Raw genomic sequence first — 72089 nt, 5'->3', positions numbered from 1 at the left:
TGTTGCATTATGTTAAAATGTTAAAAGCTTACAAATGTTAGATAAGAGAATTTAAATTACAGACAAGTGCACTCACTGATTTGAAGAGATGGCATAAGATAATTAATAGTTCTGAAAAAAGGGGGTAAATGAAATGCCACGTATTGACAAGAAAAAGGAACCAATGTAATTGTCTGACTCATTTTGTCCTGAAGGATAAAGAAGTGGATAGTTGGTTCCTGTTAGGTAAATTTATACTGCCAATTTAACATATTGTTAGAAATAATTTTTTTTAATGAAGCAATGATAACTCATTAAAAGTAATAGTTTTTATTTCCCATTGATTTCAGAAAAAAAATACATTGCAGCTTTTGGTCACTTTATTGCTATGCATCTTAACTAGGTGTATTTTACTTCTGTGAATTGTTATAATTGTTTTAATTGGGATAATCTTGCCTGATTGATTAGACAGATGACCATTCCAAGCCCCTCCAAACTGTATTTCCAGGCTATTTTGATTCAATAACTGCAGGTCTTAGCTCATGTGGCCATTAATATGTAGCTATTTTCTACATTTTACATATTATACTGATTAGTTGTATGGAAACAAAGCTCAGCATGGCAAAGAAAATATTGAAAACATACTCAAGAAGTGACTCCTGTGAATAATAATGTTTGCATTGGCTGAAAAGCAGTTGAATGTGGTGACTGGATAGAAGCCATTTTCCCCTTTAGCAACATAAATATGTTCTGTATTTCCATAGAGAGGCCATAAAATAATAAAATAATAGTAGGAAACTAAAAAAAAAAACCTGATCTTATCTCAATGGATAAAACCTTGCTTATTAGTAAGTTGCTAACTGAGCTGGCCACAAGTGCAAAGAAAGTAGGAAGTGGAGGCGTAACATTCTGATTACAGTGTAAAAGTCGTGCTTTAAACTGTAACACGAGATTAAGATTCTGAGGGAGGCAAAGCTCACACCTGGAGTTGTTAATTTGTAATGTCCAATACGTCTTGTCCTGGATCACACACTTTCTCATCCCCAGGCTGAGGAAACCAGTGTTGCAGCACCATGACAAAACCTCTGCCCCTTTTTTACATGTGTTGAGACATGACATACACATATGAAAAGGATGGAAGCAGCAAGTTCCTACAGATGCTTATGTCAAGAGACAGCTCTTCAAGTGCCACATAATAAAGCATAAAAGAAAATTGTGACTGCATGGCATTTGATTTGATTTATTTGTGCCTTCGCATCAGTCTTGACTCCTGGCGAGTGCCTGGAAAATTCAATGCAGTTTTTTAGAAGATGTTCAGAAGTGGCTTGTGACTGCCTTCTTCCTGGGGCTGAGAGAAAGTAAATGGCCCAAAGTCACCCAGCTGGCTTCATGCCTAAAGCAGGCCTAAAACTCACAGTCTCCCAGTGTTTAGCCCAGTCCTTTAACCAGTACATTAAATTGGCACTCATTTCACATGTATAAAACCTAAAATCAGCTTTAACATATTTTCTAAACAAAGTAATTTTTAAAAATTAGAATAAAACAAGAGATTAAAAAAAAGTTTATAGAGGTAGCATACTTTTTATTCATATTTAACATCAGACATCAGTGAGTTAAAGGATAATCCAGTGAGCTCCATAGTAGGACTTCTAATGTTGAATACATGAAATAGGCACACTGTTCAGTATTAAACCCACTGAAGATTAGAGGTAGTGTTTCAGATATCTGATCCCAATCCATTTAATGTGGTTAAGTAAGTATTAGCCATTTGAATCCTCTTGAAATGAACTGTGAGCCAGTACAGAGGAAACAAAATTGTGTTCTGGCTCTCATATTTTGCTCCAAATGGACCTGTCAAATGTTTTTTAATGGGCAGCCCCACAGAGAACCTATTACATTAATCCACTCTATTGTAGGCATAGTTAGGCACATGATCCATTTCACTGTACAAAGAGCATAGGAACTGGGCAAGCTATGGCTTGTAAAAACCCTGCTCCAGCATGTGTACATCCTGGAGCAAGGGTAGGAGCATTACAACTTCTAAACATCAGACCTGATCTTTCAAGGAAAAATCTCATCCAGAACTGGATGTAATCTATACAATTCTCCCACTGAACAATAGTGCCACTGTGTTTTCTGATTCATACCTCAGTTTATTAACCTGTACCTAGTTTTTTTATTGAACTCAGAGACCAATTTAAAACCTTCACAACTTCCTCAACCATCAGATGAAAGATGGAAAGAGGATTGGGTACCACTGATATACTAAAGACTCTCTAGCTTATATGAATTCTCACTTCTCCCAGTAATTCAGTTAGATGTTAAGTTACATGGGCACAAAACTGAATCCTTAGAAACTCTAAGAAGTCAAACAATATTATTTTCCCTGTGTACTAAGAACATAAGGAAAACACCACCGCAGCAAGCAGTATGGGAAAAGTCCAGCATGACAATGTAGGGGATAACCTCTCTAAATTTATTTAGGACTATGGAAAGATAACAGAAAGAGTCCCTGGGTTAGTTAAGGCAATACTTCAGGAGAACAAAACACTAAAAAAACTGAATCGCTACACTAGATTTCAGCAGGATGAATAGTTTGGGTACAATTAAGAAATGACAAACTATCCAAAAGTGAAGGGTTTTTTTTTCCTTTTAATTGCTTTTTTCAAAATATCATATTTTGACCAGAGAAAACAACAAAGAGGCACCTTAAAGACTATATTTATTATGGCATAATTCTTTGTAATTACTGTTTACCTCATCAGATACATGGAGGATTATACTGAAAGGGGAATATATGCACAGCCATGCTGGTGAAGTTGATGAAATGTCACAAAGTGTGCACTCAGAGAAAACTACTGTGCAGAAGGCACAAATATAGGCTTGGTTCACATATCATGCTGAGACATAATGGGATCTGCTTGCTTTTTAGCTTAATATATTGAGTGAACACAGTCATTATGTAAACACAGTCCCTGTGTGAACAATTATTCTGATTTAGAAACCAGGATTATTAACTTAGTTGCATTCAACAAACTGCAGCTAAACAAACCATGCCTTAATTCAATGTGTGAACCTAGCAGGGACGACATGGTATTTTGCTGTTGATAGATGGGTTAATGTATCTGATCAGATGCATTAAAGATCTCATTCAGGCAGGCTGCTCTCGTGGTTCTCATATCCAAGAAAGGCAGGTCCAAGAGCACATCTTCAGGTATTCTCAGGTGAATAATATATCCACTAAAATAGAATGCCATGGATCATGACAGTTCCTGCTTTAAATATAAAGTCCGCCTCAGAACAAACAAAATCATGGTTTGCAAGCTGGCACAGGGATGAACATTTGTTTGTTCATTTATTTGTAGGCTTTTTGTACCATTTCAATCCAACAGGGCTTTAAGCATTGTCTGATAATAATAAAAATAATAAGCAGTACAGTATTAATATAATAAAACCCTATTATAATAATATAATAAAACCATCACCAGTGAAGAGCTGTGTCCCATTCTAGCACTGGTTTCAAAGGCCTTCTGGAACAACCAGGTCTGGACAAATCCAGGAAGTCCTTGAGAGGAGGAGCCACCCTTGCCTCAGAGGGGAGGGGATACCTGTCTTCATGTCCACCCCCCACTGTATGTCTTGAAAGGTTGGACCATGACTGGGGATCCTCTATTTGCCTGGGTTGGATATGGAGACTGTATCTTGGGCAGCCAGTCTCAAAGATACCCAGGCATCAAGCCACAGAGGTCTTTATAGGCAATAACTAGCACTTTGAATTGCACTCAGAAATGAAACAGTAGCCCATGCAGCTCCAGTGGCAGTAGTGTTAAATGGCAATATCAGATCTGACCAGTAAGCACAAGGGCAGCCATATTTTGTATTAGCTGAAATGTTTGAGTGATCTTCAAGGACACCCTCATGATGAACAAATTGCAGTAAATCATACAAGAAGTGACAATCCTCAGTACATCCTGTTCTAGGAAAGGCCTCCACTTGCAAATCAGCCAAAGCTGGGTAAAGGCCCTCCTGGCCACAATCTCCACCTGCTCTTCCAGCAGGAGCTCTGAATCGAGGAGGACTACCTGACTGTGGGCCTGTTGTTTCCTGGGGAACACAACCCCATCCACAACTACATTTGGTGTCATCCCAGAATGGGCTTCTGAATAAATAGCTACTCCATCTTGCTTGGGTTGAGAATGATCTTTACTTCCCCCCATCTAGTCATTGATAGCATCCAGATATCAAGTCAAGAGATCATCTGCATCTTCCATTGGGCCAGACTGGAGATATATAGATGACCTGAAAGACTAGGTTAGGGACAGATTTCACGGAGAATGTGAAATCTATCTATGTGGTCGCTAAGTGCTGACAATGACTTGATGGCACATAATCTTATCTGAGGGACCGCCTCTCCCCAAGCACATCAGCCCATCCCATTAGATCCAGAAGAGGAGTTATGCTATGCATTCGATTGGCCAGGGACTTGCATTTGGTGGGTCCCAGGACACAGGCCTTCTCTGCTGTGGCTCCCTCCTTGTGGAACATTCTCCCTCCTGAAGTGAGGCTCGCCCCTCCCCTGCTGTCATTTAGAAATCCCTCAAGACCTGGTTGTGTCACTGGCCTGGGGGTCTTTGGGAACCAGAGACACTCTTAGATGGATCCACTGTCATTCATATTCTGCTCTCTCCATGGGGTTTGTATATTTTAAAATCTATTTTTTAAAATGTGTGATAATGTTTTTATTCTAATAATGGCTTTTTATTTTTTTATAATGCTTGTTTTTATTCACTCATTGTTTTAATTGTTGTATGCTGCCCAGAGTTACTTTGTGTGAGATGGGCAGCTATATAAATGTGATATATAAATAAATAAATAATCAATCATGAGTGTATCACCCTGAATTAAAAGATTACCTCCCGCAGTGGCTTCATGTTGATATTAGATATGATAGCTGCTTAAATAGAAAAAAAGATAGATACTGTTAAATTAGAATTTCTAGCATACTGGTGTCATTTAGAATCCCTTGCAGATGCTCTAATTTTTACATGCCACATTTACTGGGGCTGACACCAATGTCATGTTGATTTAATCCTCAAATCCATTGGGGGTGACCTCTGCCTTGAACGAAAAGCTGAAATACAGTATAAAAGTTCTGGGTAGGGAACAAAAACATGCATTACTTTACAGCTTACAGTACATTTACTTGATAATCCTTTGGGATCAGTTGTAATTCCATTAAAAGTTACAGCTCTGTAACATTATTTGAATTCATTTGCAAGACAGCAACAGCTCAGGAGCTGAGATTGCTATCTCATTGGAATTGGGTCTTTAAATGTGTGTGTGTGTGTGTGTGTGTGTGTATGTGTATACCCTTCCTTGGTGAATATGGAAGAAACCAAGAAACCATTATCCAAAATGATGGACTGGTTACAGTCACAATAATGCTTTCATTCTAGACTTGGGATTCTGGGTACCTTTGAGCCACATTTAAACCATGTCCATTCCTCCATCTTAGGCTGTGCTAAAAAAAAAAAAATTAGGTCAATAGTGTGTACTAAACAATATTACATTTGTTGAATTTTAAAATATAATTTTAAAATATAAAGCTGGTCATCTGCACTCAGTGTTTATGTGGCAGTTTTGTGTCTATGGGGACCCATTCAAACATAGCTCCAGAGACTTCGATGATTCCCAGGAGTGTGGGACAAAGATTCGTTTAGCTTCAGAAACACTGTGTGATTATTATCATTTACTTCTCCTCCAGATCACCTGGGAATGGAACATTAAACCAACTTCCAGAGGTCTATTATAAAAATAAAGAACTACAGTAAAATGTTCTCCATCTCCTGACTGAATTGTAAATGCAGTCAGTTTTAAACCAAGCAAATGTTAAATAGAAATTCCTGATGGAAACTGGGCCTTTCATAAGAGAGGATTTGACAGCTTGCTCCTCTGAACAAGCCAAGAGCAATATTTGCCCTATTTTACAAGCCATCCCATTCTAGGTGATGAGAATTGGCACAGGAACCATTAAGTCTTGTCTCAGATCTCGAAGTTCACAGGTTTATTGGTGAAAACATCACATTCTCTGTTCCTGTGAATGCCTGATTTTGGTTCTCTTTCTCCTTCTCCCCCCCCCCCTTCCTAAGATAGGAATGGTTTTGGCAAAACAGAGAAAACTCTCATGGCTTTTCTATTTGTTGTGCACAAGGAAGAAAGTACAGGGGGGGTTGGTCAGCTCAAAAGGTCCCTCTCCATGGAAATGACAACTAATGGGAAGCATCCTTGTAGAAAATGTCACCTTGTAGAAAATGTCACCATCCACATCACAAGATCTTGAGCAACCTCCAACCCTCAACTTTCCATCTGGGCTGGAACACTCAGAGATTTGAGAAAGTTCACAGAGGTACAGCACTCCAGGACTGGCAATGAAAAAGTTCTTCAAATGCTGTATAAAGGTGTTTTTATTTCAGATTTTTTAAAATTTTCATTGGGGAAATAAATGTATTTATATATTTCAACCACAGGGTTTGTGGAATGTAGGAGAGAGAAGTGCACTGACTCTGGGAAACTTTGAGTGCAAAGTACGTGCTTTGAGTGCAAAGTATGCCCTCTTCAGACCCTTGAAAGCTGCTGCTGGATAGACAATATGAATGAGATGAATTGTCTGCTTATTATGTTTCACATCATGAAACTCTATATCAGGGGTGGACAACAGGCAACCTGAGGGTAGGGTTTGGAGGGGGTTAAAAAGTGAAAGGAATTGATTTTCCCTTTCTTTTCTTTTTAAACAAACAAACAAGCATACCAGGTTGGGGTTTTTTTCCTGATAATTTTTTCACACTGCTGTTTTAAGTTTGTGGCCAGATTTTTGGCTTTAAAACCCTGGTCTATTGATCTAGTTGTTATTTCTACTACTTGTACCAGAAGAAATTGGCAGGGCTTTATAATATCACTAATATGGGGATTGGAGCATAAGGCCTTGGGGACAGGGTGATTATGGTGCCCCCTTCTGTTGTGGGTGGTTTATAATTGATTCTTCTGTCCTAGTCGGTTGTGTATTTTTTCTATATATTTTTTGTCTGTAAGCCGCTCAGAGTTGTTGTGGAGTCAGGCAGCATTGAAATTAAATCAAAATAAATAAATAACTTCTTCCCTGTTGGTCAGATAGGAGCAGTAGGTGTTACTGACTGTCTGAACCAATCAGTACTTGGGATGTGATTCTGGGTGCCAGTCTTAGTGGCAAGTTCTGTAATGGAGAAGGTTGCTTCTTCATCTGTTCTTTCCCTTCAGGTTTTTTTCTTGGGGGACTAGCTAAGCAAAATGGCTCGGTTGATTGGGTTTAGGTGTACTCAGTACAAGATTAACTGGGTATAGTGACTGCATGATTGGGTCTATTTTTGGTTAAACTAAAAGGGTTTCCATCCTTTTTAATTGCATTTTCTTGGCTGCATGACATCTAGAATGTGACGAGGATGGAACGCCTACCTTTTGTTTTCAGCCTTTTAAAAACTGTTAGCGAGATTCCCACATTGCACTGTTCTGCTTTTTTTCCCCCTAATCATGTTTTGCAGACTTAATCCACAATTGGCTGGATTTACATATTTTGCTACACTACAAATTAATGTACAAACCACAATGTCTCGGTTCACAAAATGCCCTAAACCCACACCAAGTAAGCTACATTAGGACTTATGGGAGCAACCTCAGCAGATGGCAACATCTAGCTGGCCTTAGTTGATCTTGGAAACAGTACTTGGAAACAGATTAGTACTTGGATGGTGGACTGCCTGGGAATTCCAGGGCTGTTGGCTAGAGTGAGAAATTGAAAGACAGCATGGAAGAAGGCAGTGCCAAACTATGTAGGTCAGCTCAGGGGACCTTTACATTTGCAAGGTGTGTGAGCTCAGCTACAGTTAAGGAAGCTCTAAGGGCTACTTGTCTGTATTAAGTAGTTGAACTTCGAGTGGGACTTCAGCTGGATTTTTTTTTCTTATCACCCACTACATGGTTTGCTCTGAAAGCATTTGTTGACCTGACATGTTTTAATGTCTAATATTGTTCTGATTAGATTTCTAAAACTTCATGTCTTCACTCATAAAGTGAGAGATTTCTGATAAGACATATTTCCCTCTACATGTCTTTCTTTCTTCTTCTTCTTCTTCAAGTCTTAGAAAACAGAAAAAGCATGAAGTCAATGGAAAATACTTGGAAGTGCTTTTGTTTCAATGAGAGAGACCAGAAGTGCTTCCTCCAAGCGGATGATTTCTAATATCACCAGTCCAAAACACACTGTGCAGCTATTTCCTCCTTGATAGATCATTAAAAATATAGAAGCAATGTGAAACTCGAGTTATAGCTAGAAGATCCTTTTCACCTCACATAATATTTTGTTAGTGAAACAGAGCAATTACACTGTAAAAGTGTTGTCTGGAAACACCTTGAAAATGAAATCTTGTGAAACCTTACCTGGTTGAATTTTTATTTGTATTTGTATTTGACATACTTTCTTTGTAATTGTGCATAGGACTGAACCGTTTAAGCTTCTATTCATATTGAAGAACTTATGTCTTAGCTGTCCCAAATGAACTAGCAGTTCATTTTGGCAAGGAAAAAGAAAACAAGAAAACAAGGACAGTAAAATGATTCATGAAGATTTAGGAACATCCCTTCCAGAATTATGAATCAGCTCCATTTGCCTCAGGCAAGTAATCAGTTCCACAACTGCAGATACTTCTGATCCCGTTTTGAACAAGGGGGAGGATGGTCATTCCCAGACCTTCATATATGCCTGGCACAGATTTGCATTGGTACATTACAATTTTAGCCTGGCCTTTCCCCAGGTTGCATAGGTCAACATACATGGGTCTTCCCCATTTTCTAATCACAACAGCTGCCCTGAGAAAAAAGTTGGACTACGAATTAGTAGAGACCCAGTTTGGCATAGTGGTTAAGGCATCAGGCTAGAAACCAGGAGACTGTGAGCTTTAGTCCTGCCTTAAGCACAAAGCCAGCTGGGTGGCCAGTCCCTCTCTCTTAGCCCTAGGAAGGAGGCAATGGCAAACTACTTCTGAAAAAAGTTGCCAAGAAAACTGCAGTGACTAGTCCAAGCAGTTACCAGGAGTCAGTACTGACTTGAAGGCATGAACAAAATTAATTAATAACTGGCTTAGGGTCATCAAATGAGCTTCATGATAAAGAGGAAGTTTTAATTCTGGTTTTGTGTATTAAACTTCTACTTCACAGTGAATAGTTTGTTTTGCTGACCTCTATAGCTCCTATTCTTGCCTCACAGTTGCTTCATCCCTAATGGGATGTACAGCTCTTTCTATGCCTCTTTATGATGGTGCACTCAATGGGACCTATCTATTAATAGGCATTTGTAGGATAGTGCTGTGAGCTAAACTGCCATAGTTTGACAAGAAAATTTTTGCCCTATACCAAATCAGATTCAGAACGAGTGTCAAAGGTCAGTCCGTGGAGATGTTACATTTATCAAACGAACAAACAAACCCAACAATAACAAAACCAAACCCAACTGAAGGACCATGAGATAGATTGCATTCCCTTGCTCTCACCCCTCTCAGATATTGGATGCTCCTCACCAACTTTTATAGTTTATTCCCACCCCCATTAGTAATCCTTAATATCAGAAATACCTTGAAGAATCTGCAGGAAGGGGCTAGACAGGGGTTGATTGACTTGGCCAAAGTTCCAAAAGATCTATTGTTCTCCTGGTCTTCCATCATGGCCCCAACTATCAGAATATTTAGATCTGTTGCACTTTCTGAGCATAGATGCAAACAGGAATATAGATGCATACAGCATATATGCTGAAATCTAGATTTTGAGATGCAGTTCATAACACAAAAAAAGTGTGAAGAAAGATGAGTATAAGTAGGATATGTGCATACACAATAATGGTAAGGGAAAATATACACAAAAGGACAATATATCAAGGAAGATTACTTGCCAAAAAATGTACAGGTGTGGTAAAGTTTAGGTGAAAATGTGCATATTGAGAAAACTGTATGCAGAAGTATATACTCTTTTCTTTAAAAAATATACTATGTTTTTAATATACAAAAGTGATAAAATGGACTATTAATATAGCAAAACCCAGAAATAGTTAAATCAAAATGGGCAGATTCCATCGGTGCCAGAAAGCCTGATGAAATGTAGAAGGGGGACTGCCCTGGCTGTTCTGTCATGACAATTAATGCAATAGTTCTCTGAATAAAAATGAAGTCCTCTTTATCCATAAGAGGCGGAGATGATTGCTCACTAAATCTAAAAAGCTATTGATATCATCAAGTAACTAAAATGTTATTAAAAATGCCGATGGCTACAGAGATCATCAGTGGAGAAACTGTGTCCCTCCCAATCTTATTAAATTGTGAGTCTCAGCCAATATGATTAACAAACCATATGCTAAGATCCCAACCCTGATATAGATGTCTTTCAAGGAGATTAGGAATCAAAACCTTAACAGAGAGATTAACTCAGCATGCTAGCTATCAACATTAGTAGTGATTTTTTACCAACCATTTTGAATATACATGATAATATAGTGAATTCTCAGTTTAATAGACTAAGCAAGGGAAGTGTTAAAGCAAAATATCTCTCAAATCTGAATGGAGTTATAGGCATGAATATTTTATATATCATACACATTTTGTGCATGTTCTGTATGGAATGGGAATGGGATTTTATGCATGTGCAAAAGCATACACCCATTATCTTTTCCATATCTTACTCTTCTTTTGGTTTTGTTCTGAATGAAGGATTTCTGCCTCTACCCCCTGTCATAACAGTAGAAAGAGAAGAGCTCTCTCAAGTTGAAGACAACACATTGTCTACCACTGTAGAAAATAATGCTGAGTGTGCAGACTACATCCTCCAAGAGGGTGATGAGAAATGGAAAACTACATTTGGATTGGCTAAAGGAAACAGTGGGAAATAGGGTAGAACGGCTTTGAATTTGTTTATATATTAAGAGTTCTTCAGTGTCAGTTTAAGTTGATCAACTGCATGAATTGGCTGCTAATCCACTTGCAATTAGTTCTAGGCCATGTCATATGATTCCTCCAGGGGGCAGCTGTTAGGCTTCATGCCAGTGTTTGACAGTAAATCACAACTTTCCAGACACTTAATCCTTTATTCAAGACTTGGCTTGACTAGGTAGAAGATACAACTCAGCTAACTGGAATCTTTATTACAGGCAAGACTGAAGCCATAAACACAACAGTTGACTGCTCTTTGCAGAGCAAAGAATCTGTACTATTGAGTTTAAACTCTTAGCTTTTTCCTGTTGTCTTTCTGAGTTAACAGATACTCGGTGGTTCACTTGGTGGCCTTGAGTGGCTCAGATTTGTTTATATAATGTTCTTCTTTAGCCTGGGAACTGTTGGCTCCTGTTTTGCCACCTTTGGCCCTTACATCAGGAACTGCTCAGTTCCTGAACTGATGGGCCTGATACTCCTACCTCCTATCTTCATTGCCATCATATTGGAATGCAAATACTTTATGGACCCTTTCTAGCTTCACAGTTATAGTGCTGTCTGTCTGTCTGTCTGTCTGTCTGTCCGTCCGTCCGTCCGTCCATCCATCCATCCATCCATCCATCCATCCATCCATCCATCCACCCATTCTTGAGTTGGCAGAACACTATACCAACATGAAATCTGTGGCCAATCTCAATTTTGCCTCTATTGCCATTTAGTTGACTTCCCATGAACAAAATGGATGACAAAAAAAACTCAAAGCTGTCTTTGAATGGTATTGGAATACTGTAAGAGGGAAATGTTGCTTCAATACTAGTATAGCTATGGATGACCTGTCTTACTCATGGTTTGGGGGAAAAGAGAAGGCAATGGAATGGAAATACAATAGAAGAAAAGCTGTGTACCAGGACATATTTGTGCTACAGTTAAGTGCAAGTGGGGATGTGACCTATGTGTTTGGCCTTCTACTTTACTATTCCTCTGGCTCCTGTCTTTTTATAAAATGGTTAGCAATTCTGCAGCAACTGTTTCATTTTGACCAACAAATCTTCTTATATTATGGTTTTACATTCTAAAGTAGGCGTGAGATCTATTTTTCCATCAGGAGATATATTCCTCTGAGGGAGAAAAAGCAAATGTAAGCTTTTTGTGTGTTCTATTTAATTGGAATTAATGTTTAAAAAGCACCAGGCAAAATTTCAAGACTACCTAAAATGTTTTGTTATTGTTATTTTTTCAAAAAAAAGGCAGGGTGGGATTACAAAGCTCTAGACCTTGCATATTTTCTCTCCATCTTATGAATTACAGTCAGAAATAAATTACTGACTTGTAGACCAGCCCTCTATTGTTAGCCATGTTGGCTAGAAATTGTGGGAATTGTAGCCTCACATATCTGAGACTGCTCTAGATGTATTCTGAATCTTTGGTTGTACAGTGTATAAAGGAACAGAAAGGATGCTGAGGGCTATTGGGCTGGCATGGTTTTGGATGGTTCAAAAGGAGTGCTTGAATTATAGAAGTAGATGAAATTGACAATAGGCCCAGGGACTAGCCCGCTATAGAAGTCCACTTTAAAACACTATGGTATTTGTGCATGGAGCCACTCAACTGCAAAAACATTTTTGCAATATGATTTAGTTGAAAATTTCTTTTTTATATTTTCTTGGAAACAAAAAAGCAATGCTTTCTATGGGCAGTAATCCACTGCCCACTGCTCCAGGAGTTTAGGCCAAAAATTGGTTTAAGTAAACAAGAAATTTCTTCAGCCCCCACCTGGTCACTCTTCACTTAACTCTATAGTTAGCACTGCTTACACACTGCCAAGTGTCAGGTATAGCTGTGATTTCATCAGCTAAACATATGAAAAAAGTGATAATGGTTTCCTTTTGCACAAAATGATTGGATAGAATAGAGTGTGAACATTTTCCCTCCTCTCTCTTCAAGGGCTTGAGACTGATTCTTTTTTAACTGGAAAATTAAAAATCTGGGATAAGAGTATAGAGAATGATGTTGACATAAAATAGATTTAGTTTGATTTCCTTTTTGTTCTCTTCTATCTTCAATTCCTTTGGCTTACTACTCTGTATACTTTTTTTTGCATGGCATAATGTGGCTTACTCCCCCAAATAAAAACATGTTGGATATGTAACTATGTGTGTGTATATACAATACATGTAAAAATTTGGGATAGCTAGCAGTAGCGTCAGCTGGGAGAGGGAGGCAGACATCAAAATCAGCAGGATGTCAGATGCAACGTTGCCATGCAAACCCCATCCCTTTTGAACATGTGTGCAGTGTCCAAGTGGGTACAGTAGGAAGGGGTTTCTCCACAATTCTCCATCACAACTCTCCATCTGCTGATTTTGACCTCCACCCACTGTTAATAATTATTGAGGTCCCTGAGATTGTGAACTAGGAGTTGCAGCCCCTTTACCTAATTGAGGCAGGTTGGGATCAATATCCAATTACCTGTGATGAGGCCTCTAATAAAGAAGGCTTCTGTGATTAGTTCCTCCTGCCTCTATTCAAGCCTCCCTGTTTCTTCTCTACCTGGCTCTTTCTACCAACTCCTTCTTTGCTACATGTCTGATGGTCCATTTGGTTTAATACTGCCACCAGTCCAGGGTCACTTAGATATTGTTTCCTGAAAGCATTGGCAAGGGAGGCATTATTTCCCTAAATGTGGAGATGTCAGCTCTACCACCTATACTTTTAATAAATATCTGTATATTACATTATGATTCTAGTAACTGGGGGTATAATGGATGGTGAGGAAATTATAGCTGGGAGAGTGGGAGAGTCTGGCAATGCATCCTCTTCTCCAGCCTAAAGAAAGTAGAGACTTCATGGCAAATTGATGTATGACATGGATCCATATTCTATTATGGGTGAGTGAGATTATACTTAGTTATTTGCTATATTCATAAGCTGTGTTTTTCCATGCTCCTTTCCAAAAAGCTATATTCCCTTAGCTTCTTATAAGACATCTTGGTTTAATATTCATCCTTGACAGGAAATAATAGTTTGCCATTTGTTTTCTTCTCCCCGCAGTATTTTAAATCAAAGCTTCCATTCTGAGAAAAATAAAAGGTTGTGAATGAGCTACAAACCTGGAGAGGCTCTTTGAGGTTGTGGGAGGCTTTCATAAATCCCTAATATGAAGATGTCTGCATTTCTGAGAATAAGTGGTTATATGTCTCTGTGTGCATGCATGTACAATACATGTGCGTGTTTGTGTGGATATGTGTATTCAAAGGATAGGGATGAAGAATATAGATGGCAATTCCTACCCCTTCTATTATTCCAGTTCATATATATGTGCACCCACTGACAATCCTGGCCCCATGTTTCAATAAAACAATTGAAATTTCCTCTGGAAATACTGTCTATTATAGGTCACTGTTGCACTATGTGCTTCTCTATTCTTAGAAGCCATTTGGTTCACTGTTGTCCCTTCCCAGCGTACAAGAAGCCAGCCACTCCCCTGCTCCCAAGAATAAGAATGCCTGGTTGCAATTTATTTTGTTATTATTTTTTTTTTTTAAGATTTCAAATGTTCTATCCTACTGGCAAGAGTTTTATTATGGAATTTGAACGCTTTAATTATATTCAGAGCAAAATTACATTCCTTCAGTCCTTGGCATTGCAACTCAGGAGCAGAAAGCAGAAGTCTCTGAGACAAACTTCTCCATAAACATGGTTAGGGCTGGGATGCAATTCCTGTTGTTTTCAATTTATTTATTTATTTATTGTTACATTTATATGCTGCCCATCTTCCCCAGAGGGTGATTCTGGGTGGCTTACAATTAAAATCCAAGACAATAAAAACAATAAAAATATAAATATTCACAGTTAAAATAACAAGTAACAATTTTATATAAAAAACCAATATATAATTGGTGTATATTGGGGGAGCAGTATCGAACATCCCACCAGCAATTCCAACAATGCGAGCCCCCATCAGGGCCCCAGGCCATCTGGCATAGCCATGTTTTTATACTTTTTTGGAAGGCCGGAGAGTGGGGGCAGTCCGCACCTCAAGAGGCGAGCTGTTTCACAGGGTGCAGGTCATGGCAGAAAAGTCCCTCTTCCTAGACCCCACCAGCCAGAAATCCTTGACTGGTGGGGTCTGCAACACGCCCTTTTGCTGGACCAAGTGGGGCAGGCGGATATTACAGGGGCGAGATGGCTCCTCAGATAACCTGGTCCTGTGCCATGAAGGGCTTTAAAGGTGATAACCAACACCTTGAATTGTAGAGAATCTGCAAAACTGACTCCACTTGAATTCAGTTGAACCTCAGGAGATCTATCTATGGAGTGACGTTTTATTGATTTTAAGGCCCAGATTTGGAACATGGCACTTTCCATTTCTTTTATCTATTGGAACTCTCTAATCCTGAATAAAATGTTAAGTGTGACCTTTGATCACCAATAGGTTATCTATCTCTGCCTAAATCCCATTACATTACACTGGCCTTACTTCTGAATGAACAACAGTACATAACTAAATGACAGAGCCTATGGATTGCTATAGATATTTTCACTGAATCCATGGTATCTCCAGGAAGATGAAAAAATATTCCTAAAAACCTGGAGAATCAGTGTGGTTCACTGTCAAGAATCCTGGGCTCACTGAACCACCCTGAGCCACACTCAGATGAAGTTCTGATATAATGGTGTAAGGTATGATACTTTGCTAGCACAGGAAGCCAGCTAAGCCACACCTAGTGGGCAGAAACCCCACAAACAGACATGAACACAATGTCCAATCCCACAACTGTGTTACTTCATAGACTTACACCATTGGCCACAGTCTTAAATGATTACAGAAAAATTTGAGGAACAACATTCTATCAATGACATAACACTTGATGGTTAAAAACAGCCATCATGCTTGAAGACCATACATCATCATATATGGGATATTGGGTTCATACAGCAGAGCAGGAATCTTGGAAGCCAAGTTTGACAATAAAATGCTAAGTTTGGCAGATAATGTATTTCTTCATATTTGAGAATACATTTCTTTAAAACTTCCAAATGTTTTTATTCAACAGCTATCCAAAGATTTACCACTGGAAATATAGCTAATCACAATAAACTGATGAATAAACTACAAACAAGGCCAGTCTGTTACAGCATTTACAAATGTTGAACTCAAATGTCTGAATTTCAGACTTGGAAATCTAAGTAGATTTTGTTGTTGTTGTTGTTGTTCTGGTAACAGCTATTGATGTGACAATATAGGACAGGTAATGAAAGTTCTTGCCATGCAATCACATAAAAGGGTGATGTGAAAAACTGGGTGCCATGGTTGAAAAATATTTTATACTGGAATTCAAAGAGGCCTGCAAAGCACTCCCTTTTTGCCTACAGTAACAACTCTGTAAGGGAAGTTGGGCTAAGAGAGAGTGACTGGCCCAAATTCCCCCAAGGAAGTTCTATGAAGTGAGGGCAGACTACAACTTCAGAACGCAGCAGCATGGGCAGTGGTGGACATGTCTCATTGTGTCCCCAGATGTCCCCACCACTCCACTGATGGTTACCAGTCAGCTTGTAGATAATTTAGTGGCACTCAGGGAGTGGGCTTTCTCTGTCATGGCTCCTCCCTCTGGAATAATATCCCCCAAGAGACCTAGATGGCTCCCACCTTCATGATGTTCAGAAAGGTATTAAAGACCTGTCTGTTCTTCAAGCCTTTGGGTAGGTTGGTGGTGGAGCCCCTGCGGGGTAGGTTTTTTATATGTCTGTCTTAAGGCTGCTTCTAAGTTTTTCTCTCTTTCATGGCATTGCTCTTCCTTTTTAAATTGTAAACTGTCCAAAGATGCTAGGAGTTAGGCAGCCTCTATGTTGTTTAAATAGAATACATAAACTTGGGTCTCCCTAGTACCACTCCAACACCTTAACCACTATGCCACACTGATTTGTCTTCATATAAGGAATGTAAGGGCAGAAATGTAAGGAATACTGCAGACTACTGGGGCATTCTCAATTCTGGCTCCTGCTTGGACCAGTTCTTGCAAAATATTATCTATTAGGAAATGGAGACTGTACCCACCAGCGTAACTAAATAGACCCATACAATTCAGTTGCACTCTAAAATTATTGTCTATCGACAAATCAGTACAATAAATGGCAACTGTTAAAAATGTATCAATAGCTGTTGTGTTTTTCCAAATAAAACCTCTTTTGAATTGAGCTTGGCTCCTGATGATTTCAGGGTCACAATCATGTAGTTTCCTTGGCATCAGTATGAAAGTGCTTTGTAATTACCTTCTTTTGGGATTTGTTCTTTTTACTTCTGAAGCTAGCCTATAGCCTTGGAATTTTCTGATAATCTCTCATCCAAGTCATGACTAACAAAAATGTCTGTTGAGGGAGGTAAGTGGGGTGGTAGGGGGCAAATGATGAAACATGAGTTGCACGTCACCATATACAGGTAGTCCTTGACTTACGACGGCATTAGGACCGGAATTTCCACTGCTAAGCGATGCAATCATAAAGTACAACCACATTGCTTAGCGATGGCAATCCTTTTGGTCCCGGTTGCCATTGTTAACTGAATCCCATGGTTGTTAGGCAAGGCAACTTCCTGCTGGCTTCTCACAACCAAAGTCAGTGGGGAAGCCGGCAAGAGGTTTTAAGTCCCAAACTGGCAGGCAGCTAAGTGGCTGCTGTCAGGTGGGGGAGGGAGCGAGTGGCTGCGCAAGAGGCGCCACATGGGTTGGGGAGGGTGTGTGGAGGTGTGTGAGGGATGTGGCGTGGGTTGGGGAAAGTCAGAGAGGATGTGTGGGGATGTGGTGCGGGTCAGGGATGGTGCACGGGGGTGCATGAGTGGCTGGTGTGGCGTGAGTGCAGAGGGGCTGGGGGAGGGTGCATGGGTGGGGGAGACTTAGCCCAGTGACTTACGACCTTCCCTTCCAGCTTTCCCATTGACTTTCTGGGGCAGCCAACAGGGAAGGTTGCCGGTGATGGTGATCATGTGATTGTGGGGCACTTGGCAACTGTTGTTAAGTGCAAATGGGTTGTTAAGCACCCAGATCGCGATCATGTGACCATGGGGATGCTGGGACAGCTGGAACTCTGAGGACTGGTCGTAACCACCATTCATTCAGTACTGTCATAACTTGGAAGGGTTGCTGACTGAATGGTTGTAGGTCAAGGACTACCTGTAAATTGCATGACTTATGTACTTGCATTTGACATTGGGATACAAATATGAATGACAAGGTGTCAGCCTTACAAGACAGACCAGACAGGAAACATGAGCAGATGAGCTAATTCTACTTTATTGTAAGGTTACATTAACAGAATCTTGCAAGTCTGAAAGGCCTTCTCTTCCCTCGTCCCCTTTACAGTCCCAAAACTAGGGATGGTCTCTTCTGAGCCTCTTCCTCTGCCCATATTCCTGCTGCAGGCTAAGCTGCCTTTTATCTGACAGTTCCCTTGATTGTGTCCCATTGCCCTGTCTCCCAAGGCCATTCCCACATACCATTATACAGGAGTTTGTGTTATGGTGTGGCAATGCCCATTTTGTCATGTTTGCTTCATTGAACCAGATATCTATGCTAACCAGGTCATATCCAGCTTGGTTTTCTGTGATAGTCAAAAATGACTAGAAAGTGCCACCTAACTGGGCTCCTTGTGGTTCTAATTCACTGGAATTAAAACCAGAAAATGCTGCTATTTTCTCAGTGTCCTAGTTCATTGCACTGATTTCTGTGTAATCCCTCTTAAAAAGGGCACCATTTATTAAAAATCTGATACGATTCCATTAGAGTGATATTATACCACCTCTGTAAAATAAAAAATACTTTACTATACTGGTATTATACCATCTACTATTCTAATCCTGTCTCTGCAACTCCACAAGTCTCAGTGACCATCATACCAGTTAAACACAATATTTAAACGATGCTTCAGCCTTTGGAAAATAATAATAATAATGATATTTAAAACCTGACAAGATATACAAGCAAGTGTATCCTCAAGTGGTTTTCCAAAAAAAGGCAAGGGAAAAAAACAAAAAAACAACAAGCTAAAGGGTTAGTTATACAGTAGTTAGTTAAGTTTATTATGGTCACTGAGCAGCATGTTATGCAATTATTATAAGGTGCTAGAAAGTACAGATTAAACAGTTTAGACATTTTCTAAAATCAACAGAAGTAAATAGCATAACTAAAATGCTATACAGATAGTAAGTTACTTAGGAATCTAAATATTAAAACTAATTAACAGGATTATAAAACTATTTTGTGAATAAAAGTCTAAATTGCTTATGTACTAAACACTAAGCTGTTGCTGACCAAATTAAAAAAATATATATATATGAGGGTCAGTGACATAAATTGTGTACAGTATTATTAGGGTCTTAAAAATTAAGGGAGTAATTTCCTGCATAAAGCAGTTGGGCAGATAGGAAGTCAATGGGTTGTGCATACTTTACAACAGACAACCCTCTATTTGAAGAAAGGTAGGGGGTCTTGATATTACCCATCAATCTACTAGCCTCTGGATAGCAGACTGAGCTGGAAGAAACATGGGAAGGAAACAGGGAGAGTTGGAAATCCTAACACAGAAGGACAAATATGATATCATAAGCATCACTGATTTTGGTGGGATGACACACAATTGGAACATAGCCTTGGAAGACTACAATTTATTCAAAAGGAACAGACTTAACAGAAAGAGGGGATGTTGCACTGTACATAAAGCATGTGCCTGCACAGATGTTAATGAGATGGAGCATGAAAATCCTGTTGAAAGTGTTTGGGTAAGAATAAAAGGAGAAACAATACTATCAGGGGAGTTTATTAAAGGCTGCCTGAATAAATTAAAAAATAGAGACAAGACATTACTATAACAGGTGAGCAAACTGTCAAGAAGCTTATGATAGTGACAATGGAGGATTTCAGTAGTCTTGGCTGAAAATCTAACTCTGCCAAGAATCAGAGGTCCAACAAATTCTTGTATCTTTTATTGGCAATTTCATTTGTCAGAAGATGGGAGAAGGAACAAGGAGGTCTATTACTCTGGATCTAATCCTTACCAACATGGAGGAATCATTTCAAGAAATAAAGGTGACTAGAATCTTGATATTATGAACTCTTATCATTGAGTTCATGATATCAAAGAGAGGAAGAATACAGAAGAGTCAGTTTTGTATACTTGGTTTTGGAAAATGTTGAAGATGGAAAGTAGGCCAGATCAAATGGTATGAAATCCATTGGAGAAAAATATCTGTTAAGAGAGGAGATCCTGAAAGATGAGATCCTGAAGGCACAACTGCAAACAATTTCTACTTGAAGGAAAAATAGAAGAAGTCCGTATGTGGAAGAACAAAAATAGAAGGATCCATCCTGATGCAAAATGTACAAGATACTGATGGGTTTACATCATAGTGTGGTTTACTTAATGTTGGCTTTGTGTCATATGTGAACCTGGGCACTATAGCTTGTAAATCACTCTGTACCTTAGTCTGTTGTGCAAACATAGCCAACTATTGTTTTTCAGCAACCATATTAAAATAAGCCCAAATTAGCAACTTATTTGTTTTAACTAAGAACAATTGAGAAACAAACAGTTGAAACAGGGATGGACGCTCTATGGCCTTTCAGAAATTGCAAAATACAGCCCCCAGCATTTCTTCCCTATTTCTGCTACTGAAGCTGCTGAGTATTGTAGTTTAACAACATATGGAGGATCAATGTTCTTTAACCCTGATTTAAAACAATTGTTCTAAGACACCCCCGAAATGAAATGAGCAAAGCTCTATTAGAACAATTGCTTTAGAACATTTCTGTTTCCCGTACAGGATCAAGGCAGCTAACACCATTAATGAGTAACTTAGGAAAGCAGGACTGTAGCTTCATCCAGTGGAAAATGGGATTCCTGTGGAAGAAGATGCAAAAGAAAGCTTGGGGTAACATCCTCCTGCTGTGTTCTTAAGTTGGTTCAGAAAAATGATTCCCCCTCCCAGTAGTATAAATACAAAGTTAATTATAGCAGCATATGAACATGAGATTGAATTTTATTTTGAATTCATAAAATATAAATTAGTTCCAGTCATTACCATTACTAAATGCAACGTTGTTACTCCAGATGAGCCAAGCAATGGAGGAAACAATGTGGTAGAAAAAATATATATATTAACCTTTTGATTCTTTTCCCTATTAGTCCTCTTCATGATGCTAATGAGCACTGCCTGTGTATTTATATGCAAAACTCCCCTGCTGTTTGGTATCCCTCATCTTAACTGGTTTTAAAGAAGCCTATAGTATTTCATAGAGTCATGTCCCAAATGAATTTGGCTTTCAATTATCTGTCTATCAAACCCCCTCCTTCATGCCATTTTTCATGTTGACTTTTCAAAGGGGAGAGCCTCTGTTTCCTATTACTTCCAATGAGTCAGTACATTGAAGGAAACTGTAATTTAGTTGACACTTGAACAATGGCAGTACATCTTCATCTTATTATAGCATTCACATGGCAGAAAATAAATAGAGCATCCCAGAGCAACCAGTAAACAAGGAAGAAGCAAAATCCTGGTTTTTAGAAGAGACACAAGCATCTAGTAGGCAGGAGACATCTGGATTACAGTGCTGGGATCTCCCTTTGTGTGTACTCCTCTTTGGAGAAATTCTGGACATTAATTATGGGACAAAAAACATTTTCATTGTAAATTATATGCTACAGCTAGACATAAAATGTAATGTTATTGTATCAGCAATGCAAGTAGGACACACAAGGAAATGTAGTTTGGAGTGTTCCTATTCAAGATTTTAACCATAATCTTAATTAAAGCAACCAACCCCTCCAAGGAGGATTATAAACAAAAACCAAAACCTATCTATTGCATTGCCCTATCCTCAATGAAAAAAAATGAGAACTCTTTTATTTTAAAGGCAAATTATTTGGGAGGGGGGAAAATCTAGTCTTACTTTCAACTTCCTTCTAAAGCACAGATGGTGCCTTTTGGCTACCTAGTATTTGTACTTATAGAACTATATTCTATGTACTGTTAGTACTTAGGATATTTTTTGAAATAGCAGAAAGTCATAATTTTCTTTTGCTGAATTGTAAGATCCATAGTGATATTCATCAAATATGATAGTTTTAGTTCTTCTAGCCCTTCCTAGTTCAGCTCATGAATTGGAATTTTTAAATTCTTACATATACTAGAACTGACATATCATCACATATGACAAGAAAGCTACTTCTCAAAGTTTACACTTGATTATTGTGTATTGTGTATACAGTCCAAGAACCTTTGAAATACATACCAAAGAATGAATCCAGCTGGATCATCTAAGGAGGTTTCCTTCTCATGCCATTGTTGATATGTAATACAGGACAAGAGACCTATGGAGAGAGTAGTATTCCCCCATTGAAAAATCCTAAACTGTTAATAACAAATGATTGAGAATAAAGCATGGATGCGGATCTCTTCTCTGGCCATAAGCCAGTCACACTTGTCCTCTGAGGTGTATCCTAAGGAGCACAATCCAAAAAGTAGGCAGGACAAAGATAAAAAGGGGGTGAGGCTAGAGCATATATTTAATTTCATTTAAATATTATTTAAACTTATTATTTTCCATGCACTTAATTAATTTCTTCTCCTGACAACTACATTTACAATTCACCATCAACGTTTGGAGGGGCTGCTGTCAAAGTGAGGAGTCCATGGGGTTCTCTGAGTTTGGTTGTTTTCTTGCAGACGTTTCATTACCTGATTAGGTAACAACTTCAGTGCAAAGTATTTCAGGGCCATCCTACAAAAATCTAATATGATGCTCTCCTTAGGAAAAAGAATTGGGTGCTACTAAAAGATTTAGTGTATCTCTGAAAGACTTCTCTCTTATGAGCCTGCCTACAAAGTGTGACCATCTTTGAAAGCCTTGTTTTATGTTTCCCCATCAAACAATACTTGTCTCAATGGAAAATGGCTAAGGACTTTTCAGTGATAGTATCCATGATCCACTTCTCTCCCCCTGAAATACTGTATTAGTTAGCCCATCCTTGAGGACTTTTAGGATAAATAGATAAAACTATTCCACTTTCAATAGTTTCAGACTGAAATGGATGTTTTAGCTCTAACAGGTTGTAAGGCTTTACAACCTGCTGAATCTACTTCCGCACCTTGGCTGGCCCACAAGTGGCAGAACTCAATCTACAAAAGCTCTGTTCACATTCTCAGGGTCTTCAAAATTGAAGGAATCTCAGGAAGCACGGAACAGCCCAATTATCCCCTTTGATTCTACCATGTTGTGTTTAATACCAAGCAAATATTCTTTTGCTTTCTCAGCAAAATAACTTATTAAACTATTCATTCAAAGGAAGATCTGTCAACTCACACTGCCTCAATAGGATGAGGGTCACCTTCAACAAGTTTTCTGGATGGCATTCCACTGATGCCACACAGATGGAGAAATATTGGTGTTTCATTGTCCTTATTGCCAAAGAATAGATCTGTTCCTGATTGTATTCACTTTTTTGCTGTCGACCAGAAGCAGTCCAAACATCCTTTTGTTGCTTCATTTCCTGATTTACCAAGGACCTTCCAGGATTTGTAGTCAGGAAGAACTTACAAGGGTAGTGTGCTGTTAACAATCTAGTAGTTTCCCTATTCTGGAAGCTAACCAGGTTTATGAAAGGACTGTTCACCATATTGCTAGGAAACTCCCCAAGATCTGCTGAAAGGTGAGCAGATCAATATTCATTCATGCACACACTTGCAAACAACCTGGGGAAGCCCTGAAAGCAGGCACACCAAATCTTCCAGAGGCCACTGCAGCCTCAGTGTTTTGAGGAGGGTCTCTTTGTACAAGCCTACTTGCTAAAAGCAACATTCACATTGATGGTAGAAAATAAAATGAGCTGACTACAGGGTACTGATTCCATCAGAAAGCTGTTTCATGATCAGCCAGTGAATGCTGTGGTTGGATTATTTAAATATTCTCCTAGTTACATGGATAAATGGCTTCCATATGGTAGAAAGTCTAAAAAGCAACATTGTGCTCTCATGATACAAAGCCATTGCTCTTTGGAAACTCAGAGGATCTAAACTACTATGCATAGGCTTTAATAATGAAATAAAAGTGTCAGAACAAGTTCGGGCAGTGAAAATACCACAACTTCAGGTATGTTTTTAGAAAGTGTAGAACTAGCTAGGAGACAGATTGGAATTTCCATGAGAAAGATGAAGCCATTATGGGGAGGTTAGATGAATCTTCAGGAAATACTGCTTCAGGTGCAGTAAATTAGTTTTTCATAGTCTGCCAAAGAAAATGTGGGAGTATTAAAAAACAGAACAAAACCCTGACACAGCTTAAAAGAGAAACACCTCCTGTGAATGCAACTGTCTATGAGTAGAGACCTTTACAAAGGGAGCAAACATTTAGGATCCACACTGTAGCCTTCAGTGTTCCCTAACAAGAACCTTCTCAACTGGTTCCTGTATTTAGTTCTTGTGAAATAGTTGAATCTGGAGGGGAAAAAAAAAACCCTCTACTTTCTACTAATGCCAGGAAAATTTGGAGAATGTAGTAATTTTAATTTCGGAATTTGCAAATCCTCCAAGATTTATTTGGATGAAGAATACTATATAGACGTCTTCTGGCTTTGCAAAGCTGAGCAAACTGAAACCTGCATTCATGCATATAGTGGAGAATTCTAAAGTGAGAATTTGGAAAGTAGAAATGGGCAAAGCATTTCAACTTTGAAATATTCTCACCTTGACCCATTTTGAATGTTTGGAGCAAGAAATAAAATGTATTTTGAGAGTTCAAGGTTTTTGCTGTTTTGTTCCAAGCATGAGACAAACATTGGCTGTTTTCAGTTGTATTGAGTATTCCAGTTGTTCTGAGTACTGTGATCGGGACTGTTGTTTTTTGGCTTGTGACTGGATGCTTTTTTCAAACTTTTCCCAGGCTGTCCAGTACAGCCCCTGTGATCAGTCATGTCCTTGCAGCTATTGCTTTACTTTAAGCAGGGGAACATTAAAAGAAATGAAGCAGTTAAGCATGTGCTGAAACAGAAAACTACTCACATCTCATACTTCCTAGTTTTTACAAAAACTCTTTGCTATCAGAAAGAGTTTGGGTGAATATACTGGTAAGTTGCATCAGTGTACTGGTTCTTTGATAGCACAAGCAAGTAGTGCAAATAATGTTATTGCAGTTCACACATAAGGGTTGCTAATCATGCTCAAGTTATGTAAATACGAAGACTACCGGTGCAGAGTTTATTCACTTTGTGTGCATGTGTACTCTGTGCATACTCGTGTGTCCTGATGTTAAGCTTCAGAAAGCACTAAAAATGCAACTTCTGTGTTTGGGCTAGTTTGTTGAGTATAGGTGTTTTGTGCACTCTCTATAGTTAATGTTAAATCATCCAATGAAGCAGCATTGGCAATTTTATTTTTTGCATCTTCACCGCCCCCCCCCCAAAGTATGACATATTATAAGGAAGGTGCCCCCAGGATGGGAACAGCCCATCCTTCTGAGGTACTTTGGTGCTGAGGTGACCTGTGCCTAGGGGTGAACAGCGACTGGAAATTAGGTCCCTCTGCTGCAGCCACCACCCCTTGGTTATGAACCAGTTTCTCCCTTCCACCCCAGCCCTCTGGGAACCAGGAGAGGGTTGAAGGGGAAATCCTTTCCCCACCCTGGGTCTGGGCTGAACTACAGGAAGGGAAACCAAACAAAACTTTTGGGAGTCTGTAGTTCAGCCAAGCTGAGGCGGGTCTTAGAAGGCAACCGGTCAACTCCAGGATTTAAACAAAAATCAACTTTACGAAAGCTGCCAAAAGAAGATAAGGTTCTACACACCCAACACATAGTTGAAAAGAGATAAAACACAAAAACCCTAACACAATTCTAGCTGCAGCCAAACAACTCAATTTCCAAACTTGCCTGAGGTCCCTTCTCCAGGACTCCAGCCAACTCTCTCAAAACCCCAAAATTCTTCCTACCCAGAAACCTGACATAACTCTCTTCTTTTCCTTTATTGGTTCTCAGGGGTCAGGTGACTCCTGCTGGGGGCATCAGCTCATTTGTGATTTAAAGGGCCAGTGGCTGCCCACTACATGTTTATTGCATAAGTGGAATGTCACTGTCTACAGGAAAATTGGCCAGATAAGATCCATTATTTTAGTAAGAAAACCTCACAGGTATATCTAACTGAAAAAAATGATAAAAGGATTACAGGACAAAGAGAACAGCTAATCTGTTGGCTGAGAAACTCAGGGAGTTTATTTGAAGAAACTGATAAAAATGGTTTCCTCTGTTGAAAAGCAGGGGTGAGGCTATTTTGATAGCAGACCCTAAACCAACCAGATTTTTCAATGATGGCAGCACAGCTGTATTCCCATTGTATCCTATTTAGGTTTTAGAATTTTCATTTTGAACAAAACAAAATATATTTCATGCATACTCCTTTCTGAAAGCTGCTTATACTGTTCAGGCAAAGCAAACACAAGAAAATGTGTAAGGCAGCTACAGTATTAGAAACACTCATTTTTGCTGTAGTCACATTGTAACACAATCAATAATATAGCTTGAAGGGATATGGTATTTTATGAAATGAATGCCTTAAAGATTAATTAAGCAATACATGCTGAAAATCTTGCTGAATGAATAGAAAATTGTCCTGCTTCCATGAGGAGAGTCATTGATTTTCCTTATCCGCAACTCTCTGCTTCTAAAGCTCCTTTGAAATGGCTCCTGGTTTTGCGGAGGGGGTGGGGAGAAGCAGCACAAATACTGGAGAGCAAATCAGTAAGCCTTCTATTCACATGCAGTTGTGCATCTTGCTTGTGCATGGTGCTTGTGATCCAACTAGTTTTAGTAGAACTGAAAAGTTTAATTGAAGTATCTGAATGTAAGCAGATTAACATAAGGGAAATCTAATAAATTGAGTGGTTCCACAGCATTTCCCTTCCTTCCAAAGTTCATCATGTTGAGATGTTTAAAATAGTACTGTAATGACTTACATATGGAATCATTCATTCTACAATACTAGACTTTTACAGTGGTATAAAAAAAGTTGTGTTGAAATAATCAAGATCAATGAGTACACATAAATCCTTCAAACCCATATTCACAGTATTTGAAAATGTGTAACAAAATGATCCAAGAGCAGCAGACTTGAAATGTTCTAATATTGATTTCCAAGGGTATGCATGACATGAAACAAAATAAAAAATTGTTTCAAGGAAGAAAACAGCAACATTTTGAACATTCCAAATTGCCTCTGTTCTGATGAAACTAAACATAGAGTGCCTTGAATGTTCCATATTTAAGATGGAGCCAAACTCAGGCTGCTCCAAGCATTCTGCTGCCTGAAACAAGGCCTTTGTGCCTTCATTTTTCAGCTAAATATATATCCTTACTCCTGCTCACCACCTAACCTACAGAAAATTGGCCAAAGATTATTTAAAAATCACTTTGAATCCCATTGCAAACAACAGAACAATTTAAGAATGCTTTTTTTTGCTCTCTGCAAGGCATGCAGTGACAGAAGCCCAGCAATGAGAAACACAGTTATAGATTTATTTTAATGCAGTCCTTGAACAATATAGTAACATAAAACCAAAATATATACTTTTATTGCTATTGTATGGGCTTTTCTATTTAATGTGTATGCATAGCGCATACTTTTGTACTGGGCAGTTTGGTAGCAAAGGAAAAGCATCACAGTATTTGCATTTAGCATGTAGTGAGAAAATTCAACATCAACAGGAACATGCAAAGTGTTCACTGAACAACAGAGTTTAATGAAGAAAGCAACAGAATTTTTTGTCAAATAGAGCACCTGGAATGCTAGAAATGACATGGTTTTGTTTCAAGCTTAGCACAAACCTAACATTTGGATTTGGACAACACTGCTCAAAGCCAGGTTTTATTCTGAACTTAAAACAACATAACATTTTCCACATTCCATTAATTTATACTGGAAAAGTTAGGAAACTCAGTGATTCAAATAAAATTTGAATTTGAGCTCGGAGTCAAATCAGGAGAGCTCTGCATCATTCAAAGGGAAACCACTATTTTTCAATTTGCCAAATTTGGGATCTAAAGTGCATCTTGATATCTGAGAGACTATACATTTATCTTAATGTTGAACCGCTTTTGTTAGCTGTTATTTGTAGCACAAATCTTTTTGACATTTAAACTATTTCTTCTAGCTCCACCCAACTGAGCTGGTGCACACTGTAAGGCAGAACTAAGCTATTGTTTAAGAAAAAGAAAAGCAAAGGAAAAAAGGAGGCATATAATTTGTAGAAAATATCTATTTAAACTAAATTTATCAACAAAAAACATTAGTATTTACTACTAAAATATTTTTATTTGTTAAAACATTTATGCATGTTAACATTAATAATTCAAACACATATGTAAAGGATCCACAATGCTTTAATAGTCTACAATACAAGAGTTGAACATTTTCATTTTTTTTTAAATGATGGCAATAAATGTCAAACTCCAGATATTTCTAACTTTGGTTATTTTCTCAGAGTTAGAACTAAATATAGGTGCTTTCAAAGTTCAAGATATCTGGAGCTAGGCTTTACATTTCAGATGTATATTTCTTTTATTCTCAAAACTGAAATAAGCCACACAATGGAAAAAAAAATACACAAGTTACATTGCTTTAATGAGTACTGGAATCAGGAACCATTAAAGTGGCTCTCCTGCCACTTTATCATTAAAGCTAACTAACTTTCTAACTTGATTTGAAAGTTCCTAGCAGAATCCTCTCTGCCTCATTTGCTGTATCAGTTTTACTATATAGTGTCCCTCCCCCAAAATTATCTGGACCTTTCAATGAGAAGCATGTTGCATTTCAAACAATCTTATCTTATATTTGTAACAAATTCTAAACACGTATTTCCTCAGAAAGCATTTCCCTCCTCTCCCTACCCCATTTCATAAGAAGGACAGCACAACCATGGGGGCATTCTATAGTTCTGGTGTACTGAATGCAAACCTCTGTCCCCAGATAGTTCTTATTCCTCTGTCAAAACTACGGAAACAATTAGACAGATAGAGAGGTTGTATTCTTATCACAGAAATCAAAAGCTTTTGTGCAAATGCATTTTCCTGACAAGAGTTAAGAGTAACCGCTTGTTAAGTTTTTTTAGGTACAAGTGATGAAGCCAGCAGACAAAGGCATCATTCTCTGCCTGTTGTCAGTAACTTGAGGGCTTTCTGTAGATTCTGCACAGCAGTGCTCACATCTTCATACTGCAAAGCGCTGCCAGCATATTTGCAATATTTCTGGGCCCTGGCAAAGTCTTCGGGAGTCAAACGAACTTCCCCTATGAAAACAGAGACAGGGGACTAAGGTTCAGCTTCCATACATTACACACATATTTATTTAACCACCTGAAATGATTTGCTAAGATCAGTGAACAGAAAAACTGTCTGAAGCTTTAAGTGTAAGCCAATACTTTGAGAGAGATTTGCCCTTTATCTAATGCCACTAAGGAAGGCTTTTAGAAGCTTCAGTCAGTTAAGGGTAATCATGTTACAATCTGCACAAAAACAAGGACAATATCTTGTGTGTTAACCTTAGATTCTCCCTTTTTTCCCTCAAGCCTAGAGTGCAACTAAGGCCATTCATTGATTCTGCCTCTGCATAATTTGTCCAGATATGGGATCATCCCGTTACAAAATAACGCCTGTTCCCTGGTGGAAGATATGTGCATTGTGACATTTTATTTTTCCTGTCAGGTGAAAGAAAAAATCAAACATGCATTAGATACCAATGCACTAGGAACAGTAAAATATTTTTTTTCTGATTTTGACTAAAGTAGAAAAATGAAGAATGTCCTCATTTGTAATAAAACTATATAACAGTATAGTTGGTAAGCCTTATTTCAAATTTAATACACTCTGAAACTGTAAAAGTCAAAACAAATGATACAAAGAAAAAGTTCCCATTCAGCCTTTTTTACACAACTATTCAATGGAAAATACTGTCTATATAATATTAATGATGCAGTTTCTGTAACAACATCAACAAATGCAAACAAATGCTAGCTACTATACAGTTAATATTGATTTACTTACATGATCTGTTATTTTGAGCACTGGGGATAGACAGAGACCTGCTTACCATTTATAATGATCAATCTGTGTCTAACAAAACCCAAGAGGCACATTTAAGCATTGTTTAAAATAAAGTTTTGTTTGATTTGCTACATTTCAAAGGGATGAGTCATATCATGTTAAAGTACCTTATAAACACAGAAATCTAGCTGTCATACTTCACAAGTTCTAGTCTTTTAAATCTTAGTTTTGGCAAGCCTCCAAGAGAAAGAATATTACCTTCTGTTGATGGACTCCCACTGCAAACACAACTCTGAACTTGTGCGGCCTTGTATTTCCATTTCAACAAAGCCTCAGGAGCCATAACACAACACAGTATGATAGTATTTCAGTGGCAAGAATTTAATCATATATACAGTAGGATTTTATACATATTTACACATATGTATTTATACATAGTCTTTTCCTCACTTTACAGCTGTGATTATTGTGATGTACCACAATTGTTTGTATGTGTACCTGGAAGTATATCCACAATGGCCTAACATTGGTAAACATAATTCATTACCTTTTTAATTTGTTTCATCATTACAGAATTATTTCCTTAATTCATATATCAAATGTATTACATTACATTATTTTTTCTTTCTTCTTTTATACAGTGTATTAAATGGTTTGCTTTAGCAGATTAAAAAAAAAAGTTTTCATGTAGAGGATAGGCTCTTTTTTTTTGGAGCACATTTATCCTTCTGAAGTGGAGAAACTTTTAATCCAGTCCAATATATTTGTTCAAATATTGTTAGTCAATTGGCCAAATCTAGTTTTAATCAGTATAGCCTTATCTATAGTTTTTTTTAAAAAAAGAACCTTGCATCAGGCATTTTATTACTATGAGTGCACTTTGCGCATTCTATAAAAAACAAAACATACTTCAAATGGATTTATTTCAACAGGAATCAAGCGTATGTTTGCACAGAGCGACAATTTCTTCAAAGCACTACACCATGGTTAATAGACAAGCCACAAAACTAGTTCTAACATAGCTTAAATCTGCAATCTGTAGCCTAACATCCATGACCTGATAAGCGTATAAATCCACAATTGACTTCTACGGTTCGGTCAACGGTAGCCTCCCTCTCTTTGAAAAACACAGCATGAACACGTTACCTCAAAGACTGACTCAAGGACATTTTGTTTTCTCATATGATGCCAAAAGAAACTTGAAAATCATTCTTTTAGAAAACAGCCAAGGCATCAGTCCAGTATTCAACTGATTTTCTGGAACAAAGCCTAAATTAACCAATCTAATCTTATTTTTACAGTATCTACTCTATTACATGTTCTGTTGGCAAAAGGCCTTATTTATTATTATTGAGGCCTACTTCAAATAATATTAATACATTTCAGGCAAAGTTTTAATAGTATGCATTGCATAAATTGTACAATGTATACTAGAAAATCTCTCTCAGGCTGAAGAATAATTATATCCAAATGCAAATAAGACATGAGGATTGGCTGGTTCTATATACCTATATCTTTATACCTATAACTGCTGTAAAAGAAAATTGGAAGTAATTTCTTTGTATTTCTTTTTTGTTTCTTTTTTTTCCTGCACTTTTGGCTTTTTTTCCTTTCTTTTTCTTCTTTCCTTTATCTTAAATATTAGTTTCTGTTAGATTTTTAAACAAGAAAAATAAAAACTAAGTAATTATAAAAAAAACAGTATACATTGTAGATATTTTTAATCACATCATTTGAAAGAACTAAAATTCTGAAATGCCAAAAAAATTGACAGACAGCTATGGCTTATGCTGCCTATAAGAAGCCAGACATTTTGCAAATACAAAGATAATATTCATATAATTATATTCATTTTAGTCAAGCTTTTACCAATTATGAATTTTTCAGCTAGGCACTTAGGAAACTGACAGAGAGGCTGAAAACTTGATTAGAAAAAATGCTAGCATAAACAACGTTATTAAGAGAAGTTGTTTACAATGAGAACTGTCTGCCAAAACAGTTTAAAATCCTGCTTGCTCTTCTGGGATTACAGAATTTACTTAAACAGAATTTTAGCCCTATTTGTGTTTTGTATTTGTATTTAAATCTGAATTTGAATTAATAGGCAGCGTCTGCTATATTGGCTGATACTTCTAGATACAGGTAGTCCTTGCTTCACAATGGTAATTGGGACCGGAATTTCCATCACTAAGTGATGTGGTTGTAAAGCGTAACGTCATGTGACTGTATTGCTTAGTGACAGCAATAATGGCAGTCCCTGTTGCCGCCATTAAGCGAGGATCTTACAGGTGCGACTTGCAACCTTCCCTGCCAGTTTTCCCATTGTCTTTGCTTGTGGGAACCCAGTAGGGAAGGCTGCAAATGGCAATCACGTGACCGTGGGACACTGCAACTGTCATGTGAGCTGCATGCCAAGTGCCCAGATCACGATCACATGACCATGAGGGTGCTGAAACAGCAAGAACTTTGAGGATCGGTTGTAAGAATGGTCGCTGAACAAGCAGTCATTAACTGATAACTACCTGTAGTGCCTTTATAATTAACGTTAAGTTGCTTAAAGAACTTTCTCTAAGGAGCTATATACATGAAATATATTTGAAATTCTATGGGGAAAGTATCTGGGTAGGTATGTTTAGTTGTATCAATTTCCAGCTTAATATAATTATTTTAGACTTGAATATGTTGCTTGAAATTTTTTTTTTTAAATCCATAAAGATTTAGCAAAGAATCACTGTCTTTTTTATATTCAAAATTAACAAATATAAAATCTTTCTCAAAACGCAAAAAGTTGGGGTTAACATAATTTATAGAGAAGACTACTTAGGAATTACTGTTCCTTGTCCACTCAAACATGCCACAGTCAAGTATTTCTTAATTCTAGTGCTAGTATGGAGTGGTGAAAATTTGGTAATCACCCATTTGGAATCCTAGATTATCAGTCTTTGGCCTAGATGATGAGCTGCTAGGGTGACATTTACTGGTTATAATAATAAATAAATGAAATTTTGAAATCACAATACAGTCTGCACTATATCTGCTATGGGCTTCAATATCAATTATGATTATTTAATTCAATCTATATTCCTGCCTTTCTACCAGAAAACACTCAAGATGGCTGACAATATATTGCCTCATCATACTGAAAATGGAACTTCTTCTCCAGTAATTATGCAATCACATGATCAATTAGGATCCTCTACTACAGACATTACACTTCTACATTTTTACCTTTGCTTTAGAATTATTGCTTCTGCAAGGAATTTCACATAATCTTATTGCTTATGCACAAACATAGGACTACAGTTCAAGTATTATTTTAAACAATATTAGCAATGTGTTTTTTCCTTTATGGCCAGTATTAAAGGTGCATAAAACACTTCAAAAGGGAACCATTTTGTCTTCGAAAAAATTATTTGTGTTCAGACTTGGCTGTTTCAACCACTTTGGAAGTATTTTCTGCTTGAAAGAGAATGTTGTGAACTTGGAACAAAGCTGGTTTGAACTCAAGCACTTACAGAATTACTGAAACACTCCATTTCCATTAGCCCAATATATTTTTATTTCAAATGCAGAATGATGGCTTTGAACTTAATGTGTTTCACATTTGAAATGGTTTGAATTCAAATGTTTTGCACATTCTGAAATATGTTTCTTGAATCTATGGTTGTAAAAATAGGCACCTTTTTCTTGGAGTACCTCCATGGAATTCAGCAAGAATTACTTTCAAGGAAATTTATGGTTGTGTGTATAAGCCTGGGTGTGCTGTAGCCAACTCTTTTCAATGATGCAAACTGTAGCAGGAAAACAAAACTTACCTGCAGGTTGGGCATTATAAAGTGAAGGATCAACTAAGGGAACATTCTGAGGTGTGGGTTGAATTGTATTACTTGTTACTCCTATAAAGAGAGAAAAAGAAATGTGGATATTTAGAAACATCATATATCTTTACCTTAACTGAAATGGAATCTATGATTTCAGAATAATCTTCGAGAACTTTAAAACAGTAATGTAGAAGCTGGGAAGAATGTGATACTTGTATAGTATTTATGTTTCATATCCATCAGCAATTCAGTAGCTATAGTACAAAAATGGGCCAAACTTGGTGCTAAATAGAAATTTCTGGTATGCCACATTCTATGAAGAACAAAATGAGAGAAGAAATGATCTAGTAAGTACAGTACTTTTATTCCCACAAGAATCTAGAATCCCTCTTTATGCTACTTAACTATGTTGAAAGAAAGTTAGAAGGAAATAAGCAGAATCTTTCTTTAATATGCTTATGTCAATGTTTTAAACTATAGATTCTGCTTTTTTGTAAAGTTAATGCCATAAGCCAAAATATAATGGAAATTCCACTGTTCAGTATTGTATATATACATAATCTGAGAACATCTCACATTTTTCACCTCTAATTTTAAGTTACGTTTCAGTAAGGCTATGATATTTTATTTTTTTCAGATTATCAGTGTTCAGTTTAACTTTGCTGTTACACTTTATATTCAATTCATTCCCCTCCCCTTGGCATCTGTTGCTACACTGTTTCTTTCAAACAGGTGTATGTACAGGCATGTGCATAAATTTAGAACAAACAAAATAACCTCCAGAAAGTTATTTTAGGCATAACCAGGGGCTTGGGCATACCTAGTAGAATTTTTGGCTTTTGAATGGAGTAACCTTATGTTTTACTGCAATTCATTTTTGCAATTCTATTTGGATGTCATCTTCTTTGCAGTACCAGGATGCTGTCCATTTGGTGAAGGCAGAAATTCTTGATAGAAACAAGCTCCGATTTCTCCACTGGATGTGTCCATTAGGACACTATATGCAAGTTATTTATTTTATCTTATGTATGTAACAGAATAAAACCCATCAGAATGCAGTTCTATGGTCATGAAAGCCTCCACCACCATCCCAGCAAAAGAAGATTTGTAGCGTGAGGCACTAGAGACAGAGAGCTGGGTCCTACATTTTTTCTAGTTTGTTCTTTGTTGGTGAAGATCCAGGAGAGTGTGTTGAAGAGTTATAACCCTGCTCTATAGTTCTTGGGCTAGAAAAATATCTGGGAATAAGCTGGTTCAACCCTACTGCTTTGTGGTCTTCCTCTGATATCTAAGTTGGTTAAGAGGCCTTTCCCCGCTCTAATTAGCAAAGTGGAGATCAATGTTTGGAAGGCCCACGTGATGGCAAGTTCTGATTGTGTCTTCAAGCCTTCTCTTTTAGGTACTTCTGTTCAGCAAGTTTTTCTCCTACCATGTTGTTCTTGAAAAATCTTTCTTCTCTTGCTATTTGATTCTCTGTTGTTCTCTAGCTTCATCTTTCCATTATTTTCTCTCTCCATTTTCCCCATTTAACTGTGTGCCGAGTCTTGAATATTCTATCCTTCCTACCTGGCTACAATTTACATTTAGCTATCAGTGTGGGCTGCATGCCTAGAAATTATGTTACTGTTGGGTGGCCCAGCTGCCCTTACATCCAGGTTGTCCCACACACTAAAGGTAGTCCTTAAGTTACAACAGTAATTGGGACCGGAATTTCCATCACTAAGTAATATAGTTGTAAAGTGTGATGTGACTGTATCGCTTAGCGATGGCACTCCCAGCACTCCTTGTTGCTGTCGTTAACTGAATTCCATTGGTTGTTAGCTGAGGACCCACCCCACCCCAAGCCATTTGGGGCTTGGTCCTTCCCAGCCCCGAACCTCGGTTCTTCCAAGGTAAGGGACTGCCCCCCCTTCAACTCCTCCCAACTCCCTATTCCCCCCACATCTCTGCCCTTCTGGCCACCATGCCTTGTGGGGCAGCAAACAGTCCCAGAACCGTGCAGCTATGGGGCTGCTTGTCACACTTCAAGCTCAGGGGCTTCTTGGCACTGTGGCTCTGGGGCTGCAAGAAGTCCCAGAGCCGCAGTGCAGCGCAAAGCTGCAGTTGCAATGGGAAGCCTCAGCTGCCCCAGCCTGGCCCAGCAGCACCGTGTGGTGGGAAGCCCGAGCCTGGCCCAGCAGCGCAGCACAAAGCCTCAGTGCCCTGAGAAGCCTCAGCAGCATGGCACAAAACTGCAAAGCCCTGGGAAACCTCAGCTGCCCCATCCCAGTCCTAGCCGCTGTTGCCATCACCACCCTGTGCTCTGAGGCCCCTGCCACCCTGCACTCCACTGCCCCAGCTGATCTTCGCTGTCTTCTTGCTCCTGCTGAAGCAAATATGGGGGGAGATAGGTGGGTTGGGGAGTTGAAGTGCCCCTGTGGTCATAAGTGCGGGCGGGCTGCCAAGTACTCAAATTCTGATCACATGACCGCAGGGGTGCTGCAATGGCCATAACTTTGGGGACCGGTCGTAAGTCCCTTCATTTAGCACTGCCGTAACTTTGAACGGTTGCTGAACAAATGGTTGTTAAGCAAGGACTACCTGTAGTTCAAGAGGAAGCACCATTTTTTTCTGTCTAGTGTCTTTCAGTGCTTACTTGGACAACCTAATTTTAAAGTGAGTAAGTGAATGAAAAATAGGTAGAGTGTTTAATAGGCAAGTGAGCAAATTGTGATTTTAGAGAGGTATACAAACAAAACTTAGTGGAATAATATTTTTAGCTAAAAGTACTTATTGGTTGGTTGCAGAGATATATACAGGAGGTTGTTTAACAATCACTCATTTAGTGACTGTTCAAACTTATGACGGTGCTGACCTGGTGGTTAATTATGACCAGACTTCGTACTTATGGCTGTTGCAGCATCCCCGGAGTCACATGATTGCAATTTGCGACCTTCCCTGCCTGCTTCCCACAAGCAAAGTCAATGGGGAAGCTGGCAGGAAGTCAGAAGTGGGGGTCCTCACTTAACAACCTGTGCGGTCCTCATTTAACAATGGCAATTGGAACTGCCGTCCCTAAGTGATGCGGTCATATGGTTTTTTGACTTATGACAACATTGCTTAACAACGGAGTTTCCAGTCCCAATTACTGTCGTTAAATGAGGACTACCTGTAATGGAAGCAGTAGGTATCTCAACATAAGTTGCTGAGAAGCACAAATGGGGTTAGTATAGATTACATATCTTGCCATACATTTCATATCTTTGTATTAGTTTTTGGTTAACAAGTATCAGAACAGAATAATTATCACTCGGTGGGCCTTTTGATATAATCAAGCATGGTTTTACTTATGTGCTTATACAGTGCAATTTAATTTTGTCTTTTTAAACCAGCACAAACTTACACTAAAATCCAATGGCATTTCCACTCACTGCAAAAGCTCTAAGAAATAGTTACCAGTGTCTTATTACATGTTTAATGCATCTAGGAAATGACAACAATTGAACATGCCCTGCTGAATATATACAGATCACTCACCTGTGCTATGAGGCACCTCTGCAGGAGTGTTAGCTGGAGCATGAGCACCTGGTGGGATTTGTATACCACTGTAATTGCTTGTGGGAATATTACTTGGTTGAAATGTAGATGATGGCTGTGATTCTTGGTTGGGTAGTGATGGAGAACTGGTTTGTTCATTTTCATCATCTTTCAAGTAGAGAAAAGAGACATGCTGATTTAAAAAAAAAATTAAAATGCAATGAAATTTATATTTATCAATGTACAATTAGCCTTCGTTTAGCGACTGCCTCGTTTAGCAACCACTTGCAGTTACAACGATAATGAAAAAGTAATTTTATGACCAATCTTCGCATTTATGACCTTTGCAGGTCTGTAAAGCAAAGGAAAGCTGAAGTAAGATCATAAGCAGCTGCAGTTTCATTTAGCAACTGCTTCACTTAACAACTGAGTTGCTGGTCCCAACTGTGGTTGCTAAACAAGAACTACCTGTAGCATCAACATCTGTAAATCAGTACCTTCCCGCTTCATCTATTTTGGATGAGCACTGTGAAGATAACTAAAAGCATCTTGGAATGTTTTATTATGCTACAGGAATGTAGCAAATGTTTACGATAAATTAACATCAAGACATATAGGATCAATATTCATTAGCCATACTGAAAACTTCTAAAATTGAACTATGGAAGAGCAACATGGATGCAATTATATTGACTGAAAATATAGTCCAAGAGACTAAGATGGTTTATTGGACAATAGTGCTAAGATTTGGGCAGAAAATGTCCATTCTCTGGTTTCAGCACAAATAAGACTTCTCACTTGTTCCTTTTACCCCTATGCATATACACTTTAGAAATTACTTTCCTGCATAGTAGCTGCTCATATTATTTTCCATTATAATTCTCAGGACCTTGTTACCAGATCAATTGGCTATCGTGAAGTCACCGTGTGTCTAACATTACAATGTTTACAAGAAGATTTTCAAGAATTACAGTGAGAATACTTTCAGAAATCACAGTAATTTCTAAAAGTTAGTTCATTCTAGTTCAATACTTCTTTATTTTCAAGAGAAGGAAGAAACCGAGCAAGCTGAAAGGAATGGGGGAAGTCTTCCAGTACACTTAAACAATGCTGCTTTTCTTTCTGAAATGCACAAAGCAAGAACTATGAGTTCTTCAGATATTCTGGAATACAAACATTTCCATATGAACTTTGGCACGATAACACCATAAGCTTTGTGGGTTATCTGTCACATAAAATAGAACTTTAAGAATGCTATTTAAAACCAATGTACTGATTTTTATCTTACAAAATTGGTATAGTAAATAAAAGGACATTCAGAACCACCTTTCCCAAACTGATGCCATCCATGAGCTAGAATTCTCATCCTCTCCAATCAAGACTATGAAACAATACACCAAGCATTTTTAAATATCAATTGATTTTTAAGATGTCTTATGATAAAACAAACAGATGTATCTGGTGGTTTCTCAAATCATTACTATGTATCTAATACACAAAGTGTTGGATTTCAACAGCTTTCTTTCAAGCTGAATCAAGCAAACAAACAAAAAAACCAAGCTTGGTCACCCAGCATAACACAGCCTTGGCTAACTGGAAGAAAAACTGATTAGCATAAAAATGAAGGATGCATAAAATGGTCTCCTCCTCAATGCTATAGAAGTTGTAGAAAATTACTTGTCATTGTTTTTAGTCATATCAGTGCCTTTACATTTACTAGCCACAATTTGGAAAATGGCATCTGATTGATTTACACTGAATAATTAGATGGAATAGTAGCTGCAACTTTATTCTGGAACCTCTCTAACGTGAGACTAACTTAAAGCAAATGATAATACAGGAGAGGGAAGTTCCTAGGACTTCTGAATATAACTTACAAACTCCTGCCAGTGAGTGTGTTATGTAACAGACTTTGACAACCCAAGTCTATAAACTGTTGTAACCAATGCTAAGTTAAGCAGTGGCCTTGCCACTGAAGTTAAATTTCAGACACTTACGAGATAAATAAATCCCCCATGGATTTCTATGACAGAAAAAAGTATATCTTTACCCATATTTCATTTTGTCCCAGAAAGGTAAGTAGGTGTGTGTGTGTATGTGTGTATACACACACATACACACACACACACACACATGCATGCCATAGCACGACAAGACCCTGCATGGGATGAACCATCAACAGATAGGTGAGGTGGCTGACATTGGGAAGTCCTACCAGTGGCTGGAAAGGGCTGGACTAAAAGACAGCACTGAGGCACTGATCATAGCAGCACAAGAACAGGCACTAAGCACCAGATCCATAGAAACAGGGGTTTACCACACTGGACAGGACCCAAGGTGCAGACTGTGCGGAGAGGCCTCAGAGACAGTCCAACACATAGTGGCAGGGTGTAAGATGCAGGCAGGAACAGCATATACTGAATGGCACAACCAAGTAGCTGGCATTGTGTATAAGAACATCTGCACAGTGTATGGGCTAGACCCTCCCAAGTCCAGATGGGAGATTCCCCAGAAGATCATGGAAAATAACAGGGTTAAGATCTTGTGGGACTTCCAGATCCAGGCAAGCAGGCAGGCACTGGTCAACCAACCAGACATTATGGTAGTAGACAAAGTCCAGAAGACAGCGGTAATGATAGATATAGCAGTGCCAAGTGACAGCAACATCATGAAGAAGGGGTATGAGAAGCTGGAGAAGTAACAGGGCCTGAAGGAGAAACTAGAGAGGATGTGGAAAGTAAAGGCAAAGTGGTCCCAGTGGTGGTAGGAGCACTCAGGGCTGTGATTCCTAAGCTGGGAGTCGCTCCAATAGATCCCAGGAACAACATCACAGCTCTCTGTCCAGAAGAGTGCAGTGCTAGGAACAGGGAAGATACTGCGCAGAACCCTCAAACACCCAAGCCTTTGGTAGAAGACCCGAGATTGAGGAAGACACTTACCACCCTTAGGGGTGAGAGGGGATTTTTTTTTTTTAAATGAGATACCGCCTCTCCAGAGGTGAATGTAGGAGTGCCTTAACATGCCATCTAAAGATAAGCAGCATTAATGTTTAATTACTCCAAAATGTGAAATGCTTTGAGTTCTTAATCACCTTGTTTTAGTTTAGGGTCAGTTTTCTTTAGTTCTTGCTGAAACCACCACTAAAACTCCCTCAACCATAATGTATATACTACACAGACCTCAAAAGTGCCAAGAGAAAGTAAATTCTTAAGTAATGTTCACATACCTGTTTCAGTGCCCTAAGATTTACAACAAATGTGGAAAGTTGAACTGTTACATAAAAAACTTGGTTCATGCACATGCATAAATAAGAACTTATTTTGAAACCAGCTGAAAAATTCTACATGCTAACTCAAAGTTACAGGCACAAACATAGGAGCAGTATTTTCTGAATTTCAAAGAGTAGGAAGAGAAAGCTGAAAGAGTTGGTTTATACATATTAATTACATATTAATATAATTGTGTGAAGGTCAATTATCATTTCAACTTTTTGGAGTACCTTGACAAAATAAGCCTAACAAATTGTCGGATGAGGATGAGAAAAAATTAATAAAAGACTCCACCTTTTATTAATATACAGTACTGTGCAAAAGTTTTAGGCAGGTGTGAAAAAAATGCTGTAAAGTAAGAATGCTTTCAAAAATATATATTGTAATTGTTTATCAATTTACAAAATACAAAGTGAGTGAACAGAAGAGAAATCTAAATCAAATCAATATTTGGTGTGACTACTCTTTGGCTTCAAACCAGCATCAATTCTTACACTTGCACACTTTGTACACTTGTGCAAAGTCAGGGATCTTGTAGAATTAGAGTCAGGTGTATGATTAACTGATTACACCAAGCAGGTGCTAATGTTCATCAATTTCATATGTAGGTTGAAACACAGTCATTAACTGAAACAGAAACAGCTGTGTAGGAGACTTAAAATTGGGTGAGGAACAGCCAAACTCTGCTTCTAAGGTGAGGTTGTGGAAGATAGTTTCATGTCACAGGTCACACACCATGGCAAGACTGAGCACAGCAACAAGACACAAGATTATATTGCATCATTATACTTCATCAGCAAGGTCTCTCCCAGGCAAAAATTTCAAAGCAGACTGGGGTTTCAAGATGTGCTGTTCAAGCTCTTTTGAAAAAGCACAAAGAAACAGGCAATGTTGAGGACTGTAGACACAGTGGTTGGCCAAGGAAACTTAATGCAGCAGATGAAAGACATCAGGTTTACTTCCCTTTGACATCAGATGTCCAGCCGTGCCATCAGCACAGAATTGGCAGAAACCAGTGGGACTGTCAGGTTCAGCCCAAAGAACTCCCTGAGACAGTGCAGATACAGTTCTGTTACGTTTATTAGCTTCCACCTCAAGACAGAAATCTTTCCAGACTGAATCTAACTTCCCAATCCAGCAAGCCAAAACACTGTGAATTCCTTAGGATGGTGCCAGCCTCATCTTCTTAAACTTCCTACACTCCTGTTGAGGGCTAAGGGAATGCTTATCTCCTTGAGCGCAGCCTTCATCCAACCATTCCTTCACAGGGACCCAGGTACACCCATCTACTGTCTGGAGAAGTCTGGCCAGAAATGGTCTTCATGGAAGAATTGCAGCCAAAAAGCCATACCTCTGACGTGGAAACAAGGCTAAGCGACTCAACTATGCATGAAAACATAGGAATTGGGGCGCAGAAAAATGGCAGCAGGTGCTCTGGAGTGATGAGTCAAAATTTGAAATATCTGGCTGTAGCAGGAGGCAGTTTGTTCGTCGAAAGGGTGGAGAGTGGTACAATAATGAGTGTCTGCAGGCAACAGTGAAGCATGGTGGAAGTTCCTTGCAAGTTTGGGGCTGCATTTCTGCAAATGGAGTTGGAGATGTGGTCAGGATCAATGGTGTCCTCAATGCTGAGAATTACAGGCAGATACTTATCCATCACGCCATACCATCAGGGAGGCGTGTGATTGGCCCCAAATTTATTCTGCAGCAGGACAATGACCCCAAACATACAGCCAATGTTATTAAGAACTATCTTCAGCGTAAAGAAGAACAAGGAGTCCTGGAAGTTGTGGTTTGGCCCCCACAGAACCCTGATCTCAACATCATCGAGTCTGTCTGGGATTACATGAAGAGAAGAAGGATTTGAGGCAGCCTATATCCACAGATCTGTGGTTAGTTCTGCAAGATGTTTGGAACAACCTACCTGCCAAGTTCCTTCAAAAATTGTGTGCAAGTGTACCTAGAAGAATTGATGCTGTTTTGAAGGCAAAGGGTGGTCACACCAAATATTGACTTGATTTAGATTTCTCTTCTGTTTGTTCACTTTGCATTTGGTAAGTTGATAAACATAAACAATTACAATATATATTTTTGAAAGCATTCTTACTGTACAGGATTTTTTCACACCTGCCTAAAACTTTTGCACAGTACTGTATATATTTCATATGAAATATATTTCATATATTAATTATATTTATGAAACACATTCAGTGTAATGTTGTTACCACATTCTTCTTCCATTCCAACAGGTCCAGATTGTGGAGTCTCTCCATTTTTTAGACAGTTATGAATATATGTTGCCTTCCACCGGGCATATTTTCTGTGCTGAACATTCTAGAAGGTAAGGGAGAATTTATAATTTAAATTTGTTAGTGTCTTAGACTGGGGGTGTTCAGAACTGAAAAGTAAAATAGATGGGCTGCTATATAAATTTAATAATTAAATAAATAAATGTTTTTAAAAAGTTTATAATGCATATAGTTACTACTTAATTAGGCTACATTTTGGTCCCTGTAAAATAAGAGCTGTAATACGATTTTTTAACTGATCTTCTAATTCACATTTTTACAGATTTATGGCACAAATGGGGAACCTAGCCCAATGGATGGATGCAATCATCTTAGATGAGGTTCTTGCCCACCAGTATACCTGTTTCATGCTGATCCATGCACTATACATCTCTACTCATTGAGAAAGTTGTACAATGGACAAAATGCTCAGGGAACCTCTCCATGTTTGGAATGGGGGATCTGGGTGAAATATGACTGATGCTTTGTCTAGCATATTCCGGAAGCCATCCTAATGAAGGCGGCATAGAGTGAAATGCTGCTCCATCCGGGATAAGGGAATAATGACTTCCTGCTCTATTTTGCATGGAACTTCTTTCCTTTTAGCTCAGTGCCCATGGCATCATTTGGCCCACTAGGGAAAGCAAGGGCTGAATCTGACCCTCAGCCTAGATCCGTGTCCCCATATCTATTATGAAGTAACTTTAACATTAATATCATAAATGTGTAGTTAAGATTTCTAGGCCTACAGGTTCAGCCTGCAACCCTAAAATTCAAAAATGGGCATTATTAAAAAAAAATTGCATTATAAAATAAAAAGAATTTTCTCGACATTTGTTGTGAACAAATGTACCCTCTTCAAACCTGCACACCCTAGAGGGACTCTGAACCCTCAGAGCATGTTTTTTGCAGAGGGAGGACAAGAAGTATAGAGTCATAACTGTTTGCCATGCTTCTCTCAGCAGATGCTTTTTTGGATTAAATTTTCCTTAAATAAAAATATTTGGGATGATATCTTCTTAAAGAGTTAGCTATAGGCTAGATTTTCATCTTTACTAAATATCTGGGAATATGATAAGAGATAAAAACTTTGTAAATTTTCTATAATAAAGCTTTCAAACAAGCAGTTTTCTGGTCAAATCCTCAGCAGTATGCAATTCCTTTTGGCTTGGAAATTCCAATTTCTTTCAGAGCACTTCAGGCCTAAACAATAGAACTGTTGTGAAGCTATTATTTTTTTCTCTCTTGCAGTTTCTTTTTAACCAGGTAGCAACTGAGCAGCTTTATAGTTCTCTATAATTTTCTACTATTCAGAAGGTGGTACTTTCCTAAGTAAATTTTCAACAGGAAACAGTCACAATAACAGGAATGCAGCCCAGTTCTTACGGATGCTAGGTTATTTACTCTCTGGAACATTTGTGATTGCTAAGGAGAGAAGGTCATAACTTTGAATCTCAACAGGAATAATCTGTCTGGCTTCAGAAAGGCATTAAATCAAAAATCTAGTGTGTCTGTACAACATTTCTAAGAAGCCAAGTATATAGTATAAATGACCTTTCAAAAAAGTTAAATTATATCCTAACCTCATTCCTTCTCTAGCAGAGAAGTATAATGCACCTGAACAAACCATCCAATTTCTATGGTTTTTGTCAAGTATAACTATGAACTGAAAATGCACTATTCAGTCTCACAAATTGTGTCTTTACTAAGTTTCAGGGAATTCACGTGTCCTGCTTCTGGGAAATTAATGACTTTAATATGTGTTTTACTATGTTTTTACTAAGTAATTATTCCAGAATTACCTTTGAAATCTGCCTATATTAGCTTCATGAATTTCTGAGATGGCTTTTCAACCTTCACAATTCCTTCAATTTTAATCACCAAAAGGAAAGTGCCAGAAAATGGAACAACTTGTTAAAATTGTAGTTCACCATGTCTAGTGCCTCCTGCACATGTGTAAGCAAAATAAATTGACAGGCAAGCTGGCATGCAAAATTTGAAGCAGCTTTTACAATGGTTTCTATTTTTTTCCTTTTGTCTGGCATACCTAATTCTAATCAATGCAGCCAAAACCTAATGTCTGTTTAAATAATACATCTTTTTTTTTAAAAAAAAAATCCTTAGTAAATTATATTTCTCTTTTATTTAAAAGGACAGGTACTTATTGCACTGGATTTCTTTGTAGTCAGTGGATTCTCCCAGTCAAAGCATTACATTTCAAAAAAAAATTATTTAAAAGGGCATATGGAGCATGCTCTGACATATTTACTATTCTTAATAAAAAGAATATACCTATTTTATGCTATTTGTTTTTCCTTTTTGATCATCCCCTAACAATTATTTGTCAGTGCAGACCTACTTCAGAAGCAGGCTACGGGGCTGTCACTCTCTTCTTGCAGAGAAATCCCCCTAGTCTGTGATTTCTGTTGCCCCTTTTTGGGATGTTACTAATTCTGGTTAGACATTATAAAAAGTGGCCACACTGTAAGACCCCATGGTTTAGTTAGTCTGTAAACAATGACATTGCATTTCATTGACAATGCCTCTTCATAGAGGATTGAGGAGACAGATTTCTCCAAAGCCCAAAGAACCCTGTTGCATTTGTATCACAATTCTTTTCCACTTAATATAACTAAGTGGTTACATTGGATATAAATATGAGTTTTCTCATAATTAATGTTTAAAGCTTGTAACCATGATAGTTAAGTACAAATTAAAAATGTTTAAGATAATTAAATTAAAATGTTAAAAACTATTTATTTTGTCGTGTGTTTTATGATATATGACATCTGTTACTTACCTCATCTGTCAGTTCTCCAAATACCGTCAGGACATCTATTAGAAGACTTGCAGTATAAAAAGATTTAATCATATTTCTGGAAAAAAATAGATTTCTTAGAATGGGAATAAAAAGAAAAAAGTACACATCTGACAAATAATTAGACATGTAAAAAAAAAAGTTGTTACATCAAACTCATAAGCAAAGACAGAACAGAGTTATTCCAAGTTATATTACAGGTAGTCCTCGGCTTATGACCATTTGTTTAATGACTGTTCAAAGTTAAGACAGGACTGAAAAAAGTGACTTATGACTGGTCTTCACACTTACAACTGTCACAGCATCGCCATGGTCACATGATCAAAATTCGGGCACTTGGCAACCGGCATGTATTTATGATGGTTGCAGTGTTCTGGGGTTACGTGACCGCTATTTGTAACCTTCCCAGGGGGCTTCTGACAAGCAAAGAAAATGGGGGAAACCAGATTTACTTAACAATCATGCTTAACTGCGTGATTTGCTTAACAATTGCAGTTATTTGCTTAACGACTGTGGTAAAAAAGGTTGTAAAATTGGGTGCGACTCATTTAATGACCGCATGGCTTAGTGATGGAATTTCCGATCCCAATTGTGGTCGTAAGTCCAGAACTACCTGTATTTTTACAACCACTGATTCTAATAGTTTGCCAGAGACATTAGTTAAGTCTTATGCAACATGCAAATTTAGGCTGCGTTGCTTCAACACCTCAATTATTACATACAATATGTATTTTCTTTCACTACCTACTTGTGAAACTGTCCAGCTCGATCTTCATTATCTGCATAAAGAAACATTTTCAATGCATAATTCTCCACATGGGCACAGCCAACTATTTCCTGAGTAATTGCTTCATTATCGCCAAACTGTTTCTTCATCTAAAAAAATCCACAATTTACATGGTTATTTATCAGGCCACATATTGTAACTACAGGACCATATCAGGATTTCTGCTTCTCAAGAGGGGTTGCAAACTTCAGTCCAAATACTGCATTATGTCAACAGGGAGAATAGGGTAGTGGCTTTCACATTCTGTTCCTGTCAGTGAACAAGTTAGGTTTTACTCCTTCCCCATGATTTTGGAAGGGCACATTATGAAGTACCTGCTCTTCTAGATATTATCCATGGTATGGAGATGGCATCAAGATGATGTTCTGTTCCTTGTGGTTGCTGTGAATCAGTGTTTTATCAAGTATTACTCTCAGAAACTACATGGTAGGTCTAACATCTACACATTTGTCCTGTAGAATGTCCACCGACACTAATAAACAAACATCACTGATGATTTTGAAGAATATGTTTAATCAGCAAGTTTTTGCACTGTTTATATATAAGGGATTATAAGCAGCACAAGTGGTAATACTTGTCTGGGCACTGTATCCTGCCCAATGTATAAGCTACTACCAAGCAAAAAATATTCTGTTTCTTAAAAAGTTGCTATTATTAATTTCATTCACACTATAATCTATGAATATTAAAAATCCTTATTTAAAGAAAATGAAGGTAAAAATCCAAAATGCTCAAATAACTTCATTCTATGCCACAGCATTAAATCTTACAGTTAATAAACTTAATTTAGTTCTGTTCTAGCTGTATGACAATTTACCTTCTCATCCTACCCTAATACAGGTATGTATAAAGATTCAATAATATTTAGTTCATAACCTAATTCATGCCAATGGATTCAATAGAAACAAATAGTTACTTCTTGTGAAACAGCATGAAACATCTAATATAAAAAAAGATTTAATGAAATGGAGACTTCATAGGTAATTTAACTGCGCCAATGAACTGAAGATTTACGGGAATGCTTAGTCAAGCAGTATACTGCAATTCAAAGACCTCTTTTCAAAGATGTTACAAGAAGCCTCAGGTTTCCTGATGAAATCAGTGAAGTATATAACACTACAGTTACAACAGGTGGACATAGGGCTCCTGAATAGTGTCACTGTTGGAATTTAGGGAAACTTTAGTTTATTCTTACAAAACAACACCATGGATATTATGCTAATTTCCTATCTTGTTAAACAGATTGGAAAAAAAGTGGAGAGAGGAATGACTCAGTATGACTTTTAACATTTAGAAGCCAGAAAGCTATGTAACACTGATGGTGCTGGCGGCATACAAAAGTCTAATTTAAATCACACTCCATTCCTCCTAATTAATAGATCAGGAATATCTTATATATCCACTCTTCTCTATCATTGTTCTTCCAGTTCTTTCAAACTGTAAGAAAAATATGGGAACATTCACTTTGTCACTGAATGGACAAGGCTGTGTATATGCAGCAAATTCCACAGGAGGGCAGAATGTTGCAGTGAGCACAGTAATGTAACTGTTAGACTTAAGTCTGTAAAAAGATGTTTAAACTCATGTTATCAATGCCTTGTTAAATGCCAGAACCAAAAATATTGCTAATCTGCCGTCTTCTGAGAGTAGGCCTTCAGTTTCCTTATTCATCCCATTAATGTCAAATTCAGAATTATGTAAGAAATTCCAAACATGAAATTGGTCTGATTCATATAGACTGTTATGTTTTGCATAGAACTAAACTTGCACCTGCATGAAAATTTTATACTTAGCCAAAACCTGCACATGCACACTTCCAAAATTTATCATGGAAACCTTTATCATTAATACAACTCAGATTCTATAATTCTGAATTAATTATAATTCAGATATAATATGGCACACATTCAACTATCCCTTCAGTGAAATGGGAATTGGTGATGTATACATGAGTATGTTATTTGTATTATGATTTCAAATGTTCTTAACCAGTGTCACCACAGTGAGATGGGCAGATGTATAAATTTAACCCCCCCCCCAAAAAGTAATACATATTCATAAGACTGGTTCACAGATCATATTTTTCTGGAATGGGAAGTTGTAAAAAGAAAATTAGAAAGAAAAAAATAGTGTAGGAAATTGCTTTAACTGGCAAATTACAAACCCAAGAGCATTTAGTTTCACACATGATAATTCATACTCAAGTTTTCATCCACATGAAGCAGCAAAAGATGGAAATGGCTCTTTTCAAATAAAAAAGTTATACTCCTACTTAATTAAGAACAGATATATTGCAACTTTTTTCATGTTTTGATTAATATCTATAACATAGCAACAAACTTACAGCTTCAAGCTGATCCATGAGCTTGCATAAGAATTTACGACATTCTGGGTTTTTACTATCAATCTTCATACCTGTCTGCATAGCATACAAACGACCTGCAAAAGAAAAAGACTCAATGAAGACTTCAGAGGAATTTCCTGTTTCCCTTAGGTTATGGCCAATATATGGCCAATGAAGTCAAGCCCTGTAAGACAGGCAAACCCAGGAAACAAGAACCACTTGGATTTCTGGAAAGGTCTTTGTTGCTAGTATGGTAAAGCATAAAAACTGGAAAGTCTGCTACAGTAATTCTCCAGATCAACTTATACCTAGCATAATCAAGATGGAGTTACTCTAAGTGTCTCTTTTCTAACAGTCCTGTTTCCTTCCCCATGTTCCCAGTGGTGTTAAAAAACACCACTAGCTACATTTCAGCTATGTTTGGATGGTAACATATACATAATTTATTAATATCAATGCCTTGTTTGCATTAAAATTCTACCATAAAACAGATAAAAATGGAAGTAATTGAAAGCAGTGTTCTAAAACTTTTGAATTATTAATATGGAACAATGTAGGGATCTAGTTTTTCTAGGCACACCTTAGAGATGGGTATTCCCAGTGGAAATTTTTTGTTTGTTACCACAGTTGATTCCTGTGGTGTATTACAAACTGCTTTGGAAGGACAACTCAGTTTAAAAAATCCTTCCAGGTTACAGGAAAGGATATACAAGGAGAAATATAGTCTTAAAACCCCTTGGGTTCTGTGGCAGGAAGAGAGACGTGCACTCTTCCCATATTTACCCAAATATGTTTTTGGCTTTGTTTAGCATGTTATATTAAAGGTTACACTAACCTGAACTCAATTATGTTTCATTTGTTTGTGACAAGTGCATGTCCATAAAAACGACTATGCCATAATTCAAACAATATTTACCTTAATTAGTTGACTAAACACTGAGGGGGGGGGAAATAACAACAACAACAATAATAATAGCAGCAAAGATAGTACAAACAATCAAACTGCATTAGTAATAAACCCTTAAGCACTGATGTGTTAAAAGAAATTGTGAAATGGCAAGCATTGTCATAGCATGTTATCCAGATCCTGCCTGACTCATATTTTATGGTTTCCAAACATAGTACAGCTTTCAATCTTCATATGAAGAATATCTCAAAACAAGTGGTATAAACGCTCTTTGAAATAGCGATTCATCTACTATACAATCCTGGTCTGATGTAATAACTGTATTTTTTAAGGATGTAACAAACTACTATTATTTCTAGTAACATGAACTATTGATAGCACTTCAGTGTGAAAACCTGTCCCAATGTGAATACTGTTCTCTCAAAGTGAATCTGAGAATGTCTTCAACAGTCTGAATAAATAGTACCTTTCAACAGCTGACCTGAAGTTCAGACATTTTAATTTTCTACAGAGTAAATGGAAAATGAAGACAACATATATGAATGACATTGGTAAATGAAAACCTAAACTAGATTTAATCCAACAGCCAGAATATGATCTACAGTTTTCTTGGAATAATTACAGATTTGCCACTAAATGGGAAAAAGCTGGGTGAGTTAACTTGCAATTAAACTTTAACTGTACCATTAATCTGACTTGAGATATTCATGTCACTTGTTCCACAGTAATTTTTACTGACTAGCATGAAAGGAAAACAATTCTCAGAAACAAACCAATCCATTAAGATAATGCAGATAAAAATTATAAACACATGCAAAAGTCATATGGGATGCCTAGCTTCCCTAGCTTCTGTTGGGTTGCCAATTCACCTGAAACCAATCCTGGATATTTTTTCTCCCAAATGTGGGAGTGACTCACTTGTATTTGACTGTGCAAATATGTATATATATATATATATATATATATATATTGGCCTGAGGCTAAACTCTAAAAAAAGATCAGGATCATAAGAAAAATATCTATGAATTAAATTGTCTTTAAAATGAGACAACTCATTTGTAAAATTGATGGCTCATCTGCATATATATTCACTTTTTTATACATGAGAGAAATGAAAGAGAAATGAAAGAGAAGACAGGTGTTTGTGCTGGGCTCAGGAAGCATAAATCTATGAATTTTACTCAATACTAAATCCAAATGAGAATAATGGATCTTATTTCACTTCCACCCACATGCAAAATACTGGTAGTCCCTGGGTTAAGAATGCCTGGTTTAAGCACGATCCATAGCTAAGAATGGAGCCTCCTGTAGCAAAATTTGAGTTAAATACACAATGGTTCGAGTTCATTATACAATACTACTTATATAGTATAATACAATGATACTGTTCTGGTTTACATACAAATTCGACTTAAGGACAGACCTTGGGAACAGAACTCATTCTTAAACTGGAGACTACCTGTACTCTAATTTCAAATTCTTCCTATTCAGTTTATAAAGAAATGTGTCCATTTTACTTTTATTTCATTTTTAAATTGTACCAGCATACTGTATTTCAGTGAAAAATCTTGCAGGTTCTGAGCACACAAACAAGGAGCTGGGAATTGCACACAACCCCAAGCTAGTCACCCTTGATTACATTTTATTAGATGTTCACACAAGGGGTTTTCACTTATTTTTCACTAATTCATTTATTTTTCCACTAGCTGCCTCCTATGTGCCTATAAGACAAACACACACCTTCAAATGTAAGAGTAATTATAACTAGAAAGTAAAAATAAAAATCTCCACACTCCTACATTCCTTTATTTACTAGTAGCTACTAAGCATCTATTTTGATTCTCTAAAGTTAGAGCATTAAAATGCACCAGCAGTCATTTTGGAAGACATGCATTATTTCAATAAGTATTTTCTAAACCAAGAGACTAAAGTGACAATTTAAAAACAGATTGAATTGTGCTTTCATGTTAACTACAAAGTTTCTCAACTCAACTATAATTCCCTCCATTTATTTATTTAGTGAAGAAATGTATATGGTCACCCATCTTAATATACCACCATTTTATGGTAAGAGGTATGAGACTGCCGGTTTCTAAACTGGCCCCTATTAATTCCTTGTTGTTGAGGGATAGAGTAAGATGAAATGATTTGAAACTGTGTCAAAAATACACTAGGGTTGTGTATGCTTTGAAAATGATTCAGAAATTGTATTTCACATCTTGCACAAATGCAAAGCAATAATAATAATAATCAGGCTGCTTTAATGAATAGCAGAGAGGTGTTGCACTCATGCAAGATCTGAAGTATATCTTCCAAATAATTGTTGAAATGTGTACACCCCTAAAACAAATACTGGCAACAATAAAGTACAGAAGAACAAGCTGTTCTCCAAAGCCAACAGCTTACTTTATGAAACAGCTTTTTCAACAATGAGTTAGACATTTTATTGCAGTCAAAAATTTGAAAGCCTGAAATATGAAAAATGAAAAATGGGCAGAACTTAACAGAAGAGCAATTGTTTTCATCCTTTTATATGTATCACTTCAATTTACTTTGTTCAGAGAATGCACAATAAAATACTATACAACACACAAAACCAGAAGCCTGTTATTCCAAAAATTATACAGGCTCAGTCAGAAGGCCTACCACCTTGATGTATGGCCTTTATTTATTTATTTGTTCAACTTATATGGCCACCCACCTTAAACATATGATTAATATAACTCTGGGCAGCTAACAGAAAATAAAAACAAGACTAAAAATCATAAAAATGGATAAATAACAAATATAGAGGCCCAGATAAAACCAACCAACCCCATCAATATCACCAAGTTCAACCACACAACCCAGACTCCAAACTCGGCAATAAAGCCAGGTTTTTAAAGCCTCATGAAAAGCAAGTAGAGTTGGGGCAAGGATAATCTCTGGGGGAATAATGTTCCAGAGGGCAGGTGCTAGAACATAAAAGGCTCTCCTCCCGGGACCTGCCAGATGGGACCCAGAGCATGCCTCTCCTGCTGGACCTCACAGGACAGGTAGATACAACTGGGGAAAGATGGTCCCACAAGTAACCTGTTCCTGTCCCATGAAGGGTTTTACAGGTCACTTCCAGCACCTTGAACTGAACCCAGAAGTATACTGGCAACCAATGAAGCTTGTGGAGCATAGGTGTCACATGCACCAAAGATGCCCATAACTGCCTGAGCCACTGTATTTTGTACCAGCTGAAGCTTCCAGATGCTCTTCAAGGGCAGCCCCATGTAGAATACATTGCAGTAGTCCAACTGAGAAGTGATCAGGGCATGAGTACAACAGCCTTTGCATTTAGGCACTTCCCTGAGGTATTAAAATTATTTCCATAAAATTAACAAATTCACCATAATTGCTTAAACACCATATCAACATAATATCTTACCATTAGCAAAGAAAACTTTTGCTTACTACTTTTATAAAGAAAAAAGGGAAACAAACTTTCTGCTGACAAGAACAGTACAGCTAATATGCCATACTCAAGAATGCTTTAGGGAAGAATCCTCTGTAGTGGAAAAATGACAAAGTGAAGAATGGAAAGATACAGTCAAAAGGTCTGCTTTTCAAAGAAAAAAAAGTAAATACGTTTCCAAGAATATGCTCAACCATTTAGGTATGCAAGCTTTCAAATCCAGGCCTAAATCATATCAATAATTTGGATAGTCAAATGAATTTTACTATAAGGTGGCTTTTCCTGTCCACTCCTCTTTCAAGCAATCTATTCAACAATGGAAATTCATGGAAGATTTTGGAGAGTGTGGTTGGGGGCTACCAGAAGAGTGGCTATTCAATTCTTTTCTAACACTTTTTCAGATTGAATCAGTAACTTTTTTGTCATCATATGCATATCACCGAAGTCCAGAACATGTTTATTTAGGACAAATGTTTAGAATTCAAGAACCAGTCTACAGCACTGGTATTTCTTGGAGGGTCTTCCACCCAAATACTACCCAGTCATAACTTCGCTTAACTGTGAAGTCCAGACTCCTACCCACTATCTACTAATATTTACCTGGGGCTAAACCCTACTGAGCCCAGTAGTAGTTTCAAGTAACTTTCGTAATTTTTTTGAGATCAGCCATGATTGACTAAGTGCTGCCCACCTGCTTTATTATAAATATAATAATTATGCTAACATATATTCACTTTATTAATAGTTATAATATATCACCCATCACATACACACAAAAAAGAGTAACTGCACTGATTTAATGTTGCTGTGTGAACACTGCCAATGTCTCCTCAATTCAGGAGTTTCACACTGGAGTCTACACATTTCAAAGAAAGGACAAATGAAGTCACATAAGCTTATTATACTCTTTCACGTGCCAGCTGGGTATGTTCTCAGATTTCATCTTTTTGATGACAAAAAATAAGGGAATGTGAGAGAAATAAGCATTATGCTTGGCAGACTGAGACTGTACTTTTGGACCAAGTAACTATAGTTATTTAGTATTCTGCAACATTTAAGTGTTCAGTAACGCTTGTTTAAGCAGCCCGTTGAATCAATAGCAATACTTCTAAACATGATGCGAGATCTACAATAACATGGGCTATTTTTAACATTACATTTCAATAATTTTCAAGTCCAAGCATTAGAAATGGAAAGTAGTGCTACAGAACAGTATTAGGACAGCTGAGGAAAGAAACAAGAATAGTTAATATCACATATGCAGGAGTACACTCTATTTTTTTACCCATACTTGATTATACTTCCTATCAAATTATTAATTACTTTGTGTTCACCAACTTTTACTGGGAAACACCGTTATAATAATGCCATGCTTTTGAGAGCTCAAAATGCTTCACTCACATCCCCTGGGTGTCAAGCCTGACCTCGTCTGCGTTCAGACGCCAAGCAGGGTCAGTCAGACCTAATTGGTTCTTGGATGAAAAACTTCCAGGGAGCACCAAGGCCATTGCCTTAATTTTCCAGAGGAAGACAATGGAAAACCATTTTCTGCACTATCACCAAGAGAACTTCACGGACTCCATGAAGCCACCAAGAGTCAAAAGGTGGCTTTACTCGAACACGGCGGAGGGTCTGGGACCACGTGACTCACTGAATCTAAGACCTCTTGCGCCCGTCTACGACTCTCCCCCCCGCCCTAATGATAGTAGGCATGCGCCGTGTCGCAAGGGGAGGATCGGTCTCCGCTGTTCGTCACAAAGAATATCAGCGGGGCTTCGCCGCGAATATCAGCGGGGCTTCGCCGACTGTTAACCACCCTCCCCTAACTTACAATAATAAGCTACCACAGGTTCACGCTTGTCGAGCTCCTGCGCGGTTCTCAAGAAGTGCTGAATGGGCTTGAACTGTGGGGGCAGCGGTGGAAGGCCCAAGGCAGCCATGGCACTATAGATTCACTTCAAGGCAGCCAGCTCAGTAAGGGAAGCAGCCGCCGCCGCCACTACTACCACTCCTCCTATTGACTACTACTCAAACTCTTCCGCTTCCGGGGCGGGAACTGAAGAATGGGTTCCGACTAGCTCATTTTAAGCGCGCATGCGGACTAGGGCATATGCGCGTGCAGTGGCATCTGGTGCGCGGATGCAGGCGGAGCGAACAAAGAAGCTGTGCTTTCTATGGTTTTGCCGTGAGACGTCCGGTTTCTTTTAGGAAATGGGAACCGTCCATTTGCGGGTAAAGAGAGGTGGATAGGCAGAAGCAGGAACATAAAATCAAGCGATCTTCTAGGGAAAAAAAGTCTGGTAGGAGTTTAAAAAGGGATTCTTATTTTTTTTAGGCAGGCAGGGTTCACAACATTTTCTGGCAGAAATAATTATTTTGCTAGGTATGCGCTGATGGAAAGGCTTCCTTTTTTCTCTATAAGCTCTCCTATCTTGTTCTTATTTTTGTTTTCATGGGGGGAAATTTCTTAATTAAGTTACTGGATCTCAGCATTGTTGTAAGACAGACACAAAACATCTTTCACAACTGTACATTACATCTAGAAATATCATTAATTCAGTTATTCTTTATTAGCAGTGAAATGCCCTTAACCTTCATGATTTTCTTTAAATTTGTCATTGTCTTTCTTCCTAGGATTAATCTTTACTCTTCTGCAGCACATTGTTCATCTTCATCTAATCTTGAACCCAAGAATACGAAAATGTCTATGACTTTCACTGTTTTGCCATCTACTCTAAGTTCACTAAGCATGCAAGTTCCCATTATCTTTGTATTCTTAAGGTTAGAATTACCTTGGAATTTTCACTTTCCATTTTACTTCCTTAATTAGCTGTCCTATGTCTTCTTTATTTTTGGCTAACAATGTGCTTTTATCTCCCTGTAATCAAATTGTTAGTGTTTCTGCCTCCAATTTTGAGCCCAGCTCTCATCTCCATAAATCCTGGCATGCTTATTGATTGATTGATTATGTGCCATCAAAATTGAATTCTAGCAACCACATACTGTAGATAGATTTTCTCTATGATGATCTATCCCTAACCTGGTCTTTCAGGTCTTCCAACAGTGCATTCATTGCCACATTGCTGTTGGTCGTGCTCTCCTTCTCTTTCCTTCCACCTTTCCCAGCGTTAGAGCCTTGTCCAGAGAGCTGGGTCTTCACATAATGTCTCCAAAATAGAATAATTTGAGCCTGGTCATTTGTGACTTGAGTGAGAGCTCTGGGTTGGCTTGTTTTATGATCCATATGTTTGTTTTCTTGGCTGTCCATGGTATTCTCAGGAGTCTTCTCCAACACCAAAGTTCAAAAGCGTCAATACTCTTCCTATTTGTTGTTGTTTAGTCGTTAAGTCGTGTCCGACTCTTCATGACCCCATGAACCATATTGCGCCAGGCCTTCCTGTCCTTCACTGCCTCCCTGAGTTTGCTCAGTTTCATGCTCATTGCTTCAGTGATGCTATCTAACCATCTCATCCTCTGCTGTCCTCTTCTCCTTTTGCCTTCAATCTTTCCCAGCATCAGGGTCTTCTCCAAAGAGATCTCTCTTCGCATTAGGTGACCAAAATATCTGAGCTTGAGCTTCATTATCGATCCTTCCAATGAGCAATCAGGGTTGATTTCCTTTAAGATCGACTGGTTTGACCTCCTAGCAGTCCAGGGGACTCTCAAGAGTCTTCTCCAGCACCACAGTTCAAAGGCATCAATTCTTCGGCGCTCGGCCTTTTTAATGGTCCAGCTCTCACAGCCATACATTACTACTGGAAAAACCATAGCTTTGACTATGCGGATCTTTGTCGGCAAGGTGACATCTCTGCTTTTTAATATGCTATCTAGGCTTGCCATAGCTTTCCTCCCAAGGAGCAAGCGTCTTTTAATTTCATGGCTGCAGTCTCCGTCTGCGATGATCTTGGAGCCCAAATAAATGAAGTCTGTTACTGCTTCCATTTCTACCCCTTCTATTTGCCAGGAATTGATGGGTCCAGATGCCATGATCTTAGTTTTTTTAATGTTGAGTTTCAAGCCAGCTTTTGCACTCTCCTCTTTCACCCTCATCAAGAGGCTCTTTAGTTCTTCTTCACTTTCTGCCATTAGGGTGTGTTGCATTATAACACCCCATCACATGCTAGGCATTTCTGTTAGTGCAGACTAGTAAAATCAGTTGTACGCTAACAAGGAAGCTAGCATGGAAAAGTACCAGCAACAACCTGGGGAAAAGCCTCAAATTTCAGGAGGCAAGCCCCCGCAGCTTGTCATGTGCTCAATCGGAGCACATGATCCCTTGTGTTTCATGTATTATCATATATGGTTATGGGCTTGTATTAGGTAGTGTGACGTATATATGCTTAACCCAGCCCTCTGATATGCTTAACCCAGCCCTCTGATGTACTCAATAAAAGAGGTTTCCAGACTCCGGTCTGGGCGCTCTCACCCCCCTCGAAGAAGAATCAGTTTGGTGTCTTCTTTCCCCTCACTCGTGGGAGGCCCGCAGTAACTGCGTGAATGTTACAACTGGTGACCCCGACGTGATCCCCAATAACTGGGTAATCGTCCGTCGCCCTCCGCCTGAGACCTCCGATACTCACGCCCGGGAAAAGGGCTCGATGCGTCTCAGCCGCCTGCCGGCTCTCTCGTAGGTATCGGGGGCAGGTTGTCCAAGTCCCAGGTTGCGTACCTCCACAAACTTGGAAACCTTCTCAAGGCCCCTTCTCCCTCTGCCTGAGACCTCCGGTGCTTACGCCCGAGAACGGGCTCAACGCATCCCGGCCGCTTGCCGGCCCCCTCGTAAGTATGGGGGGTGGGTTGTCCAAGTCACAGATTGTGCACCTCCACGAACTTGGAAACCTTCTCAAGGCCTCTAACATTATTCTTTCTAATCGAGGCACCCCATTGCCTCCAATTAAGAAAAAAAGGCTAGCTGAACTGCTAAAATATGTCTGGCTCAAATGTCCGGTCTATCCTGAGACCGGGTCAACAAAAGCCACATTGTGGAGAAAGATTTTGAAGTATTTAGATGAGCCACCAAAAGCTCCACAGCAAATTATTGTCTCCTGCCGTATTCTTTTAGAAGCTCTGGAAGTTTACGATGAGGAGCCGAGGATGGCTGCTGCTGAAATCACAGCGCCTTCTCTTTACGAGGGCCATTCACCATCGGCCCCCCCTCTCCCTCTAACATCAAAAGGAAAGGGATGAGGAATTTAGGGCCATTTGCCATCGGCCCCCCCCTCTCCCTCTAACAACAAAGGAAAGGGATGAGGAACTTTTCCCTCCTCCGGCAACTCCAACTGCTGGACCCCTGGTACGCGCCATGATAGAGGCTCGTGCTAGAGGGGAATTAGATTTGGAGGATATGCAATCTTGTGCTGCCTTCCCTGTCTCATATATTCCCGATCCCAACAACCCCAATAACCCTCCTACCCAAGTGTTTGCTCCTTTGTCTTATAAAGTTGTAAAGGATATTAAAACTGCTGTAACTACTTATGGCTTACAATCTCGCTATTCTATGGGCTTGTTTCTAACACTTGCAAATTCTTCTGACATGATGATTTTTGATTGGCAAATGCTGTGTAATATGATTTTAACTCCTGCTCAGTATGTTGTGTGGTGGTCAGAATATCAAAAACAAATTGCCCTTATTGTGCAGGATGGTTTCTCTGCAAATGTAACCAATGATCACTTGCTGGGACAAGGAATTTTTACAACTGCTGCCGCTCAAATCAACTCTCCAAGGGCTTCATTTCCCTTGGTTTCACAAGCAGCTGTATCTGCATTGTGGAAAGTTGATGATTCCTCAGCCACCCCCACACAATCCTTTTCAAAAATCATGCAGGGATCTATTGAAAATTATTCTGAATTTCTTAGCCGTTTCCAATTAGCCATTGAGCGTCAGATTGATAATGAGGACGCTCGTAATGAATTGTTATTAAAACTAGCCTATGAAAATGCAAATGCTGATTGTCTGGGTCTCTGTGTATTACAAAGAACCTCTCGTGCCTCAGTGCTCGGTTGGAAGTGATTTGTGTGTTTCCCCAATTATTTCCACGCTGTTGACCAGGGCTGTGTGTCTGTCTGCTCCAGCCGCACCTATCTGGAAATCCAGGTAGAAAGCAAAGGGGGCTGACAAGATCCGCGTGCCTCAACAGGCTGTGAGTGTGTGTGTGAGTGACCAGAGGCTGAACCTGGGAGCAGCGTCTGTAACATACCCATTAGACTTGGCCACTTTGGAAACAGATCTGCGAGAAGCAAGGAAAGCTGTTGGAAATGTTGGAGAGGAAAGTAAAGTAAAGACTGTGGGGGAGGTGCGAATAATAAGAGATAGGTGGAAAAGAAGTGGGGGAGACAGCAGGAATAGGAATTTGTGGAGTAATCAGGGGCAGAGAGTAGGGTATGGAGAGGAGCGTGTGCAAGTGTGGCGAAAGCTGAAAGAAAACATGGAGAGATGGGATGGGGCTCCTACTAGAAGCTTGTAGGAGCGGGTGAAGCAGTTATAGAGAAGTCAGGGAGGAAAGCATGGATCAGAAGAGGAAGATGTAGGGAAAGTTAAGGAGAAAGAGCAGTTTTTTTTCTGCTCCAGCAGGAACTGAAGCTGGAAGGGGAGGATATGTGAATTGGAATCCCGAATGGCTTAAAAAACCTAGCAGAACTAAGAACAGATATAGCTAAAGTCTTAGAACAAACTGATGCTGTTTCCAAAGAATCCACAATTACATTAAACCAGGGGATCAAGTTATGGTGAAAAAAGGAAAACCAGGAGGAGCCCTGGGACCACGATGGAAGGGACCACATACAGTCCTTGATGTAATTTCACCCCATCTAGTGTACCTGGACACAAACAGATGGTGGCACCGTTCCCAAGTTAAGCCTGTGTAACTTGTGTAAATAGGCTAGGTTATTTTTCTTTTCTATTCCTTTTTTTTGTTTGTTTGTTTTTGTTCCCCCCCCTTTCTTTGTTTTCCTTTGCTTTTTGTTTGTTTGTTTGTTTTTGTCCCCCCACCCTTTTGATTTTATCCACAGGATCCAAGCATGAAGATCTACAGTACATCCAAATTCTCCTGCTGGGACAATGCCTAGAAGCTCTGCAGCACAGTTCTAACAACAATTTTTTTGTAGAACTGGCACAAACAGCTATGAACAGCTCAGCTTTTGCGTAGGGTGACTTTTGGCAGTGGGAGGAATCACATCTACCTGTTTCTTTGGAATACCCTCCAGCCTAGAGACATTAAGAGATGTTACTGTTTTAAAGAATTTCACTAATGACTTGTGGGAGGGAATGTTTTTTCACTTTGGATCTTCTCCAGAACCTGAACCATGGACAATCTAGAGGAGAATGACCCTGAATCTTTCAGGTGTAACCAATGAAGAAGTGACTGATATTAGTCCTCCAAAACCGTGTAGCTATTGACTAAGAGCAGGACAAGGCTGCAAATCCTTTCAATGTTTTTGTTGTTTTAACCTTGTAGGGCATTATTTTGATACACAATTTTATACTCTATATATACACAATTTTATATATTTTATATATGCTTCACATAATGTATAACCATACCTGTAACAGTGCACTCTATTTTATTTCTAAAGGGTTAACTTGCTTTTGCTTTGTAAAGAGCACTGGTTTCTTCCTCCCCCCCTTATCTCTTTGCTGAATGCCCGATTGTCTTCTAATAAGCAATTAGCCGAGTACAAGCTCAATGTTGTATCAAGCTTTTTGCAACAGTTGTGAGGCCCTGCATTCCAGAGAGAGATAAGAAAAATCTTGTATGCCATTCCCTTGGTAACCAGAAGAAAAAGTTACATTTAAGTTCACCTTCCTAAGAACCACCTTTCACTTGCTCAGACTGTCCCAAAAATCCCTTGTATGAGGGGATGTATTATCTGATTATAGATTTAAATGTCTATAAAGCCTCTGATGTTTGTGTTGTGAGGTGTGATTCCATCAACATTTTTTGTTAATGTGTTGATTGGGGTCACCCAGCTGTGTCTTGATCAAACTACATTTGCTATTCATCAGAAGTCTTACATTGAGACAAAACTAGCCAAGCTTAAAAATTCTAGCCTCTCACATTTCCCAAGATCCAGAGGGATGGAGCTGGTCATGGCTCACATCTTGGTTACCAGACTTTGGATCTTGGGGAAGGAAAATTGTTCAGACCTTGTTGTTTGTATTATTTGTTTTTATATTAATTTCTTCAATCTTTTAATGTGTTAAAATTGTTTTCTGGAAATATTGTATTTCCATGTCAACTGGACAGCAAACCTATTGGCAAGAATACCTAAAAAAACCTGTAATGCTCTGAGTGGGTGATGAGTGAACCCCATTTTGTGGCATCTCCTGTTTAACTCGATGCCAAGGGGAGGAATAGGTCAGACTTGGTGGCTTCCGTCCCTCTAGCTAGTGCCTGGCAGCCTGGTTGGGAAGGACGTGGGTAAGTGTGTGTGTGTGGCCTTGAAGGAAGAGTGCTGCTTCTATGCTGACCATTCTGGAATTGTTCAAGAATCCATGACCAAACTGAGAGAGGGCCTGAATGCCCGCAGGCGAGAGCGTGAAGTCCGACAAGGATGGTTTGAGGGATGGTTTAATCTCTCCCCGTGGCTCACAACCTTGGTTAGCACTCTCGCTGGACTATAGCGAGTACAGTTATAGCATGTACAGTTGGTCCTTGTGTCCTTAATAGGCTTATAAGGTTTTTTCAGGACAGACTGGGTACCATAGAAGCACAGGTCAACATGGTCTGCACTCATAAATACCTGCCTCTCCCAACCACGGAACCAGTGGCACCTGAACAGCTTTTTTGCAAACCTCAACTCACCTTTATCAGTGATGAGGAGGAAGCTGCTCTTTAAAATAATAAAAACAGAGGAGATGTTGCATTATAACACCCCATCACATGCTAGGCATTTCTGTTAGTGCAGACTAGTAAAATCAGTTGTACGCTAACAAGGAAGCTAGCATGGAAAAGTACCAGCAACAACCTGGGGAAAAGCCTCAAATTTCAGGAGGCAAGCCCCCGCAGCTTGTCATGTGCTCAATCGGAGCACATGATCCCTTGTGTTTCATGTATTATCATATATGGTTATGGGCTTGTATTAGGTAGTGTGACGTATATATGCTTAACCCAGCCCTCTGATATGCTTAACCCAGCCCTCTGATGTACTCAATAAAAGAGGTTTCCAGACTCCGGTCTGGGCGCTCTCACCCCCCTCGAAGAAGAATCAGTTTGGTGTCTTCTTTCCCCTCACTCGTGGGAGGCCCGCAGTAACTGCGTGAATGTTACAAGGGTGGTATCGTCCGCATATCTGAGGTTGTTGATGATTCTCCCTGCAATCTTAATTCCGGCTTGTGATTCTTCCAGCCTGGCATTTCTCATGATGTACTCTGCATATAGGTTAAATAAGCAGGGTGACAGTATACAGCCTTGTCGTACACCTTTCCCTATTTTGAACCAATCGGTTGTTCCATGACCGGTTCTAACTGTTGCTTCTTGGCCCGCATACAGATTTCTCAGGAGACAGGTAAGGTGGTCTGGTACTCCCATCTCTTTAAGAATTTGCCACAGTTTGTTGTGATCCACACAATCAAAGGCTTTTGCATAGTCAATGAAGCAGAAGTAGATATTTTTCTGGAACTCTCGTGCTTTCTCCATGATCCAGCGAATGTTGGCGATTTGATCTCTAGTTCCTCTGCCTCTTCGAAACCCAGCTTGTACATCCGGTAGTTCTCGGTTCATGTATTGCTGAAGCCTAGCTTGTAGGATTTTGAGCATAACCTTGCTAGCATGTGAAATGAGTGCAATTGTGCGATAGTTTGAGCATTCTTTGGCGTTGCCCTTCTTTGGAATTGGAACATAAACTGACCTTTTCCAATCCCGTGGCCACTGTTGCGTTTTCCAAACTTGCTGGCATATTGAGTGCAGCACTCTAACACCATCATCTTTTAGTATTTTAAATAACTCAGCTGGAATACTGTCATCTCCACTAGCTTTGTTGTTAGCAATGCTTCCTAAGGCCCACTTGACTTCACTCTCTAGGATGTCTGGCTCAAGGTCAGTGATCACACCAGCGTGGACATCAGGGACATTAAGATCTTTCTTGTATAGTTCTTCTGTGTATTCTTGCCACCTCTTCTTAATCTCTTCTGCTTCTGTTAGGTCCCTGCCTTTTTTGTCCTTTATCATGCCCATCTTTGCACTAAACGTTCCTTTCATATCTCCAATTTTCTTGTAGAGATCTCTAGTCTTCCCCATTCTATTGTTTTCCTCAATTTCTTTGCATTGTTCATTTAAGAAGGCCTTCTTATCTCTCCTTGCTATTCTCTGGAAATCTGCATTCAGTTGCTTATATCTTTCCCTTTCACCCTTGCTTTTCGCCTTCCTTCTTTCCACAGCTATTTGTAAAGCCTCATCAGACAGCCATTTTGCTTTCTTGCATTTCTTTTTCTTTGGGATGGTTTTAGTTGCTGCCTCCTGTACAATGTTACGGACCTCCGTCCATAGTTCTTCAGGCACTCTGTCTACCAAATCTAATCCTCTAAATCTATTCATCACCTTCACTGTGTACTCACAAGGAATATGATCTAAGTCATACCTGAGCGGTCTAGTGGTTTTCCCTATATTCTTCAATTTAAGCCTAAATTTTGCAGTAAGAAGCTCATGATCTGAACCACAGTCAGCTCCTGGTCTTGTTTTTGCTGTCTGTATAGAGCTTCTCCATCTTTGGCTGCAAAGTATATAATCAATCTGGTTTCGGTATTGACCATCTGGTGATGTCCATGTGTAGAGTCGTCTCTTGTGTTGTTGGAAAAGAGTGTTTGCTATGACTAGCTTGTTCTCTTGACAGAACTCTATTAGCCTTTGCCCTGCTTCATTTTGTACTCCAAGGCCAAACTTGCCTGTTATTCCGATTACTCCTTGACTTCCTACTTTAGCATTCCAATCCCCTATGATGAAAAGGACATCTTTTTGGTGCTAGTTCTAGAAGGTGTTGTAGGTCTTCATAGAAGCGGTCAACTTCAGCTTCTTCAGCATCAGTAGTTGGGGCATAGACTTGGATGACTGTGATATTGAATGGTTTGCCTTGGATACGCACTGAGATCATTCTGTCGTTTTTGAGGTTGTACCCCATTACTGCCTTTCCCACTCTCTTATTGACTATGAGTGCAACTCCATTTCTTCTAAGGGTTTCTTGCCCACAGTAGTAGATATAATGGTCACCCGAATTAAATTCACCCATTCCCGTCCATTTCAGTTTGCTGATTCCCAAGATGTCGATGTTCAATCTTGTCATCTCATGTTTGACCACATCCAGCTTGCCTTGGTTCATAGATCTTACATTCCAGGTACCTATACAATATTGTTCTTTACAGCATCGGACCTTCTTTTCGCTTCCAGATACATCCACAGCTGAACGTCCTTTCGGCTTTGGCCCAGCCGCTTCACTCTTTCTGGAGCTACTTGGAAATGCCCTCCGCTCTTCCCCAGTAGCATATTGGACACCTTCCGACCTGAGGGGCTCATCTTCTGGCGTCATATCTTTTAGCCTTTTAACATTGTCCATGGGGTTTTCTTGGCAAGGATACTGGAGTGGGTTGCCATTTCCTTCTCCAGTGGACCACATTTTGTCAGAACTCTCTGTCATGACCTGTCCGTCTTGGGTGGCCCTGCACGGTATAGCTCATGGCTTCACTGAGTTATGCAAGCCCCTTCGCCACGACAAGGCAGTGATCCATGAAGGGGACTCTTCCTATCCTGCTTCTTTAAAGTCCAACTTTTGCTTCCATAGAGTTTCATAGGGAATACCATGGCTTGCAGGATTCTGGTCTTTGTAGGTATAGAAGTATCACAATATTTGTATATCTTTTCCAGGGCCTTCATAGATGTTGTACTGAGTGTTAGTCTGCAGCATATTTCTTGACTGCTTGTTCCTTTACTGTTAATGGTTGATCCTAAAAGGCAGAAGCTATCCACCACTTCAATATCTTCATTGTCAGTTCTAAGGCTGGTTGTTCTACCTGTTGTCATTAGTTTGGTCTTCTTTATATTTAATTTTAGTCTCATGTTTTCACTGTGCTCTTTGACTTTTAGTATTAGGGTTTGCAGATCCTTTGCATTTTTGGCTATCAGGGTAGTGTCATCCGCATAGCAGTGGTTCTTGATACTTTTTCCTCCAATTTTCAAACCATGCTCATCTTCCAATCCACCTTCCCTTATATATTCAGTATATGGGATGAATAAATGAGGGAAGAGTATGCAATCTGGTCGCACTCTTTTGCCAACTTGGAGCCAGTCTGTTTCGCCATGTTCTGTCCATACTGTGGCTTCTTGGCCTGTATATAAGTTTCTCATGAGGACAGGGAGATGTTCTGAGATTCTCAGTTTTCTGAGCACTTTCCACAGCTTAACATGATCAACACAAAGACCTTTCTATGATTGATGAAGCACATACTGACTTTTTTTTTATATTCTTTGGCTTTCTCAATTATCCAGCATGCATCAGCAATAAGGCATTCTTATAATGTATGGTATTTGGCATAAGGGAACAATATAAATCCTTTTGTAATTCCCTTCCCTATTCTAAATCACTCTGTTTCTCCAAATTCAGTTCTTACAGTAGCCTCTTGTTCAATGTAAAAATTTCTCAAGCTAGGGATCAAGCAATCTGGTCTTCTCAATTGTCTTAATATATTCCATATTCTTGCATGATCTTGTGTCTCTTTGCCTTTTCAAAAACCTGGCTGTTGTTTGGTGTTTCTTTCTCAATGTACAATGCTATTTTTCTATGTAAAATCTTAAGCAAAGCTTTGCTTGTGTGAGGAATTGGTGTTGTCAATTTGCCTTTTCTCTTCTTTACTATAAGCATATACACCTAAACTTTCCCAATCTGTAAATCACAGAGTCTTGTTCCACATTTGTTGACATAGAACTCTGAGAATTTTAACTGCTTTTTCTCCTGTAGCATTATGCAGTTGAAGGGGTATTTCATATGGTTTGTCATCTGCACCTGGGGGTTTCTATTTGACAGCTAATCTATCACCTGCCATTACTCAACATCCTCCTGTAAAAAAAGTTTCTGTCATTCTATAATGCTGCTTGTAACAGTGTTTAACAGTTATTTCCACCATCCTTTAACCTTATTCGTTGTTATTGCATCTCCTCAATGATTACTCTTCAGTAGGCTTCCTTAGCTGCAAATTTAGCTGTGATTTTTCTGATTATTTTAACAAGATAAGAAATGAGATATATTTTTATTTTCCTTTATTTGTTAATATTCTTGTCTGAGACTTTCCTTATTGTCTCCTCTGGTGTTCTCTTTTTATATGGTATTTTATAAATAAAGCAAATATTTCTGAAATACCTTAGCTCCCCAGTGGGCTGTCATCTGAAGGAACTATATAGTACTGCATAAGTCCACCACTGCAACTTCTCACCATTGGGTCAGTGGGAAACATGACAAGAATTTGGTTAACCAAATATGCTGTGATGGTTTAGTCAGGAATTATTTGAAGCTACTATTGAGTAGCTTCAGTAGGATTTACTCCAGGGAAGGTATAAATAGTCTAAGGAGGTGATAGCACCTGGTTGAACTTGTCTAAGTTAGGAAGTCATGCTAAGTTAGGCCTGGATATTACTTGGATGGGGAACTTCTAGGAAATATCAGGGCTATGGGTTAATTAAGAGGTTAATTAAGGAGACATTATTTTATAAGCCCAAATAAGGTTACAAGATAGCATTTTGTTTCTGACCCATCTGTCAAATGATTAAATGACTGTGTTCACATGATATACTGATCCACAAACTAGCTAACCATATTTTAGAAAATAGAATTAATTGAGGAGACTATTAAATTAACCATGGAAAATATTGTCATTCAGCCTGCAATCCCCAAAGTACTTGGGAGTTAGAAGTAGCCTACTATATATGGAATGGAAATCTAATTTACCTTCATGAAGACACTAGTTAGTAAGAGTTATCTTTAAATTTGGCAAATTCCTTTGGCCTCTATAAAACTAAGTGACCCAGTATGCTTTTCTGTACCTTGTCTTTAATTTTTAGAGTTGCTAAGTGAGTGATTCTTATAGGGAAACAAGGCCAATAAACATAGCAAAGTACAAATGGAGATGCTGCTACAATATAAAAAATGAATAACCTTTGGGCTGGGGTTGGTGGAAACAAGCAGAAATGTTGCTCAAGGCGAGTGCCTGCTGTTAAAAAGTTGCTCACTTCTTTTTCTGATGTAGTGCTTCTCTTGTTAACTGCTGTGTGATAAACAGAAATTAAACTGGTGATTTTTTTCACCTCTTGAATATCTGCAAGGCTCTCAGCAGTTTCTGACAGGAGCTTTGCTTAGCAAAACAACAACAACAACACCCAAACTATGGAAAAATGGTTTTTAACCAACAATGACCCAAATAAAGCTTCAAGGCACTTGATAATTTTTCTCATTTCCCACTAGTGTTCTGATTCCTCAGCGGCAGAGCACTGAAGTAATAGAAGAACTACTATGCTGCTTAGAAAGCAACTATTTTTCTTAATGAAATAATAATATTTTTATCCTGCCCTTTTTTTATATGTCCACCATATGCAGCAAAGAGATGAGTTTCGATGATGTCATGATTCCTGCTCAACTAAAACATGGAGAGTTTTATTTAATAAATGAATGAACTCACATACCTGTTAGAGCTAGCAGTGGCATAACAAAGGACAGGTGGAAACCATTCTGCCCGCCCCAAAAAGACTAACTTCATCCCTAGTGCACACACGAGTAGGAGGGGAAAAAAACAACCGAAGAATTTGAACCTTGATTTCATGATAAATAGGGCTTACATTTGACTCAGAACAGTCACTGGAATTATTTTGCAGTGGCATCATTAGTTTTTAGTCCTTGAGTGCCTGTCTGTGTCTGCTTCCAGTTCTAGTGCTGGCTGAGAGATGCCTGACAATACCTTATGGTTATGAAGAAAATAATGTTTATTATACCTGAGATTATCCATTTGAAATTTGAAATATTCAGTGCATATGAGTAAAAACGTGGATGAACATTCCATAGACAATAATAAACACAAAAGCCCTTTTAATAAAGTTTGATTTGCAAAAATCAGCTATTGAGACTTTTCATAGCATGGCAATGAACATTATAACAGTGAGATGGGCGGTGACAAATTTGAAATATAAATAAATAAATAAATATAAATATATCATACATATCATCAAATGGCTCTTAACAGCACAAAAGTAGGGGTGGATCACTTACAAAAATAGAATTGGCAAATCTAATCTAGAGCAAATTCTTTTTTATGAAATGAAATATATATCATATTCATGAAAAGACAACAATATCGGTGTAAACTGTAGTAGAATTTAGAATTACAAATGCTGTGCTATATAATGCCTGAATTGTTATTGGCATCAGGCTTGCATTTGTAATTTACCTACTAAATAAAATGTAACTATTTCTAAATAATGGATTAAAAGATTTGTCAGTTTAGGTTATTCATATGTCAGTAAGAGCCAGCAGGGCATTACTTAAAACCTGTTTAAAGCCCTGTTCATTTGTGAATTTCACTGGGTGACTGATCAAATATATTTCTTTTAATCTAACTTCCAAGATCATTGGATGAAAATGTGCCATTCTGATTATTTTGGAGAAAGCTATGTTTACTAAGATTCAAAGAATATAGTCCCAGTTGCTTGTTCTATCTGGGCTTGGGAATCACTGAAGAAAAGGTCAGATTTCAAACACATCTGACAACCCTTTTTCAAATATACTTTTGATCTTTTAAACTGAAAATGATTTAAACAGAATGCAGAGAAGACATAGGTCCTCTGAAGTGTAAAGAGCCTGCTGTAGCTTCAGTGCCTTCCTTTCTAACAATTTCTCATGAGGACTGTTTATGTATATCAAGGATTTTTAAAATGTTCCATATATATATATTTATCATAACTGATTTATGGAAAGATAAAATAATAAAACTGCCATGATAGGGAAAATGATGAGACAACCAAGCAAACTTATCTACTTTGAAAGAACTAAAATTAGAGATAGACCTATATAGGAGAAGCTTTGAATTTATATTTGGGTAAGAGGATAACATAAAAGAATCTGGATAATAAAAAAGAACACATAAGGATTATATATTATGTTGAAGTTGCACCTGGAAAGAAAGCATATGAGAGCATTATTTCCAAGGAAAGTTGTGATTTGGCTTTAAATAATATTTTTGAGATGTAGTCTCACACAGTTGGATATTATCTGCTTATTCAGAAATTCCTCTTCATTTAATGAGGTCAGACTTTCCACTTTGCTGTTTGGACAGAAGTTATTCAGAGAAACAAGAATCTAGTAGTTCTGCTTAACAGTATTTATTGGAAAGAAGGTTAAGGTTATAGTCCAAGAATTCCAGCAAGTACTCTACTTTCAAATGAGAAGCCTATATATAGGCAATCTTAGATGACAAAACTATTGTCTGTTTTCTTGCCCTTGTACCCTCAGAGAGGAAAGGAGCATTGGCTCTTTTATGAAGATGAAGCAGCCTGCCTCTTCTTGTTGTTTTCGTAACTACCATTCTAAACATCATCAGTTATAACAAATGGATTGGATTTCCACAAAATGCCACACAAAAATTAGACAGCATTTTTGATTCTAAAGGCTCCAATTTTCAGGAGTACTCATAATGACTCAAAAACTAAGATGATTTTTAATTCAGGAAATGTTAAAATAATTCTTTGCTATATGTTACCAAGAATTAAGCAAAGACCAAAGGTTGCATTTGAGACCGGATTTCAATGGCTCTCTGTAGTATAAATGACAAATTCTGTTACAAATTATGAAGAGATTATGACGAAGCTTTTTTTTTTTCATTGAAATAAAGTCAGGAGAAGAGGGGAGAATCAAGTGTTGATGAAATATTTATAATGAATGAAGTTTGGAAATGAAAAACTTAGCATGGCTTGCCTTAGCTCTTAAGTTGGAAAAGTGACAGCAGTTCTTGATCTTATTGTTTCCTTTAACAGTTACACTATGAATGAATAAAACTAATACAATTGACGTAATAACCAAGTATTGCACCCTCTGTGAGTCACACCGATAATCTCATGCTGATAAGAAAAACTGGTGCTATGTTATTAGCTTTTCTCAAACTACAGGAAATACTTTTTCATGGCTTTTTCTTCCCATCAAGGATAATTTTGTAGACATAAACATGGAGGTGGCTACATAAGAAAGATATTTGAAACAATAAGAGAAAAAAATCATTTATTAGAATCTTATATTTAAAGATAAGTAATTAGAAGAGAGCAAGGGAAAACAGAATAAGGTAAATGAACTATCTTATCACTATATTTTCAGGATGCTTTGTAAGTTGCAAAGAAGGCTTGTCAAATATCTATAGACTGCATCTTCATTTATAAAAAGTATTATGGGTTTTTTTTGGTACATAAAATTGTTCTAAAGATAATGCACCTCTTAACAATAAACTCCATGCAGGCCCTTTATATTAAATTTTGTCTATCTGACTGCAAACTATGCATGATATATTGCTGTACTAGTTTGACCTTCTTACTTTTTTATTCTCCAAAGAATTTCTTATACTTTAAATGATAAGAAATCATTAAGTTGAGTGCTTTAGTATGTAATTATTAAATTATTATGTCATGTTAAAATGATGCCATCTAGAGTCTTCTGGAGGGGGTAGGCAAAATAGATTTAGATGATGATGATGATAATAGCTTACAGCTATGTTACATTTCTTATATTCCAAACTACTAGGAATGTTTAAAACATTGTCTAAAACTGATTTGCTTCAACAGTTTAAACCAGCACGTTACAGTGATCTCTCTCTCTCTCTCTCTCTGTCCACATCTAGAACTGATACTCTGGCAGATTAGATTCTATGTCCCTGACATTCTTGAAACCTGCTCCAGAGAATTAGGAAACCCTTTGGAATGGATTTGAGGAGCTTGGAAGTTCGGGGGGTGGGGGGAGGACAAGAATAACATACTCTCCTGCTTTCTGGGCAGAAGTGTACTTGCTTTGGCATGATTACAATTATAATGTAAAATGAATAATAAATACTATTAATAAATAGATATATAACCCATTATGTTCTGGTTATGCAGTGTTACAGGGGATAAGATCATAATTCAGCACATAAAACACGCTTCCCAGCTGCCAGTGGAAGCCAATGTAACAAAATCCAGATTTGTCATGTCATGGTGTGATCTTGTTTAGGAGCCCCATTCTGCTTCCTGATTGTTGTTCCACTGTGACTGGCTTTTCCTGATCTTCCATCCATTCCATTTCAGTTTAGGAGTAATAAGGCAATATCATCATCAAGAACAGGGACTATCTGAGTATTAAAGGCAAAATCTCTTTTAAGTAGAGCTCTACATCCAATGAAGCACCCATGTAGTTTTCTTGGCAACAATGTGGACATGGTTTCCAGATCCAGGATTTCCTAGTGGTCTCCCATCCAACTGCTAACCAGGGCTAATCATGTTTACTTTCTGGAGATCAGCCCAGGTTGGTTAATATTGCCATTTAATTGTATATTTGACTAAAGATGTGACTGGGATTCAAACCTGTCTGGAAGACTCTTAACGTTTTAGGTAGCTGACACAGTATTAAACTCATACTTGAAAAAAGAGAACCATAGTGCCAATTGCAATTATACAAAAAGTGTAGTAAAACATACTCCATGGAGGAGGGGAGAAAATGCCCTCTTTTATGATAACAAATACCATAATAAGGGTATATGTTACTGCTTCACAAGACGTTCTAGAGCTTGGTAATTCATCAGAAGAAGGGCCCTGTTTACATCCATGCAACACATGTTAAAAAGGGGCAGGACTTTGTTCATC

General features: G+C 38.4%; 1 protein-coding gene across 2 annotated transcripts; it reads right to left on the bottom strand.

Annotated features, from left to right (window-relative positions):
- Positions 1-28607: 28607 nt before the first annotated feature.
- VTA1 (vesicle trafficking 1) lies at positions 28608-55293 on the bottom strand. Of its 2 annotated transcripts, none has more exons than XM_007444568.3 (8): positions 55079-55293; positions 48899-48993; positions 46516-46643; positions 45750-45825; positions 42887-42995; positions 37393-37560; positions 33871-33951; positions 28608-29301 (listed from the first exon to the last, which is right to left on the bottom strand). In XM_007444568.3, the coding sequence occupies exons 1-8, from the start codon at positions 55185-55187 to the stop codon at positions 29156-29158; spliced, it is 912 nt and encodes a 303-aa protein (XP_007444630.1). In that variant the 5' UTR covers positions 55188-55293; the 3' UTR covers positions 28608-29155. The 2 variants fall into 2 exon arrangements, with proteins under 2 accessions (XP_007444630.1, XP_087997678.1); XM_088141552.1 differs by lacking the exon at positions 55079-55293 and adding an exon at positions 54649-54835.
- Between the last annotated feature and the right edge of the window lie 16796 nt (positions 55294-72089).

Source organism: Python bivittatus, unplaced genomic scaffold, assembly GCF_059951505.1.
Source record: "Python bivittatus isolate LINGU-HERP-01145 unplaced genomic scaffold, Pbiv_v1 ctg000020_np1212, whole genome shotgun sequence".
NCBI classification, from domain to species: domain Eukaryota; kingdom Metazoa; phylum Chordata; class Lepidosauria; order Squamata; family Pythonidae; genus Python; species Python bivittatus.
The sequence above is the reverse complement of the archived record's forward strand: the minus strand, read 5'-3'. Positions and strand labels throughout refer to the sequence as shown.

What these genes read in the sequence shown, in the direction of transcription:
- VTA1 (XM_007444568.3), bottom strand. Translation starts at nt 55,187, where the DNA reads ATGGCTGCCTTGGGCCTTCCACCGCTGCCCCCACAGTTCAAGCCCATT. An exon ending in TCATGGATCAGCTTGAAGCT is followed by an intron (nt 46,644 to 48,898) that starts GTAAGTTTGTTG and finishes GGATTTTTTTAG; the next exon opens with ATGAAGAAACAGTTTGGCGA. An exon ending in AGAGGTGCCTCATAGCACAG is followed by an intron (nt 33,952 to 37,392) that starts GTGAGTGATCTG and finishes CTCTCTTTATAG; the next exon opens with GAGTAACAAGTAATACAATT.